This window comes from Salmo salar, chromosome 03 (assembly GCF_965601325.2).
Source record: "Salmo salar chromosome 03, fSalSal1, whole genome shotgun sequence".
In the NCBI taxonomy this organism is placed as follows: domain Eukaryota; kingdom Metazoa; phylum Chordata; class Actinopteri; order Salmoniformes; family Salmonidae; genus Salmo; species Salmo salar.
Genome location: NC_138293.1, coordinates 33625163 through 33677985, shown reverse-complemented (window position 1 = coordinate 33677985; position 52823 = coordinate 33625163). Strand labels below are relative to the sequence as shown.

At 39.6% G+C, this 52823-nt stretch overlaps 1 protein-coding gene across 6 annotated transcripts; it reads left to right on the top strand.

The window, feature by feature from the left end:
- The first annotated feature begins 11183 nt into the window (after positions 1–11183).
- Positions 11184–52557, top strand: st18 (ST18 C2H2C-type zinc finger transcription factor). 6 transcript variants are annotated; one of them, XM_014191149.3, is made up of 22 exons: positions 11184–11524; positions 26000–26118; positions 29279–29330; positions 30232–30262; positions 30723–30916; positions 34355–35152; positions 36228–36362; positions 37770–37860; positions 37963–38055; positions 40379–40668; positions 41288–41499; positions 43721–43963; positions 44482–44594; positions 45332–45394; positions 45769–45837; positions 46641–46703; positions 46994–47074; positions 48878–49102; positions 49292–49380; positions 49559–49662; positions 49749–49895; positions 50194–52557. In XM_014191149.3, exons 1-22 carry the CDS (start codon positions 11428–11430, stop codon positions 50332–50334), a joined length of 3450 nt encoding a protein of 1149 aa, XP_014046624.1. In that variant the 5' UTR covers positions 11184–11427; the 3' UTR covers positions 50335–52557. The 6 variants fall into 6 exon arrangements, with proteins under 6 accessions (XP_014046624.1, XP_014046626.1, XP_014046622.1 ...); XM_014191151.3 differs by having other exon boundaries at positions 11185–11524; positions 40442–40668; positions 41285–41499; XM_014191147.3 differs by having other exon boundaries at positions 11185–11524; positions 41285–41499.
- The last annotated feature ends 266 nt before the right edge of the window (positions 52558–52823 follow it).

Genomic DNA, 52823 nt, shown 5'->3' with positions numbered 1-52823 from the left:
AGGGAGAGTGGCTGGTGGCTGGCCACAGCTCAGGACATGGCCTCGTTTGTTCACGGTCCCCCATCTCTGAAAAGAGTTATGCTGTCTGTTTTGAATGGACAGCGTTTTTCTTTGTGTGCTGGATCAAAACAGAGGGTGCAAAGTTAGTCAGCAAGTTGCATAGCTATCTGCATTCTAATTCTTCAAGCCTCTTTTGTATGTAGTTTGGACACAAAGTTTCACACTGTGTTTGACGTGACTGGGATGCTGGAGGTAAGAGATCATTTTTACCCCCAAATACAAAATAGAACAGGCTAGATTCTAATTCAATAGTCAGCTACTTCTCAGATAGATAGTCTACAGCACTGTACAGTAGCCTACAATCATCATATAACCTCAGAATATAAGAAATGGTGGTACAGTGAGTATAGGCTATGTAGCTCAAATATTTATATGCTTTTTTTAATCTGATCTATTTTCTAACCACAAGGTATTTGACTATGAATCCCTGGCACTTTTTATATTACCTGAAGGCAAATGGTACAGATTTCTACAAGTTATTTACAACAACAGCCAAACCATTCCTCTGGAAACTAGGCTGCAGATCAAAGGATTGTTTTGATCTCTACTTAGCATATTTGTTTAACCTAGCCAGTGATTCTGAAAAGTGCACAAGCTTTTGCCGTGATATGCAGAGCACCCTTTATCCGTCTTTTTCTTGTGTTAGCTCTGGATTTAAGTACTTTCTGTATTTAGGAGACAACTGGATTTGCCAGCTTTTGAAATTTAGTTGCCCACTGCTAGCAGTCTTGGCAGCCAGGGATAGATAACTAGGTATGTTCCACCGCTAATCCTGATCGGCCTTCTAATAGTATTTGTGGACTATACAGCACTCAATTAGGGCATAATGTTCTATTTTTATTTCCTTTAAGTTGGATTAAATGAGAAAATGTGTTTTGCAGTTTTTGCATGTCTACTATTTACTTTTTGAAGTATTGTTTTATTTGGCAGTTTTATTCGGGCAATGCTGCTCTGCTCTCAACACACATGGATGCAAAATGTCAAGCAAAGAAACAATGTCCAAGCGCCCTAAAATAAAATACGTCAGGGCAATCAGCACATTTTCTGGAAAGAGAATGCTTATGCACACAATGCCCTAATTCTCTCTTACTTTGGGCTTTGGGAAAGATGAGCACAGGTTTATTGAGAGCCAGAAAAGGGGGCAGATGGCTCACAAGAGGGATAAACCTGGGAAGTCATGCTGTAAACGTGTTTTACAGAAAACAATGAAAGGAGCGGACAAAGCGATTGTGGCAAAGTCCTTTGGAAAATGGAAAAGCAGCTCTCAAAGGTCCAGGACCATGGAGAAGCCGGATGAGCCGTCTGAAGAAAGCAAGGAGGAGAACCTTTCCAGCTGCACCTGTGAGTCCCCACGAAAAGGCAAGGAACCAACAACCTATGGAGGAAAAGTACCTCATTTCCTTATTTCAAATAGTCATAGGCCTATTTCTCTCAGCTTATTTTTCTTGTGGCCATTTTAATTATTACCAGCAGCATTGTTTTCAATTTGACACTCTCTAGCTAGCCTGCTCTATCCAGCCAGTGAACAAACAAACCACATTGTTGGGCAGGAGAATTCCTTTTGAGCGAAAGTGTGTCTCCAATGATACCGCGTTGCCAGGAAAAAGACAAAGCAAAAAATAGCAAACACAAAAACAGTCACAGGTGCATGGGACTGAGAGAGAACCCAGTGAATGGTCACTGCAGTCCCTAGGAGGTCTTTCAATGTAAGCCAGTGCGGTGGGTGGACTTCTGACAAGGACATTGGTGAGCAGCCAGGTGGAGTGTGTAACTGAGAATGCTCCTGTTTATTCTTTTCACATGCTAATGTGGCTCCAATCTGACTTCTCTCTCTATGCGGCAGAAACTTTACTTTGGGTCTACGTTCATTCTTTCCTTTCAATACCTACAGAAGCATTTTGATACCTTGCATGCATTCAACGTAATCATTTAGGATATGCATTGAACATTAATTAGTATGCGGTATTAAACTGCTGCAGGTGGTGAAAGAACGACAATCCAGTGTGACATGGAGATTAACAGGCCTTTTAGTGGTACTCTCTCAACATAAGGTCTGACTTTCCACTCCTATTTGATGTACCCCTATTTACTTCCACACTTACATTAACGTGTGTTTGTCTTATCAGCATACACAGTTTGCATCAAATATCCGGAAAGGGCAGATACGCTCCACGTTCTGTACACAGGCACCAATATGAGGACAGAGGAAAAACTGGGGAGTATGTGGATGATACGAACAGGTCATTTAGCCCATCTTGGCTAATGGACCCGCAATTCTGTCCAATTGATCAATTATCCATCTTGTTACCCTCTCATAACAGCAACCTTATAGTAAATAGCTACCTTTAAAATGTATCATAAGCTATCATCATACGCTGAACAAAAAAATAAACTCAACATGCAACAATTTCAAAGATTTAACTGAGTTACAGTTCATATAAGGAAATCAGTTCATTGAAATAAATTCATTAGGCCCTAATCTATGGATTTCACATGACTGGGAATACAGCTATGCATCGGTTGGTCACAGATACAGTACCTTAAAAAAGGTAGGGGCATGGATCAGAAAACCAGTCAGTATCTGGTGTGACCACGATTTGCCTCATGTAGCGTGACATCTCCTTTGTATAGAGTTGATCAGACTGTTGATTGTGGCCTGTGGAATGTTGCCCCACTCCTCTTCAATGGCTGTGCAAAGTTTCTGGATATTGGCGGGAACTGGAACACGCTGTCGTACATGTCGATCCAGAGCATTCCAAACATGCTCAATGGGTGACATGTCTGGTGAGTATGCAGGTCATGGAAGAACTGGGACATTTTTAGCTACCAGGAATTGTGAACAGATCCTTGCGACATGGGGCCGTGCGTTATCATGCTGAAACATGAGGTGATGGCGGCGGATGAATGGCACGAAAATGGGCCTCAGGATCTCGTCACGGTATCTCTGTGCATTCAAATTGTCATCGATAAAATGCAATTGTGTTCATTGTTCATAGCTTATGCCTGTCCATACCATAACGCCACCGCCATCATGGGACACACGTTGACATCAGCAAACTGCTTGCCCACCCGAGGCAGATGGGCCTGGTACAGTTGAAACCGGAATTCATCCGTGAAGAGCACACTTCTCCAGCGTATCAGTGGCCATCGAAGGTGAGCATTTGCCCACTGATGTCAGTTACGATGCCAAGCTGCAGTCAGGATAAGACCCTGGTGTGCAAACCCCCAGTTTCATCAGCTGTCCGGGTGGCTGGTCTCAGACAATCCCGCAGGTGAAGAAGCCGGATGTGGAGGTCCTGGGCTGGCGTGGTTAAATGTGGTCTGCTGTTGTGAGCCCGGTTGGACTTACTGCCAAATTCTCTAAAACGACATTGAAGGCGTCTAATTGTAGTGAAATGAACGTTCAGTTATCTGGCAACAGCTCTGGTGGACATTCCTGCAGTCAACATGCCAATTGCCCGCTCCCTCAAAACTTGAGACATCTGTGGCATTATGTTGTGTGACAAAACTGCACATTTTAGATTGACCTTTTATTGTCCCCAGTACAAGGTGCACCTGTGTAATGATCATGCTGTTTAATCAGCTTCTTGATATGCCACACCTGTCAGGTGGATGGATTATCTTGGCAAAGAGAAATGCTCACTAACAGGGATGTAAACAAATGTATGCATACAATTGAGAGAAATAAGTTTTTTGTGCATATGGAACATTTCTGGAATCTTTAATTTCAGCTCATGTTGCGTTTATATTTTTGTTTAATGTAGTTCAATCGTTTACGTATCTGTGCATATCTGTCTTTTCCAAGTTCAGTTCCTGAAAAGGGCAATATGGCTCCACTGTACTACAAAAATGTTCATCCCTTCTAGTGTAAACTCCGTAAATAGCATCAAAGGCAGCATTGTCACCTGCACCTCTAGCATCTTTTCTGCATAACCGACCACTACAACAGGCAGTCTCAGGGGACATACAGTTTTCCTATTCCAGCCCCAACCCTGAATTACTGTGTGTTCAGTGTAATTATAAAGGAGGGTTGTTGCCAGGCTATAATGCAGAATGCCAGGTGCACACTAGCAGTGTCTCCCATTCCCACTAACTCACAGAGCCGTATCTACACAGCCTACAGGAAGGTACCCTAACCTCTAAGGGATTGTGCTGCTACTTCATTCAGCAGTAATCAATTTAGATTTCTCTCTCTATTCCTTGTTGAAATGTTGAAACCTGAAATCAGCCATATGTCTGCCGATAAACATACATCATAAAGAGGGAAAGGGAGAAAGTGCAACACTTGGTGGTGCTCTATTTTCCTAAGCCTGCTTAGGTTATGTGACTGAGCCACAGTTGCTCTGTGAAATTGTATCCCGATACTGGCACTGCATCCTTGTGAGGGAGTCTTGTAAAATGGGTTTACTTAGCGCCTTTGCTGGCATTTTCCGAAGATAGCAAATGCACAAACACTGCCCATGATCGGATTAACTGTACAACAAAATGATGTAACTCTTTGTCTTGCTTGTGTGGCATAGGTTTTCCTCTGCATGAGTTTAGTGGTCAGCTCAAAATGTAGACAGGGATGTTACAGAGCCAACATGCAGTTCAGCCATAAGACAAGTAGCACTATATAATATACAGTATATGAAAAGATGATGTATCTTCTGTAGTTTACCATTGGACATGAATTGATTGTAAAGCGCCCGTCTCCAAAACACGGCATTTTAAACGACCGGGTCATCGAGACCTGCTGAGAGTGAGATACCCTTGCCCTTGGGCAACCATCCATGGAAGCAATCTCCCATAGTAACACACACTCCATCAATCTCAATCGAACTATACACCTACTGAATAACACTTATTAGTTATTATTAATGCCGTTGCCCTTTTTTGCAAGCACACACGTCTTGTTGATGTCCTTCTCTAAGGCCTTTCTATGGACGCAAGGTAGTTTGTAACCATGTATACACATAATATACTGTATAACACTGAAATAAACCAAAGAATGCAGTATCTTGTACAAAGTATACATGGCCCACACATGTACTGTACACCTAGTATTCTACAGAGACTAGAATACAAAGATGTATCAAGACCTTTCTTTAATCACTCAATTACAAATCAGTTGAAATATCTCCACGTATCCTACTTATTTACATTTTAATTACTACTATTACTTATTTTTCATTTTTTTGGGATGTAACCATAGAAAGCTCAATTCCTCCCCTACACTAGAAAGAAGCAAAATGACTGTTTTTCACTGGAGGTTTAGATGCTTGTTTATCACTTTTAAATACCATCATCTTTGCTGAAATCCCCTCTCAAAAGAACCTTTCACTTGCTGGAATAAATTCAAATTAAAATTTAAATCCCTCTTTGCATTTCTTCAGCCTCTTTTAAAATAGCTGCCTCCTTTTAGAAAGCTGTTTATGTAGTGATCTGTTCATAATCCAGTTTGTTTCTCAACAGCGAAAAACACAGAAATCGTATTATCACTATCTTGGAGAGATGATGCGAGAAATCAGGAAGTATAAATGTCTGGATCTGTGGAAGTTTTCAAAGTGCTAAATCTGAAAGAATAAGGCGAAAGCCCTTTGATGAAGTACTCTGAACAGTAGCATTTGACTTGCAAATATCGATAGTACATTGTACTGAGAGAACTCAGAACGTATCAAATACCTTTTGTGATGTTATTCAAAAAAAAAATTGACAATGGCTGTTCCTTGAACGAATATACAGAAATCTTTCTCTCATTCACAGCAATCTGAAATATGTGCTAGGTAGATAACTCATCAGAAATGTTCTACCATGTGATATACAGCTTTCTGTACTGAGCGTATGAGGATTTAACCATTGGCACAATGGGGGAACCTTACATGTCAAGTCTTCCATAATTCTATAAACAACAACCCTTCCCAATCTCACAAGGCTCACGTCTAATATTTTGTAGAAATCAAAATGTAATCAAGAATTTAATTAATAAAAACTGAAAAGTGCCTTGTGATAATAACTATCCAGTTGAAAATATGTAAAATAACTGGGAAGAGCCTGTTGGAAGATTTAATTTGCTCCAGCTAGATTGGGTTTATTGTTGGAAACAAATTATAATTGTGCCTCTAGAAAGTTAACAAAGATCTAAACAAAAGAAAATCAATGGCCGAGCCCATTAATCACTCAAAGCAAGCTACTTGTGCTGAAGAAACTTACTTGATAATCAATTTCTTTGTTTTGCTCAAAAGGGCATTTGCATTCTGATTCACGTCAGCAAGCTTCCTGTATTGGGCGCAATCAAAACATTGTAAACCACATTAATGGGAGTATTTCTGTATTTTCAAGTGTATCTCTCTCTGTGTAGGCATCATGAAAGCTGTGGCTGTCTTACAAACTGCTGTAAACGGCTGTTATTAACACGGACCCCTGCACTACTAATAAGGGTCAGTGTTGATTTGTCAACAACAATTATCAAGGTGAAACATTGTGCCAGACTCTTGTGTTTAATTAATTAAGACTTATGATTTTGGCATTGATAATACTGACCTTCGAGCACAAGTACAAGCAATCCAACTCTGTCTGTAGAGATTCTGCTGAAGATCATAGGTTATAAAATGGAGGCGAATTTGTGAGCTACGCATTGCCGAATGCTACTTATTATTACTCATATCAAGACAGTCTACCGCTCATCAGTGTCATCGTTACAGAAGCAGTTAGACACACCTGTTGCCATTGTTTGTGGTCATCCTTTTGCCAGGCCATCCCAGGGGAACCACTGCTCCCCTGGTCTTTGTAGGTGGGTCTGTTTGTCTCCTTATCAGACATGGAGTTAAGATCTGTTGAAGACCCGTTGAGACTCAGACCAAGACCCAACCTCTTTATACTCAGACCCAGAACAAGACCCAACCTCTTTATACTCAGACCCAGACCAAGACCCAACCTCTTTATACTCAGACCCAGACCAAGACCCAACCTCTTTATACTCAGACCCAGACCAAGACCCAACCTCTTTATACTCAGACCCAGAACAAGACCCAACCTCTTTATACTCAGACCCAGACCAAGACCCAACCTCTTTATACTCAGACCCAGACCAAGACCCAACCTCTTTATAGACTCAGACCCAGAACAAGACCCAACCTCTTTATACTCAGCCCCAGAACAAGACCCAACCTCTTTATACTCAGACCCAAAACGGTGGCAAGCTCGAGACCAGTTAAAATGTTGAAATGTGATCCAGACCAAGACCATTGTAAAAAGTCAGCAAAAAAAGGCATATTATTCCTAAACATTATCCATTCATGCCCAGCAGGCTCACACATTAGGGAAGCAAGGCGCCCTGGCACTTGTGTGTTTAATCATTCCTTCTTGGCCACATAACTCTGGCAAGAGGAGGTATTGGGCGATATATCTTAACCATGAACTTAGATACTACTAAAACCATCTTGTCCAGAACCATTAGTCCAGACCCACAGCAGAACATTGGGTGCCGAGTCACAGATCCAGACATTTTGGGCACTGACACCCAGACCAATGTGATCCTTAGTGGTCTCAATATCAGGACCATGAGATTGAGACTCTAACTCTCACTATCTTAGTCTGATAAGGAACCGGTCCGTTTTAGTGTCAGTTAGCCCATAGCCCTTGTTACAGAGCTTCTGTAGGCCATGGTACACCAACTTAAAGGAAGACTTATGAAAAGTACGGGAAAAGTCTGCAGACCTTTTCACCATCACAGCAGATCCCTCAGTTATGCTATGTAGCTTTTGCAGTACTGCAGTAACTTTGACGTAATATAACGAGGCTTCGATTAAGCATTGGGTGTGCGTCTTTAAAATATAGTGTAAGGTCGCCCACAGTCATACACTAGTTCTCCTCAAGGGTGCTGTCGGGCAGTACTAATCGTTTCTTTAACTGCGATGTAGTGACATGCAGTGAAGATAATGATGCCCGTGGAAAATGTCGTTTATTTTCAAAGAAACCTTCCCTGCCTGCTGACATCAACATAAAGATAGTTACACATCCCGGAGCTACATCAACAACATGCACTTATGTTTTGTTGCTCCGTATTTGCATATGCAAATTTTATTTATTTAATGTACCAGTCTTTTTATGTGACTCTTTCTGCGATGAACAAGGCATCAAGTGGTTGCACAATGGCAGACGGATGAGTATACAGGGTTCACACTATAAACCAGGAGGTGGTGATTGGCTATTCATCTTATTTGAGGACAATTATGAAGCGTTTTATCTTAAATTAACCTCACGTTATTTTAGAATATAATGATGTTAACATATCCGGTTAATGACTGGAGAATATTAATGCCTACTTCGTTGTATTGAGTGAAAACTAGAGCTTTGTTTTTCCATGTAGTTGACTGTATTTGAATTGAGATAAAAAAGTGATATGGTTGGTTGACCTCATAAAGGTCATTTATGGTTCTTACCATGAAAAAAAAGAAATAATGGAAAACATTATACAATACATGACCAAAAGTATGTGGACACCTGCTCGTCATTCCAAAATCATGGACATTAATATGGAGTTGGTCCCCCCCCCCCCTTTGCTGCTATAACTGCCTTCGGGCAGGTAGCGTTCTTCCGGTATCTGCCAAACCCAGATTTGTCTGTCGGACTGCCAGATGGTGAAGCGTGATTCATCACTCCAGAGAACGAGTTTCCACTGCTCCAGAGTCCAATGGCGGCGAGCTTTACACCACTCCAGCCGACGCTTGGCCTTGCGCATGGTGATCTTAGGCTTGTGTGCGGCTGCTCAAGCCATGGAAACCCATTTCATGAAGCTCCCGACAAACAGTTCTTGTGCTGACGTTGCTTCCAGAGGCAGTTTGGAACAGAGTAGTGAGTGTTGTAACCAAGGACAGACGATTTTTACGCGCTACGCGCTTCAGCACTCGGCAGTACCATTCTGTGAGCTTGTGTGGCCTACCACTTCGCGGCTGAGCTCTTGAAGGGCAGAAATTTGCCGAACTGACTTGTTGGAAAGGTGGCATCCTATGACGGGGCCACATTGAAAGTCACTGAGCTCTTCAGTAAGGCCATTCTACTGCCAAAGTTTGTCTATGGAGATTGCATGGCTGTTTGCTCGATTTTATACACCTGTCAGCAACCGGTGTGGCTGAAATAGCTGAATCCACTCATTTGAAGAGGTGTCCAAATACTTTTGTATATATAGTGTATATGTAGGTTTTACACAAAGCCTGTATGGTGCTCAAAAACAATAGGGTGCTTTGACATTTCACTTCTTTGCTAACATAATTTGCAGCAGAATGCAAAAAAGCTTTTAGACACAGATGTGACCAATTGTAATACTTTTCTGAATGCAATCAAACACTTTCTATAAACACGAACAGGACTTTTGAAATGTGAACCCTTTTCTGACATGTAATTTCCTCCAACCCACTCCTCTTTTCATTTCTCCACTAACTCACCCCCCAGTTTTGTGCGTATTTCCTGTTGATGAAATAGTTTTGAAAACACTATAGGCTGGTTAACTAACGGGTCATGTTGTAGGCTTTGGGATAAACCTTTTTACAGATTAATCAGGGACAAAGCATATTTTTTGCGTGTTTGCGTTATACTTCCACTGAATTTGTGAAAAACCGAACTGCTGGTCCTACTACACTGTCCTCTGTAATGGTTTTCATTTTGTCAGGATTGTTGTTGACAAGTTGATCCTTTTTAGGGTTTTATTTGATCAATGTGTTATTCTCACATTACAACAGTCTTACAGTAGTTCAGGACATGAAGTAATCAGTACTTTCTTGGACAAATGCATATGATGTTCTTTCACTATGATTGTCTGCATCGGCTAAGGAAAGAAAGGAACATGTTTTTATTATTTGATATGATTTTTAAAGTGATGGCTCTATGCTTTCATATTTTCTAAACCACCATCTCACACGAATGATGCAAAAGACAGACCAAAAGGAACAAGACTGTACTCTGGCAGTCCCTCTTTTCAGCATGTACCAATGGCTCTTGAAATACAGTTACAAAATTAGACTTTCAAATGAGGTATTAAACAAGTTGATGATCAACTGCCAAACCTTAAGTAATGATATACCCCAGCCATCCTCAAGTCCCCAGCCTTGCATAACCAAAATTCGCAGATGACAAAAAAGCACAGAAAATTCATTATTATTACACATGGTGTTCACACGTCTCTCCCCGGAGACTGGAGCGGCATAACCTAGAGATAAGCGTGTTTGGGTGGCCCCTGTTGTCAGCTGGGGAAGGGGATGCTTGCATCTCTAAGAGGCCCCTTACGGGTATCACTTTTTTGAAAGGCTAAGCTACGGCCCCGTACCCCCATACTAACCCCCCCTCGCCGTTCTTCCTGCCCCTCCCCTCCCGCCCCAGGCTCCACCCAGAAGTGTGGCTTCCTTTTGTCATTGTAATCTGGCCCTGTTTGCTAAACGCTTCCACTGTTTACTCTCTGCTACGGGGGCTTGTATTAACAGGAGTCAGCAGGACGCGGGTGACATCACTGGCGCTGGGGCTGGGGGGCTTTTGTAAGAACTGCGTTTGTTCTCTCTCTTTATTCCCCCTTCTCTCTCTCTATCCAGGCCTGTCTAATGCATGAGCTAACTCAGGAGGCTGACATGGCCTACAGGGAGGAATTACACCGAATTACTTAAATATCTGCTATGCAGCAGCTAGCCTTCCTTCCTTAGTCACCAAACATCACTTCCAGGTCCCTGCCTTTTACTGATAGCTAGTCCTCTCCGGTAACAGAAAAGGTCTAGGACAAAAGGGGTATTCATTCATTCAAATAGGAGAAGAAAAAAAAAGACAGACAGGTACTAAGATACAGAAGGGGGAAAAAAAATCAAATTAACAGACAAGGCTTTCATGACATACTTTGGTTGTTGTTGCCGTAGCGATAAAGTCGCAGACATTGAAACTCGTCTGTTGAGCCATTGTTATCATCCCTGGCCATCTGCTGCCGAGGACTGACATTCCCGCTCATTTGCATGATGAGTGATATATGGGAAGCTTGGGAGAGCATATGCCCCACTCAGTCCTATGACAAAGCAAGTGAAAGTTTTAGAAGCATTAATATAAGGGGTGGAAATTAAAAAGGAGGGGGGAAAAAAAAATATGAAGATAAATCAGCGTGTGTTCATGTGTGCGCGTATGTGTGCAGTGTGTAATTGTGTGTAGTGTACTGTGTGTGTGGAGGGCTGACGCCTGCATCTGCCTCCTTGTGCGCCTGTTTGTGTGTTTGCGGATGTGGGAGTAGAATGAGGAGGGGGTTGTCTGCTGTTGATGTGCAAATGTGCATCATATTGAAGGGCTGTGAATGGGGAGGTGTGACGTAAAAAGGGACCCGAACGCAGGTGCTTATCTCCAGGCTGTCAAAGGCACAGTATGTCATATTCCTGGGGACTACCTTTCAAAGACACAGCACCAGCTCGGCCATCAAGCGACTGGGGGGGAAATCAAACTTTCTGGATCATAGAAGTAGGTTTGTGTCAAATGATTTTCTATAATAGTAATGTAGTGGTTATGCTGGTGTTGGTGGTCAGTTGTTTTTGTCATTGACATCAATCGTAGACTGTGAGTGCATGTGAAAGACGAGTGTTTTTACCCTCTTGATGTTTGACGCTGTCATATGACTTCATCAAAAGCTGTTAGGGCTATATATACCGTCTATGACTGTTTTACAGTTAATGCACATGCTTAAAGCTATTTGACAGATGACTACTAACGTGTTAAAAATGAGTTTGCTATGACTAGTTTTCCGATATAATACACAAATAATATACATTGTGCACTTCAGGAAAGTATTTTTCTTCTAAACACAGGATGGTTCTGTGTTCTTAGAAAACCTAGTGGAAAACAGCTTCTGCTCAGGTCTCCGACTGTTAGAGAGGAGATTATATGGCTCAAACTGGTTTTTAAGAAGTATGACCTATTTTTTATCATCCAGATAACATTAGATGCTGTCTACACAAATGCTGTGTGTTTAATTTAGCTAGAGTATAAGCTACGGTCTTAGAAGAACGCATGTTAGTATTGTGTGTAGAGACAAAGCATTGTCAGGTTGTGCTGGACGGCTTTCGCAGTGACAGCTGTACACACGACTATCGAGCCGTAATGCACTTAAACTTTGACTTAGCCTTCCGGTAACATGGGAGTTCGTTGTTGAAACCGTTTCTTACATTATTTTCTTTTAAGCTTTGGACTCAGCTTATGTACAGCAGGACTTTATGTGACGGTAACCAAAGACAAAAGTTGAATGAATGTTTGTTGGAATCCTGTTGTATTCTAAATGTTGTATTATAGTCGGTGATAAGTGTTCATTGAGACTTTGCGGTGGCATACATGGTCCATACCTTACAACTGAACAAACTCTGAAGAGACACAGTACTCCAAGGTCTCCAGGGAAACTGTTGATTTAGTGGGAAGGATGGATGTTGCAAAAGTTGATCATTTACTGGTAACTATCAATAGACTTAGGACTGTGCCTTGGAAGGGCAAAGCTAGGAGAATATTTTAAGGGCTAATTTGGAAGAAAATGAATGCATTTTTCATAACATACTGTAGGTAGGGATTTTATCGAGACAACTGGTGGGTTGATAAGTGAGTTGTGTATTGAGAAATACACAACTAGTGCAGCTCAGGATTTTTTTCCAGGCCTTTGCATAGTACACATGATTACATTAATATACAGGCGTAACGTGTTGTGCGGGTGAGAAGACTTTAATGGGATTAAAATCCTTAAAGTAGTCAGTAAATTTCGCATCAGCTTCTTTTTTAAGATGTAAAAATGTGTATATTTGTTTGTGTAGTTTTCTATTTCTACCTTACGTTGTTTTGTTAAGCTTAAGTAAGCATGCAGAATAATAATAAAAAAACCATTCCAGCTTGTCATTTAAACAGCATGTTCCTGTTGGAACAGTTTAGAACAGACCTCTCAAATATTACATTTTGTATCCTGTTATTGAAAAACCATACTAAATAAAACAAACAACAAAATTACCTATTTATCAACTCCCAAATCCCTGAATCCCATTTGACCTGTGACATTTTAAAAAGGCAATGAGGTATACAGACCATTACGCCATGTCATATATAATAATTATTTTCAAGTTAGATTTGTCTCATAAAACGAGTTAGAGACATGTAACAAACTGAGACAAACCACTGAGACCATGATCATATAGTCACTCTTTACATGCTCTTGTAATACCACAGCTTCAACAACACAAAGATTCCGGATGATATGGTATTGTAGTGTAAACAGTCATCTCCCCTCTACACTCTTGCTGTACTTTATGAAGCCCCCTTCCTGCTCCAAGCAAGTCAGTTGCTACATAATAGGGTAATGTTAAATCTGCCTGCACTCCTGTATGACAACAGGAGCTGTCCATGGTACCTAGAGAGTAACGACTTTGTTGTCCAGAGGGGGAGGTGACAAAAACTCCACTGCTGCATATCGTTTTTTTTCTTTGTGAAAAGCTTGCTAAGTTGAGTTCTGTGACGATACATTGATTGTTCTATGGGATATCAAGTGCCCTCCTGTGACTTGTTAACTTTGTCACTTTGCACTCGACAAATCTCTCCATAACTCGACGAATAGATTCAAATAGTTATTCAAGACAAGAGCACACTTTACCTTTCAAAAAATGCGATTCAAGAGCAAGTCAAATATAGAGAAAGTAACTGTTGAGCATTGTGAAACACTGCAGGCAGAAAATAGTTACAGTAGAAAATAATTGCAGGAAATGCTCAGCGTTCAGTGTCCATCCAACATATATTTTGTTACCTGTTTTTCCACACTCAAACTTCACTTAGTTAATCCATGAAAATGAATTATGTGGATTTAATTCAGCAAGGTTTCAGAAATGTTCCATCTGCTGTTGAGCAGCTGGTGAAAGGATAAATGTAATTAATTACTTAACTTTTGAACAGAATTCCACAAAAGCGGTTCTGTTCGTGTATGATTGGGAATGAATTTGAAATCCCAAATGTACAACAGCAGTATGTATTTGTTATAACAATGCTGAATTAACCTTTTTGCTGCATGTGGTTGGTTTTCGGCCAACCACTGATATTCACACCAAAATTGTATTTTTCATGCCTTCAGAAAGTATTCATACCCCTTGACTTATTCCACATTTTGTTTTCTTACAGCCTGAATTCAAAATTGATTAAATAGATTATTTTTCACACCCATCAACACACAATACGCCATAACAAAAAAGTGAAAACCTGTTTTTAGACATTTTTGCAAATGTATTGAAAATGAAATACAGAAATATCTCATTTACATAAGTATTCACACGCCTGAGTCAATACATGTTAGAATCACCTTTGGCAGCGATTACAGCTGTGAATCTTTCTGGGTAAGTCTCTAAGTGCTTTGCACACCTGCATTGTAAAATATTTGCACATTATTATTTTTAAATTATTCAAGCTCTATCAAGTTGGTTGTTGATCATTGCCAGACAGCCATTTTCAATTCTTGCCATAGATTTTAAAGCCAATTTAAGTCAAAACTGTTACCAGGCAACCCTGCAACATTCAATGTCATCTTGGCAAGCAACTCCAGTGTATATTTGGCCTTTTAGGTTATTGTCCTGCTGAAAGGTAAATTAGTCTCCCAATATCTGTTGGAAAGCAGACTTAACCAGGCTTTCCTCTGGGATTTTGCCTGTGCTTGGCTCTATTCCGTTTATTTTATCCCAAAAAAACTCCCTAGTCCTTGCAGATGACAAGCATACTCCTAACATGATGCAGTCACCACCATGCTTGAAAATTTAAAGAGTGGAACTCAGTGAGGTGATGTGTTGTATTTGCCCCAAACATAACGCTTTGTATTCAGGACATAAAGTTAATATCTTTGCCACATTTTTTCCAGTTTTACTTTAGTGCCTAATTGCAAACAGGATGCATGTTTTGGAATATTTTATTCTCTACGGGTTTCGTTCTTTTCACTCTTTCATTTAGGTTAGTATTGTGGAGGAACTGCAATGTTGTTTATCCATCCTCAGTTATCTCCTATCACAGCCATTCAACTCTGTAACTGTTTTAAAGTCACCATTGGCTTCATGGTGAAATCTCTGAGCGGTTTCCCTTCTCTCCGGCAACTGAGTTAGGAAGGACGCCTGTATCTTTGTAGTGACTGGATGTATTGATGCACCATCCAAAGTTGAATTAATAACTTCACCATGCTCAAAGGGATATTCAATGTCTGCTTTTTTATTTTTACCCATCTACCAATATTGTAGGTGCCCTTTGCGAGGCACTGGAAAGCCTCCTTGGTCTTTGTGGTTGAATCTGTGTTTGAAATGCACTGCTTGACTGAAGGACCTAACAGATAATTGTATGTGTGGGGTACAGAGATGAGGTAGTCATTCATAAATCATGTTAAACACTATCATTGCACACAGAGCAAGTCCATACAACTTATTAAGACTTGTTAAGAACATTTTCCTCCTGAACTTATTTAGGCTTTCCATAAGAAAGGGGTTGAATACTTATTGACTCATGACATTTCAGCTTTCAATTTTTATTAACTGTTAAACATTTCTAAAAACATAATTCCATTTTGACATTATGTGGTACTGTGTGTAGGTCAGTGCCACAAAATCTCAAATGAATCTCTTTTAAATTCAGGCTGTAATGCAACAAAATGTGGAATAAGTAAATGGGTGTGAATACTTTTTGAAGGCACTGCCTCTGTTTTATTGTCATGTTGGTCTTCTTACAGATCTATATGTATAGGATTTCAGCCAATATGATGTTTAGTAACCCATATTTGTGCTTTGGCTATATCAAATTAATATAAAACCCACAATGGGTTAAGTATATATAATGGATTCTGTATAATGATGAAGCAGTAATCCTCTGAAGATCAATGTACTTAAGGCTATATATGTTTAAAATGCTCTTGTGGATCTGAGTGGGATCGACTATACATTTATTCCTGGCTGTGAAGTAGCAGTTGTTAAATATTTCCTGATGCGGACTATGAGATAAGTATTTAGTGATAAATACGAAATGTTGAAATACTATATAAAACTTTGATATTATAAATGTTGTATAACCTAACTCAGATCATTTGATATATTCATATATGATCTATCTAGAAATAAATTCACTGAAAAGTGAACAGGTAGTATTATTTTTAAAAGAGAATAGATGTAAAAATGTATCGTTTTTAGTGAGTGGTTTTGTATGCTTGACATGTTGGAGCTATAAGCGATGTCCCTAATTAAAATGACATGGGATTTGTTTCCGCTCTTTTTTATTCAAAATATATTTTAACATTACCTTGATTGTAATGTTACCTCATTGGCTGCGGTTTTGTTTGTTGGCCTAACTATAAAGGATCTGCTTGTACCCTTGTGGGTTGGGAAGAATTAGGATTTATGAATTTATTTCCTCTGTTGTATTGTTTAAACAGCTTTGGTTTAGTTTTGATCCCTTCCTCTTGCCTTTGAGGCTGTTCCACGGTGTCAGCTGTTGACTGATAGTAAGAGAACTGCCTCACAGTGTGAATGAAAGAAAACTAGCGGTTGGTAAACACTGATAAGGGATAAATAGAAAGCGGTCAGGCAGAGATAGTTCTGTGGGAGCCCAGATTGTGTGCGGTCTGTTAAAATGAGATTCTGAGCCTGTCCTTTTTATTCTTACCCCCCTCCCTTCCCCTGTTCTGTGTTTGTCTGGAAAATCTCCAGTGACCCTGCACGGCAGTCCCAGGCACTATTCTCTTTTTGTGTTTTGTTTTGTTTTCTAACAAGGGTCAAGTTGGCCAATAGACATGTCCCTGATGCTTATAGACAGCTGTCATGACTGCAAGTACTTACAATAATTCATTTTGCAAGGAATTATAGGTCTGCTGCTCTAGAAACACAGCATCAGTGAAATTTCAAAAAGAAAAGCAAAATGTGTAGAACATTATCAGAAATGTCCAGCCTTTTTGTCTGTTTGACAATTTATTGTCTTATAGTTTCACTTCATATTTCTTAAAAAAAAAATGTTAATGATTTGTAAGCTACTTGAGAATTAAAAGTTTTGGACTCAATTTAAATTTGAATCAAAATTGAATGTTGTAACAGCTTATACAGTTATAATATAAAGTGAAATGTTAAAAAAAAAAATGTAACAAACTAAAGCACAGATACAAAGATACTGTACATAGATACATTACATAGATCTATGGACACATACATAGATCATGTATATAGATAGCTACATAAATCTATAGATACATGCACAGATCTATACATAGATACACATAGATACATAGATACATACAGTACATACACACATACATACAGTACATACTTAAATATGCTGAACTTCATCACCATATAATTATAAGCATATGTGTTTAAATACATAAAACCATGTCTTGATATGATCGTTTAAACCAGAAATTGTCTACCTCACACCTAAAACGGAATATCTTCCACACAATGTTTTATTCAATTCTTTTTTTAGGGGCAATCTGTTCATTCTTTTGGTCATTGATTTTTGGGGGGGATTCCATCTTTTATGTGATTAAAAAGACCTTCAGAGGTCTTACCTTGAGGGTCACCATGTGGTGTATTTACACAGAAAATAATTCAGCCCATTGTAGCCTGCCAGCTAATGAGATTGGTTGTTAAGTGAATGACACAAAGGCTACAAAAAAAGCTTAGCTGCTCCGTTGAATATCACAGTGTCCCCGCGCACACACACACACACACACACACACACACACACACACACACACACACACACACACACACACAACACACACAACACACACACCACACACACACCACACACACACACACACACACACACACACACACACACACACACACACCACCACGCGGCAGCGTCACACTGGACTAGCCTGGCTACCCACCCACCCCACTCCGATTTCCTTCAAAACCCTCACCTCCTTGATGTTACTATGAAAGGCAAAACAAAGGCTAAAAGGGGCATGGTAAGTCAGGCTAACAATTCTGTCCTGTCGGAAATGTTCGTGTCTGTGTGTCTGTGTGTCTGTGTATCTACGTGTGAGAGTGTGAGTGAGTGAGTGAGTGAGTGAGTGAGTGAGTGAGTGAGTGAGTGAGTGAGTGAGTGAGTATATCTGTGTCTGTTTTGTGAATGCAGAGCTTTCAGAGTAAATAATGCTCTCAACAGATTAGTAGATTCATGAAAGGTTAGCGTAGCTTCTAAGGAGACTTTCACTTCCAGACATATTGACTAATGTGATAGAGGACGAGACCCAGCTACCACAATAAGTTGAGACCGTTTCCTCTCCTTGCTTGCTTCCTTACTGTGACTTGACACGCTAGGAACCCCCTCCATTACGTCATGGTAGTTTCTTCGTGACTACTCTGGTCAAACTCAAGTATGCTTTCAGTTCTTTAGAGCGCTGTCCAAGTGCTGAAAATAAAAGTTTTATATGTTGTTTTAAAGGGGACATGGTAGTGTATTTCAGTGCATTCTTTTTGGCTATTTCTTAATATTACAAAGTTACTAAATATCTGTCTGTGTATTCAGTTCATGTCCATAAAGTCTTTTTTTTCTGACTTAAACTTATTTCTGGCATAGACTTTGTCCTATGCTCACGGGACAGTAGCAGTAGTATTCTCTACAGTTTTAGGCTGGTTTACATATATGTCAGTATATTATGTACCCTACATCATTTAAGTGTATCAAAATATCATGCATGGCCGGCAGACTGCAAAGTGGGTTAAAGTCCATCTTTTTTTATTAAACCCTGGAGTTAAGTCAAATTTACATTTGTTAAAGATTATTCATTTTATTGATGCATATAATCATAATCATGGACCATCTGCTGATCTGGCAAGCTTGGTCCAAACTCTAAAACAGCCCTGCTAACCTTTTAAGTACAAAATACTATAGTCAGGGCTTAACTCTTCTATCCCAGAAGTGTGTGTGTGTGTGTGTGTGTGTGTGTGTGTGTGTGTGTGTGTGTGTGTGTGTGTGTGTGTGTGTGTGTGTGTGTGTGTGTGTGTGTGTGTGGTGTGTGTCTGTGTGTGTGTGTGTGTGTGTGTGTGTGTGTGTGTGTGTGTGTGTGTGTGTGGTTGAGGAGATTGTATAGATGTTGGATAATACTTTATTCAGATCCTCTAGGGCTGCTCCAGACATATTTTTTATATCACGATCGCTTCGATAACCATGATATTAAGCATGATAAACTGCAAAAACAGCCTGGCTAACGGTACACATGACCAACTTGTATACTTTGACTGCACCACACACCGCATGTGTACATTGCCATAGTTACAGGCATTTAACTGCATGAAGGTATTGTAGTTATTCCTGGTTTTGAACAATATTTGTAAAATGGTCAATGGAAACTATTGTATTCATTTCCCCCATTAGAATAACTAAATTGCTTTTATAAGCATTATTGCATTTTTTCGAGCAAAATAAGGATTTTTACAATAAGACATCTCCATAAGGCATACAATACTTTTAATGTACTACTCATTCCAAACAAAGCTGATGCAGACTGAGAATTCATATGCCAGAGGTAAATCCGAGTTAACACGGAATTATACTGGCATGAGTTAAAGGACTAGAGTTTGTAATCCAGGTGGCCAGGGGATCACACAGTGGCAAAAATCACTTAAAACTCCCCCAACATCCTGAGCCACGGAGCTCAGTGAGCTGGGAAATTTTTCAGAATTGATGACAGCACAGCTATATCAGAGAGTAGAGCTGAACACACACAAACTGTGTGTGTGTGTGTGTGTGTGTGTGTGTGTGTGTGTGTGTGTGCGTGCGTGTGTACGTCTGTCCACCTGTGCATGTGTATGTGGGTTGTGTCTGTGTTTATTGGGATCATTTACTTTATAAATGTATATACTTACTCAGTAAGAGTTGAAGCCAGATAACATGAGACCTTGACAGATTGGTATTATCCCCCTTTGACAGGGTGAGGGGCTAGTATTCAGCATCCCAATTCAGCATCCCATCTGCATGAGCATAAATACATGTTTGGAGCTGAAAGTAAAGGATAATGGCCTCTATTTTAACAGCCGTTGACTCCAACTCTTCATTAGTAAAGTGACCAAGTCTTTTTTTGGGCTCCATATCCAGAACATTGTTGGATGTGAGTGGCGGTGCAGGATGAGAAGACATGGATCGAGTTTGTGTTGTTGTTGTGTCTATTCGCGTGTACATGTGTGTCTGCGTGTTTTGCGTATTTTGAGTATATGTGCGTGTGATTGTGTATGTGTGGAGGACAGGACAGGGCAGGACAGAGGAGCAGAGATAGAGTGGAGTTGTTTAATGACAGGAACAGCTGACTCATTTAGAGAGAGCAGTGAAAGGTAATTAACCCTGGGAAAACTACAGCTGCCATGCGAGCTGTTCACTTCAGCGCAATCTGATTAGGAATCAGGCTACAGCACTGCCTGGCTCCTTTCAGACACACAAACACTGTGTACAGTGTGTGTGTTTGTGTATGGTGTGGATGCATGTGTGTATAGGGTGCATGTGTGTGTGTGTGTGTGTGTGTCTGTCTGTCTGTGTGTGTGTGTGTGTACTATGTAAACTTTTCCCTTAAACCCTGAGGCCTCTAGACATGGGAGACCTGCCTTTTGTGGCAAGGGGATTAGCTTGAACGGTTACTACGTTTCTCCAAATTGCCGACCACCTGGTAGCATTCAGGCAACCCTCCTGCGTGAAAAGGGTCTCCTTGGGCAGGAACAATGGCCAGGATTACTTTGTAGTGATGACAGACACCCGGGCTGGAACTTCTTTCCCCCAAAACACCTGTCAATGAATTAGTCTGTGTTAGTGTTTTGAAAAATCTATCTTCACTGATGATTTCAAAAATGCAAACTAATATAACATATGTGTTAATGGATTGTGCCTTGGAAAAGAAACGTAAATGGGTACAATCCTGTAATGTAGGCTAAATTTAATTTGGAGTATTATTTATCTTGGTAGTTATAGCTAGCATGGTAGCCAACCATTCCACAAAACAAAGCAATCTGCTGTTTTTGAATTTTCCACATTTCTGTTCTGATTCAGATTGATATTTGATAATTGCAAATCATCTAAAAAGCCATATTTCATAGAATAATATAACTACAAAGGTACCCCAAATGTTGTAAAAAAAACCCACCTGAAATTGGCTCTCTGATGGCGAAAGAAGAAGGACCAATCTGGACTTTGTGCCACGATGACGGTGTGGTCCTGGTCCAGATTAGCTCAATTGAGAAGGGAAGGCTTTGGGGTGACTTTGGAAAGTGATTACAAGATTTATAAATCACCTCAGCGCAGGTGTCACCGTCTGACTCTTTTATGGGGTGTCTTGCTAGCTGGCTCCAATAACGAGTTTCCCCTGTAGTTATGCCATCATAACAAATCATTGAAGCAATAGTGGCTGGCCAGCCAGGCTCCTAATTGTCTGTTACAAATTCTGGGGAGCCTCACCCTCTTTATTGAAGCTTCTCAGTCTTGGGGAAGTGATAAGAAAGAAGCCAATTTTGTATAAAAGTACTAATTTGGCATTAGACACAAACACTTTGCTTAGCGGCCAAGATGGCTGCATGAGAGACTGTAATGTCTGAAATCACAGTTGTCTTCAACATTTTGTCTCAGTGTCTTTTAGAAGTCTGGAAGCGCCCCTCTATGAGGAAATTGGTGTGTGAAAAGTGAAAGTCCACTGATCAGAAGATATTCTGTCTCCCTTTTACTTTATTTATGTGAATGGACTGGTGTTCTACAATTTGACGATTGTTCATATGGTTTCTCTTCTTCTCTCTCTCTCTCTCTCTCTCTCTCTCTCTCTCTCTCTCATTGAATGTATATTACATTATCAATACTGAAATAGTGGGGAATTAGGCAAGTCAGGCATGGCTTCTTCCATAAAGATGTAGGATCTGCATTTGATTGCTCTTTTATTGCTGAGAATTGTCCTCCACAGCAGAAAATGCTAACTTGTTGTGTATTTGAGTTTAAAAAGGCTCCTAAAGTTTGAAATTTGTTGTCTGAAGTTTCAGAGTTGATTTGCGCTAACAACATTTTTTATCAACCCCTACAAATATGTCCATTTATTATAATATACATAATCATTCACATTTCCTGTTGCTGCAGGATTATTTTCCTGCTAGAGCAAACTGGCTGAAATTATTATCCTGCATTTGTACTTTACATGTACCTGGCTTAGCTTCTTTATCCTACTTGCTGTCACTGTCCACAGTTTTCTCTACTGTTTTGACTTTTTCTACTTTCTACATTCTGTCATCTTGTCATGGTATTGAATATACAATCTTTCAATGGAAGAGGTATACTGTGAGGATTTTTGATGGGATGAGTTGGGAGCATTACAAAGACCACTACTGTGTATGATATTTTGAACTTCTATAGTCCTTAAGACAATTTTCAGAAAAATTGCAGGTGTTGTCACAGAGCTGTTTCTCACGAGGTCATTTTTTTTAATAGATCAATCGTATCTTTATTTGTTCTGAATCATAAGAAAGTCACCAATAATGAAACGTCTCGGAACCCGTTTGTTAATATGAAACGAATATGAGATACTGCATTTTATAGAAACATTACCCTAATTTTCTCAAGAGTTTATAAAATGCATCTGTATGAAATCTAAAAGAGAATGTCCCAATCATTCTAAAGGCTGGCTTTGATATGAATAGGAAAATCAGAGACCCCCCTTCCTCTCTTTCACCCTCCCCCTCCTAAAACGTCTCTTAGCTATTATTCTAATGTCCAGCTGCTAGCTTTTTAGGCAGAGGGCATCTGATGGCTGCCTGGTCACAGCACTGCAAATAGAAAATCCTTTTTTCAAAAACTTGTTTATCAAAATAGTCTCTGAGCAGGGCTTGATTAACTCACTATGAATGAATTTGCATGTCAATGAAAGGTGGTGAAAGGAGTTCTGTGTTCCTTACCATCATATAACATTTCAATTTGGCTCTCCACTGACAAGGTTTATATCACTGTCTGCACACAAGCGACCACCATTATTGTAAAGCGTACCTTTTTTGTTGTAAAAAAAAAACAACACTTTACATATTGCTGATTCAAAGCACAGTGGAGGATAACAAAAACCCATGTTACATGTACAATTATGATCAGCTTGCCATATACACGTAGACATTCATTACAAGGAAATATTAAAGTAAATTGTGATATCTCTTGCCGTTTGCTCTTTATTATGCAGAAAAAGAAAACACTTAGCATGTAAAATGAATGTGACATTTTTTCCTGGGATAAACTATAATCACAGAAGTTACACCGCACATTTCGCCTTTTTTTTCTCCTTCCCATAGATCAGAGTGTAATTGCCAGTAATCAGGTCTGTTTGCTGCTGATAAAACCACTCTGAATGCGATGAACCCTCTTTGTGTGATGACTCAATTATGCCAGAAGTGGCTCATCAAACCTGGCCCATCAGCTGCTTTAATAAATAAGGAGGAAAACTTGCTGCAGGCGCATTATAATTCCATTCATTCCATAATTAAATCCATTCCAGTTTTAACCCTTCGTTCGTATAGTCTGCCTCTGGAAGAGGAAACAAAAACAGGAGGGGGGGGGGGGAACTGAACAGACAGTGACCTTGTGCAGAGCATCTACCCATCCCCATAATTCAAAATGATACTGCTAAAGAAAGGTTAAGAGAAAAGGCTCGGCGAGGGGAAAAAAAAAGGATAGGTATCAGTTCAGATAGAGCTCTCTTTCGTTATTTATGCATTGTCTCCGCACACAGCTTTAGACAGTAATTATGTTAAAAGTGTAATCTAATCATAACAGTTGGTTGGGGTGAGTGTTAGGGAGCTGACATTTTAAACATCTTATTTGGTGTAATCTCATTTGCCTAGCTATCGTCCTGCCTCTGCCCCAATCTGAAGGAAATGTAAACAATTATATTCCTTTTCATGGTCTTTGAAATATTACTTGCACAACTGTAAGGTTGTATTGGTTTTTAAATGATTTGCCGCCAGTGTCATTGACTTAGTTTTACTTTATCACAATAGTGCCGACGTTAATTACACAAGGGTGTCCCAAGTGCAGGGATAAGCTGGGAACAAGGGGACATTTCAATGGCTCAAGGTCAATGGTGACGATTATTGTACTCATGAATATCCCTATTAGTTGGCTCAGTAGCAGCGCAGCAGTTGTTGGGATGGGTCAAAATAGTAACAACGCCACTTGTGTAGATGGCGGCGTACAGGTGCACCGTTAGTGTCTTGGTAATCAACCACAATAGTAGTAGTCCTAGTCGTAGTAAGTGGTAGTAGTCATTGTAGATAGTAGTATAAGTGGCAATAGTGGTTCCTTCAATATTAACAATATGAGAAAAACCACAGTACCTTGTCAATGGCTAACCTTTTGAAGTTGAATTGAAGCAAATAACCTCATATCTGTAATCATATGTATATTTCCCACTTGTAGTATGTACAGCAATGGTGAACAATAATTATGAACAATATAGGCTTGATTGCATTTATGTTATATTATTCACCTCCCTTTGATTAGAGCAGGGGGAAACCACAGTTGGATCCTAAGTAACATATCCAATGGATAAGCGGTCCCCATTCAACCCCTCTCCAAAGAGTGGATGAGGCCATGGTTATTCATGACTGCTTGGACTGAGAAGCCCTCTCCTCTCCCAGTCCCAGTCCCAGTCAGTCAGTCCCATTCTCTCCTCTCCTCTGTGGGAAAGGTAGCAGATGGGGTTAGGATGGGGATTGGGCTGGGCCCAAGGACAGCAAGCAAAGCAGCCAGATTAGCACATAGAGAATCACATAGAAACCCTGAGCATCAGGCATTAGGCAACTCAGTATCCCCAGAGAAATCTGCCCCACACATGGGCAAATAGTCCTCCGACAGCAAGACGTTATTTGTCTATTTTTGTTGGGAGGGGCAGGAATATGACTCAGAAGATGACAAACCCACCGGCCTGCCTCAAATAGTAGTGGGTCTCTTTTTTCTTATGCTAATGTCTCCCAGAGTCCTCCCTTTTGTTTTCCAGAGGGGAAATGCTCTGAGTGCCTTAATTAAGATGATGTTTTCTGTTTTTCCTTTTTTTTCTTTTTCAAAGCTAACCGAAATAAATAATTCCTGTAATAAGATCTGTGAAGTGAAGAGGCTTAATGTACTCATTGTGTTCATCCTTGTTTTCCCTCTTGGATGTTTTGTATTAATTAGACTGCGCTCAATCTCTGTCAAGCAATCAATTTGCATCTTGTTCCTTCATTCCACAATGTGAGGTATTATCATGTTTCCTGCTCCCCACCATCTCAGACTGACTGCACGTTACTCACCATGTATGTCTATCATGACCAGAAACCTTTAGCTAGCAGTGAGGCTTGGAATAGTAAGATCATTATCGATAATTCATTATCCATTATAAACTGGGTGGTTCGAGCCCTGAATGCTGATTGGCTGACATCCGTGGTATATCAGACTGTATACCACACGTATGACAAAACATTTATATTTACTGCTCTAATTACTTTTTTAACCAGTTTATAATAGCAATAAGGCACCTCGGGGGTTTGTGGTATATGGCCAATATACCACTACTAAGGGCTGTATCCAGGCACTCTGTGTTGCGTCGTGCTTAAGAACAGCCCTTAGCCATGGTAAATTGGCCTTACACCACACCCCTCATGCCTTATTGCTTAAATATACTATGGTAAGTTGATACTATACAAAATTGAAAATAGTGCATTTCGGTGAGATAGTTCCGATAGTTCCGATAGTTCACAACAGTTCTAAAGTTGTATCTTTCCACTCCACTTTTTATTTTATCCTTTTATTTATTTATTTTGCATTAAAGGTATATATATATATAAACTGGGTGGTTTGAGCCTTGAATGCTCCGCTTTGCGTCGTGCCTAAGAACAGCCCTTAGCTGGGGTATATTGGCCATATACCACACCCCCTCGTGCCTTATTGCTTAAATATATATATCTATTTGTTTTTACAGAGAATGAATTTCTCACTCACATCCTGAAACAAGTCAACAATTGTGCACACGTCAACCAAGGTGGACTGCGTGGACCTTGCAGCACGTCGTATATATTGCCCAGAAAACTGCAAACAAAGGTAGGCCTAATAATATATTTGTATATATACTGAACAAAAATATAATTGCAACATGCAACAATTTCAAAGATTTTACTGAGTTACAGTTCATGTAAGGAAATCAGTCAATTGAAATAAATGAATTAGGTGCTAATCTATAGATTTCACATGACTGGGTAGGGGCACAGTCATTGGTGGGCCTGAGAGGGCTTAGCCCAATCAGAATGAGGTTTTCCCCACAAAAGGGTTTTGTTACAGACAGAAATACTCCCCGCCCACTCCTAGATGGTCCCGCAGGTGATGAAGCTGGATGTGGAGGTCCTGGGCTGGCATGGTTATACGTGGTCGGTTGGACTTACTGCAAAATTCTCCAAAATGACATTGGAGGCAGCTTATGGTAGAGAAATTAAGATTCAATTATCTGGCAACAGCTCTGGTGGACATTCCTGCAGTCAGCATGCCAATTGAATTGCACGCTCCCTCAAAACTTGAGACATCTGTGGCACTGAGTTGTGTGACAAAAGTGGACTTTTATTGTCCCCAGCACAAGGTGCACCTGTGTAATGATCATGCTTTTTAATCAGCTTCTTGATATGCCACACCTATCAGGTGGATGGATTATCTTGGCAAAGGAGAAATGCTCACTAACAGGGATGTAAACAAATGTGTGCACAACATTTGAGAGAAATAAGCTTTTTGTGCATATGGAACATTTCTGAGATTTTTTTTTTTCAGCTCATGAAACATGGGACCAACACTTTACATGTTGCGTTTACATTTTATTCAGTATATATTTTCTAGTAATAGGTTCAGGTAACATACATTTGGATATTATAGCATGCTGCTCATGGATGTCCTGAATAAAAATAACATATATTTTACCAATTCACTTTACCTGTGAACGGATATAGTTGTGTATTTCTAAGGCTAATGGAAGTGGTAGCCAGGATGTTTTGGATGAGCAGCATGTTTAGCAGTGTCATGTCAACGCCCTTTTGACCCCTGTGAAATCACAGACTCAGATATTGTTTTACATATGCAGGGATGTGTAGCTAGCTTCGCTGAGTGTGCTGCTTTGTTGTTATACCACAGCACTTAACTAATAAGTAATGTATCTTACTTAAGGTTTAAGGTAGGCTGAAGGTTACCATGCCTCCCAGTTTATGAGTCCAAATTGGCTAGCTGAAACCATAACAATGTCCGGACAGCTTTGTTTAAGGATAGCCTCTTTAAAAATACTTTGATCACACTGTCAACAGTGAAGAAATGGGACATATTTTGTACTGACCAATGACCACCAAAGAGCCATCATAATTTATAATGTCATACAGTTTTGTGGCATGTCGGGAATATATGACACAAACAAATCACAGCCTGAGAGTGTAGTAAATATTAAACACAAACAAGGTCTTATTTGAATAGCATGTATCTATTTGTACTGCCCATGTAAATACTCTTTGAACGTCATGCGTTCTCTCCCTGTCTGCACAAGTTTTCTACTTCTCTCTCATACCCTTAAACATCTACTGGAGCTGCTCCATTACCATACTTCCGATTCCTCCTCTGCAGAATTAGATACAGCTAAACAGCTTTGAGTATAAGGACCGATGATAGCGGTCGTCAAATGGGTGCCAAAAGCACATCCTCTATATACCCTCTCAGAACCTTTGTGCTGCTCATGAAGCAGAAACTATAATGTTGAACATAAAAGGTTCGATCGGTTCGTTCGTCTCCCCTCAGATAATACATTTCGTTTAATAGATACAGGCATTTGAAGGAGTACAGTACGTCATTGAACTCTCTCACAAACATATTGACTGCGTTTGTAAAAGACTGATCTGCTGACAAATGATCAGTGAAATTACTGTATGTACTCCTCAGTGTCAGAACCAAGGTCACCGGAGATCTAATGTAGATAGGAGCATTAGTATGTTCAATACCTGTTACCATAACGCTTTAGTGTTTTCATAAAACATGATATTGTGGCTTGACTTGTAAGAAAGAGGAATCCAAATACTTCATGTACAGAGCGTAAATAAGGTATTAAATGTTCTGGTACAAGAGGTTATATTATGAAATATTGTTTAAAACAAGTAGATTTACATAATGTGAGTGTTGCTTCTCAATAACACAGAGGTGCATCATTTGTAAATGTTTGTCAACCTGTGAAATGAATACAGCAATTACGCTAGCTGAATTTGAAATGTATTTGTGTTACTGTAGACATTGTAGCACATACACAGTATCTATAAATGCTTACAAAATGAGTGAGTTGTCTGTCTGCATGTGTGTGTCTGTTTGGAAAAAGTGTAATGAAGTAATCAGTACATTAGTTGTTACAGAATGTCATCTATAGTGTTTGGGTAGTTGTTTGTCTCAATAGGGCCCTAGTAATCAAAAGTAATGAACCTATTATGTGCAGGTCCTCTGAGGGCCCGGCGTGGCATTAAGAGTGTGGCACATAAAAGGTTTATTAAAGGAAATTAAGGTTCATCACTGCCACACCTGCTCCCCTATTATAAATGTATGACAGGTCAGTGCCTTCAATCACAACAGCAAACCAGAGAGAGGAGTCATGTTTCCCATTACCAGGAAAAGTAACAGCGTATCCTGTGACTCACAGATTTCACTGGCCTGTGACCACTATACACCGCCATCAGCCAGGAATAATTACGTTTAATAGGTTTTATTTGGGATCCACACGTATGGTGGCGAGGGAGAGTGGATGGAATTTAACAACTATTTTGGTCTAAACACACTACTGTCTGTCTGTACGCTACCACCTGCACTTTAATGTCATTATTTTGCATTATTACATTTTTCCCACCTCAAAGTTTTTTTGTTTTGTTTTAACTTCACCTTAGCTTGGCATTTTGCTTTTACATGCTACATGTGTTTTCGTGACTCTACACCGATTAAATGCCACAGATAATTTGCACGTAACTACATCAATGTTTCGGGGGGAATATAGGCTATTGTTGATAGGAACGGTCAAAATCATTTCAAATAAACTTCAACCACTGACGTCAAGGGCTCTCCAACGTTAAATGGATCCACTGTCTGCTGATAAAATGTTAACATCATTATTTCAGTCCCCAGTTGTCAATATTTACAGAATCTGTACTTCGATAGAAATGAGGGTTACATGCATAATGATACATAGTGTGTTCGTTATTTACAGATGGATTCAGAAGGAGAGGATAACACACTTCGAACATGCAACGGTGGCAAAGGTGAGTAGCTTCAACAACTCTTACCATGTTCAGGCAAAGCACATCAATAGCAGTAACCGAGCGCTTCAGCTATTCATACATATTCCCCTTATATAGCTCTGGGGTCTAGGGGGATATCAGTTCAACAATCCAACTTTACAACTGTCAATTTTTACGAATGATCTTACCAATTTGAAGAGCACTGCATTGCCATTACATTACTCAGATGGAGAATTACTTCATCAAATTGGAACAGTGGCTCAAATTAGTTAAGGAGTGCATATATATATAGTGTGATTGAAAACCTCTAGACAGGCGATGCCATTATGCTAGTTTTCAAAGCCTCTGAAGTCTGGTTGGTGGCACCAGAGCCATTACTACATCTGGAAAATGTATTATGGAGTTGCGCTTCATGGGAATACAGTGGACCTCTGAATGAGATTTGCCTCTGTTCTGCGTGGCCCTCTGGGAAAATCGATTTGCCTTTTCAGATCATGTTGTCAAAGCTGTCAGGAGGATGATCTACAGTGGATTGGGGGAGTGGATTTGTTATCAATATAAAGGGAATCTTTGCGATAATTTTGTTCATATTAGAAAGCTTTAAAAAAAAAAAATAGTAAAACATTTAAATATAGCAACACATTTTTTGACAAGTAACACTAACTATTTTTTTTTATAGATAATCTGCTAGAGTACGCTCCAAAATTCATGCTAGGCGAACACCCCACTACCATGAGTGTACAGTAGTAGGCCACAGTGTTCCTTCCCGACTGGTTATCCAAAAGGTGGAGCTACTAGATCAGTAGCCTTGATCAGGATTTTGTTTCCCAAGTAGACAGATGCAGAGCCTGAGTCACTCCACCAAGGAAATGTGAACATGACTATTTACCTGACATACCTCTGCTTCTGCTTCTGTTTCCAGTTCCAGTTGAATGCATCACCCAGGCTCCCGGGTAAGGGTTCATGACCTCTATTTGAAAATAAACTCTTACAGATATCCTCTAACTCACCCCAGGTTTCTATGTCCTTAAATACAGAGTGAAATAGGCATCCTTTGTTAGTAGATGTGGTATGCTGGCCATGCTCTTATCTTGATAATAATGGTTATAATTACATTTGTCCCCGTAGCTCTTCACTGCTTCTACATACATCATTTTTTAATGGTATTTTTGGGGGGTTTGTTCATCATCTCAGCTAAATACAGTTTCTTCAACCTAATGTTGACCTTTTTCACTCTAGCTACAAATGACACTTGTACTTTCTGAGTCCCACAAAAATACAATCGGTGAATAAACTGACAATGTTACATTTTAGGTTCACTTTCAGTTCAAAGTTTCCAGATGAACCCCAGTAACGGCTATGGCACTTTGTTGACCCCGTTGCTCTTTTTATTCATCCATCCCCCCACAATAGCACATATGGGTCTATGGCTGCTAGGAAAAGACTCGCCCAGGAAGGGGTGCAGGGCGCCCCCGTCAACAAGAGAAAGTCTCTCCTGATGAGGCCCCGCCACTACAGCCCCAGCGAGGCGTGCTGCGAGGAGGAGAACGAGGACCTGGCACAGTCACAGGACAAAGAAGAGCTGAGGAACATTGACACTCCAGCAGGTAGACAGATGTCCTGTTGTTTTGTCTGTTTTGATGAACAATTGACGCTGAATTTTAAAATCCCATCTGTTGCATTCATATTTCCGTCCCTCTCAATTGCCTTTTAGGGCCCGGCATCAGCCAGACCCCATAGTCATTATGTACTGGAAGTGAAAGACGACACTGCTGGGTCTACATAAGTTGTGTCTGTCTCACATCCTCAGATTGAAGTTCATCTGTCATGATTTTTTTTTTTTTGGCATGGCTTTTCCCCACTTTTTTGATGAGGCCAGATTTCGGACTTCTCATTTTCTTTTTTTTCTGATGTGTTTGGTTTTTCGGGAAAAGCCATTCAAAAATAGGTTGAAAAGACTGAGAATTGAAACATTATGATCGTGTTTGCTTGAGGACCTTCTGTTTTGAATCTCATCTGTTGCTGTTTGTGAAGTTAGTTGAGTTGAGTGTAGAATATACACTTCATTGATTGATTATTAACACAAGCTGATGTTGAGTCTTAAAACCATCTCCCCTTCTGAAGGAGGACATTGGCATTGCCTAAACATGTTCTTATAAAAGCAATGTCGCTGATGCAATAGAATAGAATACACTGGTGCTCATTTGTCAGGAGATACTAAGACCAAGCTACGTACTCAACGACTTAAGGAAATATTTGTGTTTATTTCATTTAAAAACATTGTCCCCCTCCAAAAGCAAAACATTTCTATTTCCTAATGAATTGAATTTTGAGCATTTTGGCCACAATATCCATGGTTTACACATGCATTCTCACCCACTATAATCTGCACTTATTTGGTATATTTTTAACGATGTAACTAAGCAACAAACGTAATTGTCCCCTTCGAAAGCTTTTGTTAGGCCCTCTAACACAGTCCAAATATACATAATTAGGCATAATGTCTACAGCTCATTATAGTACACATGTGGGTAGTTAAATGGACCAAGAGAGTAGCTCAATGAATTGTGCAGATTCATTGGAAATGGAATTTATTTGTTTCTGGGGTTCATATAACATTACAATTATCGTAACCCTTTTTGCACTAGCTTTGCCATCCGTTTTTTTCCCCCTCTGATAACTTTCTTTGTTCATATACCTCCCTCTCATGGTCTGTTTGCATTTCAAGCAGAGGTTTTATGTGTCTGCATTCAGTCACCATTACCTTCCTACTGCATTATAACATTTTAATCAAGAAAAGTATATATGTTTTTTTAAATCAAAATAGGGCCCTTGCTAACAGCAAGCCCTATAAAATACAGTGAACATGTATCAAAAGTCAGGCAACACAAACAAATGACTGCACATTGGGTGGTTAACATAGATCTACATACATTTGTAAATATAATTTTGTCACAATCTGGTCTGGGGCTATTTTATGTGAAAAGATTGTGACAGTTCAAGTGGATAGAACAAGCAATAAGAATGTAACAGCGGGATACTGTTCATATCTGCAGTTCATAACAAAAAGAGGGAAAAATAAGCCTCTCATTTGGTCGAGCCGCATTGCGTTCAACTCCAGCCAAGCTCCAACCCTGCTGCAGAGCGCCGGTAATGGCTATTCTGGAGTACAAACTGTTCACCTGTTCCAATACACAAACCACAGGAGGGATCCAAGTGCAGTCTCTTTTCCACTGCACTTCTCTCACTGTGTGTCATCCATCTGGACAAAAATAAGTACTTTTTTTGTCTGCTCTGCTAATTGTAGCTAAGCATAACTGACTTTTACTCTTTGGCCAGGCTGCTATTTGTATGCCTCTGTTTCGAAAGAAATGTCTCTAACAACAAAGAGATTATTAGCCACGTTTTGCGTTGCAAAATCCAGCTCGAAATTTTGTGGGGTTGTGTCTAAAAAGGAGTTTCATCAAGTCAATTTCATTCAACTTCTTGCTCTGCTGCTGGTATGTTTTGACCTGTCCTGTATTATATTCAATACATTTACCTACATTTGCACAACCTAAAATCATATGCTTCAAAACAAAAGCCAGTTTCTTTTTTGCCAAAGGTCCGTTTCCAGATAACACTTCCTGCATTTAGCAGCTTTTCTTTTTTGTGGGATTATGTTTTGTACTGTGGCCTGACTATAATGACGAGTTGTATCTGTTTGATCATGTCTATATCATCCTCAGCGGAATCCACTTACAAGCCTACGTAGCCTATATGCATCCTAAATTATTCCCAAATCTATCATCAACCAATTGGATCCCTCTCATTCCATTCTCTGTGGGCTACTTGTAGTTTGGTCCATGACGTCTAGCCACTTAAGAGGATAGATCTACTCAGTACAGTACAGCCTACTTATGATTTATGAAGTAAAAACCCTTATGGCCTTACCAAAGAGCTTTAGCACAGAATATAAGTTTAAATGATTTGGAGGATCAAAAGAGATTTTATCGAATCAATCCAGATGATAGCTTGCCATTGTTAATCATTGACCATGAGTTAATATTAATATAATCAGGGGTGTTACTAAAATAAAGTGTCATTTAAAATGCATTTTGGGGAACTAAGAGGCCTAGCTTTCCTGTCAGTTCCACTTAAACTGACTAAGCTGGAAACCAGAAAATGAATTGTCAAATATTTGACCATTACTCACAGTCCTGGGATACATTAAACATTTTCATATGTCAATAAAAATGTCCACTGGTAAACAATTTAAAAGCTTTCTTTTAAAACTGTTTAGTAAAGAATCAATATAAAAATAAATTACTAGGTGCACTCCACATAATGACATATTGAAAAAAATGTAATTAAAGAAAGGAAAAGAAGAGGAAAACAATGGAATATTTATTTTATATTTTTCACTGACATTTTCGCCACTTTCTTGGTTCTTATGCTTACATATAAATATGGTTTCTTAAATGAGTTGTATGCGAATGACTACACGTTAATATCTAAAAATCATAAAGCCCTGCTTAGCTTACACCTAATAACTACTTAAAACTGATGTTCAGTGTCACAAGCGATGTAGGCTAAATCTCTGTCATAATCTGGTCCGTCTTAATCCATATCAAGTTGTTGTATTCTGATTGGAGATTTTAAAGAAGACGAAGACAATCTTTTTCTTTATCTCTAGGTTTCATGTTCAGCTAGCCAAAATAAGTGTCTCATGTATTATCTCTGACGTACTTGAGGAATTGTAGCATAATCTTGCAGTTGCTGTCCTGTCCATACTATTATTATTTTCATTACATATTTGATTTGTCAATCCTCTTAACAGTCATTTAAAACTACAAGACATGCGTTTTCAAGACATGAAAACTGTCATGAAGTGTGCGTTGAATGTCTCTGCTAAACATTCTAACTAAGCTCAAATGGGGACATACAAATTGTTACTCTCTCTGCCCAGACAAATGTTCTCGGAAAAGCATGGCCTTAACATGAACAATTGATTCAAAACTGACAGCATCGTTTTTTATTCTCTTTGCTCCTACTTTGTTTCTTAGATGGTTGCCAAGATACGCTTAATGAAGTGCCCAACATAAATGGCTGCCAGGACTCAATAACAAAACCCCATGATTCCTTTGGATGGTCTGAAGTGGTGACTGATGACTCTCTCCGTGAGGAGGTTGCCGCCTCGGAAACTCTGGAAGATGAAGAGGTGGAGGAACGAAACCAAGAAGAAGAGGAAGAAGAAGACCAAAGTCAGGACAGGATGAGTATGACTTGTAGTTCCTCGCCACGTAAAAGCCCATACGGGGACAGCTGGAAAGCCGAGTGGGAGCCTCTGTCCCTGTCTCATTCTGCCAGGGTGAACGGCTCCAACAGCAGCCCCTCCAAAGCCACCACCGGAGAAGGACACCCATTGGGCAGGAACGGCCACCAACACATGAGAGACGACAATCCTGACTCGGACCTGAGGGGGTACAACATGGGCAGAGTAGGCCCCTTCCAGACAGGGGCCCTGCGGCTCTACCGACCAAACCCCAGTGAGGAGGACAGTGAGGGGGAGCCAGAGGTGGAGAGGTCTCCCCAGCTGGAGGCCTGGGCGCTGGGCCTGCAAGAGATGGAGAGACCGCTGGGCCTGGAGATGGACAGAGACAGAGGAGACAGAGACAGGGACAGAGGGAGGGTGAACCTGAGCCTCCTGGAGCAGGCCATGGTCCTGCAGTCAGAGCAGAGGCATGTCATCCACAACGCCTACAGGGAGATGGACAGGTTCCTACTGGAGCAGATGACCAATGAGAGGAGGCACCAAAGGCTACTGGATGTGAACTCCAGGGTGAGCTATCATGGATGCAAAGGTATGGATAATAGATTTGAATATGTCTTATTTCTTTGTCAATTCAAGATTTTTGCTCTTTTATCAGGTTTATGTTTTTTTCACAACAGGCTTTATCAACATGATGACAGAGAGGACCCTTTTCTTTAAGCCCTTTCTCTGTTTTTGTTTGGGTACTATTTCAGAAACTTGAGCACAGTAGAACTACATACAGTGAATATTGCACTTATTGTAATGAAGAGTAGTGGGCATAAAATAAGTACGCAGCAGACATGATTATGCATGTTTATCTAGTACGTATCAGACCTCTTGTGATTTTAATAATGAGGCTCTTCGAAACATAAAAATAATAAAATAACCATATTCCGAGGGGGAAATCGGAGGGAGGAGCAGGGTAAAAATCCTCTTAAGTACTAAAAACATTTTGGCAACAAATGAAGTAATAAATAAACAGACTAAAATAAAAAAAATAAAAAAATCTTCTGATGGAATTGCTACTACTCAGAAAATTGGATTTTGATAGGAATCAACTGGATATTTAACCATGACCATAACTCTTAAATCCACCCAAAGTACCCCTCATGTTTTCCACTGATTCTTCAAATGACTGAAGCCTAATGTGTAATCCCAGATGTAATCTTTCGATGGATGGGCATTAAGAAATGAATGCCCTGTGTTGAACTGGAAGCCTTAACTAAAATGACAGATTAAAAGAAGCATTTTGCAAAAAGTGTCTAGCTCTTTGCATGATACTGTCCTGCAATCTGTAGGTTTCTATGTAGCTACTGTATATCTATAGCACTGTAGCTTCAGTATTTAAGTGTGTTTCCACTTAGCAATTCCCAGAATCTCACTTAAAATACATTTTCGAGGAACATTCATGCAAGAAAACCTCTACAAGTTTAATCAAATTAAATTAGGTTCATTAGCTAAGACAATATTTCCAAAATACTTTTTAATGAACTATTACCTTTGTTTGTGTGGTAAGGAAGGTTATAGAAGCATGTTAAGAATGATACTGCAACATTCTTAAAGGTGACCTTATGTATGCCTATGTACAGTATATGTGAATGTCAATGCTGATTGTCTCCTCCCAGACTCTCCACGGCCAGACAAGAAGGATATTAGGTGTCCCACCCCTGGGTGTGACGGAACTGGCCACGTCACTGGTTTGTACCCCCACCACCGGAGTCTGTCTGGCTGTCCCCACAAAGTTAGAGTTCCCCCAGAGAGTAAGTTTTTGAATTTTACTGTTATTTAATCTAGGCAAGTCAGTTAAGAACAAATTCTTATTTTCAATGACAGCCTAGGAACAGTGGGTTAACTGCCTTGTTCAGGGGCAGAATGACAGATTCGTACCTTATCAGGTCGGGGATTTGAACTTGCAACCTTTTGGTTACTAGTCCAACACTCTAACCACTAGGCTACACTGCCGCCCCCTGCCGTCATATAGACACCTGCTGTATACATCATACATACACAAGCATGTACAAGCATGTACGCATAGAATAGATGAGATGTTGTTATCAATCATGAAATAAGTTCTGATGTTCGAAGGAAATCATGAAGTTATCAAATACAGATGTAGGATCTTAATTTGAGCCAATTTGCTACAGCAGGACAGTAATCCTGGAACAACAGGACATGTGAATTATTATGTTGATTATAATGAAGGCCATTTTTGTAGGGGTTGATGCATTTTTCGTAAGGGAAAATCAAGTCTGAAATTTGAAAGTGGAAATTACAGATGCATTTATAAACTGCAAGTTTAACATTTCCTGCAACAAGGTGGTCAAATTAAGATCTGTAGTTGCAGAAACTCTTTGATTGAAGGGCATCTCTACATTTCCATTTATAGAATCATGCAAATAGAAAAATAATACTTGTTGTCACCTAGGAACTTGGAGTTTACTTATAATTTCAGAATATTGAAAAGGCTTTTTTATTGGCTGTGATTTAGTCATTTCAATGTAACATAATAAACATCCAACATTAAACACTGATGTTACAAAAGGAACATAAAAAGCAATTACATTTTGTTCAATATGAAAGCATGTGCTCTTAGACCAGAGGCAGTGTTTGCAAATCAAAGGGGTTACTAACTCTGTATTCAAAAATAAATAGACAAAACCAGCAAACTAATTGGAAAATATGTACAGAAAATAAAAGTTTCCAAGGATACCGAGTGGAACTCCAACAATGACAATGTTTTATGAAAAAAATATCAGCGCTTTCTTGTTATAGTCTTATTTCCACTAAGGTATTTACATTATGCAACCAACACACAGTGCACTGACAATGGGAACAGTGTTAGTTAGAGATGCTTGTGTCTTCAAAGGATCTGTGCACTATAACCATGGTTTCTTTCTGATGTCAGTACATAAGCAATGTGTTAATTGAATAAAATTATCAAGAAATGAACAAGCCGAATGTATGCCTATAGTTTTCAACTTGATTATTTTCCTGTCTTCTCATGTCTGTTAATTATGTTAACTCTTGGCACTCCTATGACTCCTATGCCTACTCTAAATGATGTCACCGCTGATGCAGTATATTCACCACTGATGTACAGTACAGCTCTCCTGCTACTAACCCTACTGTTTCACCTACTGGCCCTCTCCTCTCCTGTCTGTCCCCAGTCCTGGCCATGCATGAAAACGTCCTCAAGTGTCCTACTCCCGGGTGCACAGGAAGAGGCCATGTAAACAGCAATCGTAGCACCCACCGGAGGTACAGCCTGCAGGACTAACCTATTAAAAATGACAAACTGTACATAGACAGGTTCAATGTTAGACTAATGGGTTTGATTTCCTCCTATTCCTCCTCCTCCAGTCTCTCAGGCTGCCCCATTGCTGCTGCAGTGAAAGTCTCCAAACCTCAAGAGGAGAGCCCCAAATGCAGACAAGCACCAGAACGATTGTCCAGGTAAAATCACATGGACTGAGAATGTATGTTATAACACATGTTAAAGCTGTAATATTGCAGTACTGTCACTCAGACTGTTGACGATTATTGAAGCGCATGTGGACATACATTATGATGACAGTAAACCGATGAGACATTGAAAACTATACTATAAAACATTTATTCTGAGAGCATAGTCCCTTTGATATAAAACAGTGTTTGTGCTCGTTGACTATCAATATCATATCAAAGCAGGAGCTATGCTGATTAACATTTACAGTATCGTGTCCAGTTTATCCAGTCAGTGTATTGTAAAAGGAATGACAATATATAGCCTAGCAAAGCATCACAGATATGGTTTCTCAGTATCATTTGTTCTTAAGCAATGGGCTAAGGTCCCATGAGATTCTCCCTATTAGAGACGCAGAGCATAAGAACCCTTTGTTCCCTGAAGAGAAATGACAGGCAGACTGCCTACTCATACAAAATGAATTAGTTGGGCAACATGCCTGTGTGATAACGTACAATACAGATCAGATCCCCACAATCCAGGAAGAGGACGTTGATATCACTATATGATTCAAACGACACCATGTCCATTCCTTCACAACCACCTCGTATCGATATTATTCAATGTTCTATTACTTCCACAATCACCACCACCTCTTCCACGGCATGTTGTGCATAATGTGCATGTACAGTGGCAAGAAAAAGTATGTGAACCCTTTGGAATGATCTGGATTTCTGCATAAATTGGTTATAAAATAAGATCGGATCTTCATCTAATTCACAACAACAGACACACACAGTCTGCTTAAACTAATAACACACAAATTATTGCATTTTCTTGTCTATATTGAATACATCATTTAAACATTCACAGTGTAGGTTGGGGAAAGTATGTGAAACCCTAGGCTAATGACTTCTCCAAAAGCTAATTGGAGTCAGGAGTCAGCTAACCTGGAGTACAATCGTTGAGACGAGATTGGAGATGTTGGTTAGAGCTGCCCTGCCTTATAAAAAACACTCAACAACATTTGAGTTTGCTATTCACAAGAAGCATTGCCTGATGTGAACCATGCCTCGAACAACAGAGATCTCAGAAGACCCACGTTTAAGAATTGTGGGCTTGCATAAAGCTGGAAAGGGTTAAAAAAGTATCTCTAAAAGCCTCGATGTTCATCAGTCCACGGTAAGAGAAATTGTCTATAAATGGAGAAAGTTCAGCACTGTTGCTACACTCCCTAGGAGTGGCCGTCCTGCAAAGATGACTGCAAGAGCACAGCGCAGAATGCTCAATGAGGTTAAGAAGAATCCTAGAGTGTCACCTAAAGATTTACAGAAATCTCTGGAACATGCTAACATCTCTGTTGACGGGTCAACGATACGCAAAACACTAAACAAGAATGGTGTTCATGGGAGGACACCACGGAAGAAGCCACTGTTGTCCAAAAAAAACATTGCTGCACGTCTGAAGTTCGCAAAAGAGCATCTGGATGTTCCACAGCGCTACTGGCAAAATATTCTGTGGACAGATTTAACTAAAGTTGGGTTGTTTGGAAGGAACACACAACACTATGTGTGGAGAAAAAAAAGGCACAGCACACCATCAAAACCTCATCCCAACTGTAAAGTATGGTGAATGGAGCATCATGGTTTGGAGCTGCTTTGCTGCCTCAGGGCCTGGACAGCTCGCTATCATCGACAAAAATGAATTCCCAAGTTTATCAAGAGATTTTGCAGGAGAGTGTAAGGCTATCTGTCCGCCAATTGAAGCTCAGCAGAAGTTTGGTGATGCAACAGGACAACGACCCAAAAGACAGAAGTAAATCAACAACAGAATGGCTTCAACAGAAGAAAATACTCCTTCTGGTGTGGCCCAGTCAGTCCTGACCTCAACCCGATTGAGATGCTGTGGCATGACCTCAAGAGAGAGGTTCACACCAGACATCCCAAGAATATTGCTGAACTGAAAGAGTTTTGTAAAGAGGAATGGTCCAAAATTCCTCCTGACTGTTGTGCAGGTCTGATCTGCAACTACAGAAAACGTTTGGTTGAGGTTATTGCTGCCAAAGATGGGTCAACCAGTTATTAAATCCAAGGGTTCACATGCTTTTTTCCAACCTGCACTGTGAATGTTGAAACGGTGTGTTCAATAAAGACATGAAAATGTATAATTGTTTGTGTGATTGTCTATTGTTGTGACTTAGATGAAGATCAGATTACATTTTATGACCAATTTATGCAGAAGTCCAGGTAATTCCAAAGGGTTCACAGACTTTTTCTTGCCACTATATGTGTCAATTTCCTAGTTCCTTACATGCACTTTATTTGACACATACAGTAGCCACTCTCCTCATCAAATCCAACAACAACACCTCGTCTTCTTGGATTCTTCTCCAACCAGACCTCTCGGCCCCCTCATGAAGAAGTTGGAGTTCAACCAGTACAGCTACAGGTTCGCCCATCACCATCCTGTCACCGCCGCCTTGCAAGCCAACCTCACCAAGGACATGGACAAGTACAGCAAGATCCGCTTTGATTACGCCAGCTTTGATGCACAGGTCTTCGGCAAACAACCTCTGATGGCACCCAACCAGGACCAAAAAATCTCTCCTTCACACTTCCCTGACTGTGAGTTTCGCACATTTTATTTGATTCCGGGGGGGGGGGGGGGGGGGGGGGCATGTGTCAAGCCACATTAAATGGATTTAATGTGCAAGTGTCGCTCATCTTCTGCCACAAATGTGCAGCCCATAAATGGTCAGACAACATCCAAACTACGAGTATGCAACACACTCACACGGTTCCTGTAAACAAGACAATCATGCTTGTTTAGTATTGCTTACATTTACAGTTTAGTCATTTAGCAGACGCTCTTATCCAGAGCGATTTACAGTTAGTGCATTCATCTTAAGGTAGCTAGGTGGGACAACCACGTATCTTAGTCGTAGTAAGTACATTTTTTCACAAAGTAGCTATCAGCAAAGTCAGTGCTAGTAGGATTTTTTTTTAAATAAAACATTTGATTTTAACAGATCTGTCAGATCCTGAGAGAATTGTCATTTTATCAAGAAATACATGTTTTATCAACACAGACTTTATTTATTCAAGCACAGACTGATTCCATTGCAACCACACAGTAACAGCAAATGTATAGCTGGTTGCACGATGCACCATAATATAGTGAGTATAATCAGTTGTTCCTGTATCTCTGTGTAACTTGCTGAATGTGTGTTCTGTTATCTAGCAGCTCTACAGTACACTGGCTTCCTGGGTGCCCCTGGCAACCTCCTGCCCACGCCTGACCCCGGACGGCACAGCCCACCCACCCATTACAAACCGGGATGTGAGGGGCTCCAAGACACCGCAGCCACCACCGCCATCCTCAACCTCTCAACCCGCTACCGAAGCAACATGGAGGCCATCTCCATCTCCGGCCGGCCCCTGGCATCCTCCACAAAGGTAATCAAATTAGACCACTTGGAAAGGTATTTAATGGGGTCATTTTAAAGCAACTCTGATTTGTGTATAAAAAGGGAGAAACATCAAAAGGACTGTTTTTGGCAAAGAGATCGTGTCTCTGGTGGCAGGGAAACAAGAGGTTCCCTTCCATAAAGCTTTAATGTACACAAAAGAAAATTTATATAATCACATCAAAAGAAAAAAAATACTATCAGCCTTATTTCTCAATTACAATTAGACTCTGTAGTTTCTACTTTTATGGTAATAGTCACAATTAATCAAAGATAACCGAAGAAATCTGTCATTAATTTTGATGTTTTTTGCCGATGAGATCTTAGTCGCTCAATTTTACCTCTAAATAAGATGTTTGGTGCAGTATTTCTAAATAACAAAATGTGCATGAAAATGAGTCGTCTCTCGTTGAATGATAACAAAGACTTCACTGAAGAATCCCTACTGTTGACCAATCACTGACGAAGGGGCGTAGACTTCGGTTACTGACTTCGGCTTGCCTCAAGAAACAATTTTGTGCGCCTGAACAACCAACAAAAACCTTACGGTCACAAAATGACGTCATAATATATGCACAAACTCTTCCTAACTGTTACAAACACCCTTATTTCTCAATTACAATTAGACTCTGTAGTTTATGTAAAACATGTGGTCATGCATATGATTTCTACCTTTATGGTAATAGAAAAAAAGAAAAGGAAAAAAATGTAGAACTGTATGAAAGTGTGTCTTGCATGCTGCAGATGGCGGAATATATTTTTGCTTAGTAATATATTATCCAGGATAAGCTGTGTCTCTATCAGATGGCCTATAAAACTAGTTCAGTGGATTAAACCAATCAGCTGAAGGACTCATTAGCTGAAATCTTTTATTCACACAAAACCAAAATCTCAGTGATTTATTAAATGTGCACCAGTTTAGTTGAAAACTTGACCCATTTGTGCAGGTCCTGTATAATCTCTAGAGGGGGGAAAAAAAACAACTGCCCTGTCCACTACGTGGAAAACCATAATACTCTCAACTGAACTGAAACTTGGCTTTCCTATGCATTAAGTTTGAGCATAACAACTAATCTCTCAAAACCCAAACAAGGCCTCTCTGCATTATGTAATTTATGACAGAATATTGATAGATAAATGATTCAAGGTTTCCAACACCTACACAGTACAGAACCCAGCTTGGTGAGCTGAGAATGTGGTCCTGTACCAGGTGCCAACCCACTGAATGAATAAAACAGTGTTAGCAACTTAATCATTTGTGCTCTTCTGCATTGGACTTATGTAGCATACAGTACACTGTATGGGCCCATGCAACTCATATGTTTGTTGTATCTCTGTAGGCTACCAGTGATGCAAATGCAACAAAAATGCATCACAACTCAATGTGAAAAGTTCATGCAATTGAGATTAGCTACAGACATGTCACCATCACAGACATAATTAAAATGGACAGCCACACACGCATGCAATGTCCATGAAAATTATCCCCTTTAATTAATTTGAAAGGCTCTCTTTTGTTACAAAAATAATGGGGGATAGGTTTAATGGGACATATGCGTTGAATAATTGGTTTCATTTATAGGCCGTATTTCGGCATTTAATGAGGTAAAACTTTTAATACTATAAAACCTATAAAGCTGAAGCACACAGCCCAGCATTTCACATAACACAGAATGAGTAACACATCTGTCAGTGAGAAAACGTATGCTGCATTAAGCTTTTTAATTTTTGTTTTAATGGTGATGACCTAAAACCAGCACCCCCCCAGCTGCCATCTTGGTTTTGTGTCCTAGAAAACAGATAGATTACACAGCTGTCACAAAAACACTACACACCAAGCAACGATTATTATTTTGTTCAACAGAATTAATGCTGGCTTAACACCACACTTTACCCCGGTGTTAGATAATCACTCTGTGTCTTATTTTCATGTAAATGTGTATTTGAGGTGCAATTCAAGTTATTTCTCACACAGGAATTATAGTTGTCATTTTCAGAGTGGCGCACACTTAAAGCATTGTAGTTGGTGCTAAGGTATGTCATGGAAATATATGAATTTCAATCTTCATAACTTCATAACCCACATATTTTTATTTCCCATGAAACTGGCATACCTGTATGTTTTTTATTAAAGACAGTTGACTATTTCAAAAAAGTGAATTACCTGCTGACTATTACAGAGTCTGACTTGTGAACTTCTTCTCATTTAGGACATGCCCATAGAAGTGGATGAGAACGGCACTCTGGACCTGAGTATGAAGAAAAGTCGGGAGGTGAATGCCCCACCCAAGGTGCCTTTGGGAGACGTTGCCCTGTCCCCTCCTGAGTCCACTCTCAAGCAGGCCGGCAGTGTGCACATCAGCCCGGCCTTCTACCATTCCCTGTGTGAGAGAGACGCCTGGGACACACCTCTCAACTTCAGCAAAGCACAACAAATGATGCACGACAGAGAGGTAAAAACTCTTGTTAAAGACAGTGTTCCTCACAGCTGGTATTCCTGGTTGTTGTTGATTTAAAAGGCCATGACATTTGTACTGTTATTAACTCACCGACGACAACATCTGGCGCTGAACACAGAGTCTTTGAGGAAGTAAATCCAAATGTTTTACATCACAAGTATATACGTCATAAATACTGTCCGTGTGGATTAAATGTGACTTTAAATGGATGTATGGTTTACTGTAAGTATCCTTAAGCGTAATACCTCAGCCTTACCGCCTAACCCCTAGGCTTGTGTTTTAAGAGTAATAAGTGGGACGTTTTCATTGATAATGTTCAAAACTCAAGACTGAGACAGGAAGTCAGGATGTTAAGCAGATTTTTAAAGACACTTTATTATTAAGACTGCATCCGAAATGGCACCCTATTTCTTATGTAGTGCGCTACTTTTGACTAGGGTCCATGGCTCTGGTCAAAAGTATTGCACAATATAGTGAAAAGGGTCCATTTGAAATGTACATATGTCTCTCAGCAGGAGGATTTTGATGAAGCTTCTCTGGAGAACCAGAGCTACTCCGGAGACGCAAGCATGTTAAGCCCCAAGACCAAGATGCTCTTAAGAGATGCTAAGAAAGAGCTGATGAGGTATATCATGTTAAACATGTCGGGTCTGCTCATTCTGGGGGTCCAATGAGGGGAGAAATTGACATATTGAGGCTTCTTTGCTCAGTCATCTGTGTATAATGTGCATTTCCCTCTAAAAAGGTCAGCTGACAGATGGTCAGTATTAATAACAAAAGTGTAATTCCCGACCAGACCTTTTAAATGGGGCAGTATATTATAAGTGGGGTGACTGAATACACGCTCAGTGAAATGCACTGGACATGATCTATCCTATTATTAGCTCTTATATTGTTACCTATTATATATTACATATCGTTGTGACTGGTATGTCTGCAGGTTCATGTGGAGAGGAAATGTATCTTGTTAAAAGTGAGTTTTTACATGTCCGTATGTCCTCAGTTTACCACTCTTGACTTTGTAGTTAGACTCTGTATGTTCTCTTGAGTTTGGCTCTGGGGATTTGATTCACTTTATGGTTAGATACGATTGAGTAGTTTACAGAAAACAATTAGATCTTCCAAGTGAGCACCTTTTAATGAACAACTTTCTGCCACTCCAAATAAACACCTTCAGAGTCATTGTTGTAGTGAATGTGTTCGGGAGTAAAATATGTTCTACTAAATTTCCTGCTGTACTAACACTTCACACTTCCAATTCCACTAATAACAATTCAACGTCGTGTTAAAAAGGTTAATACACTGTATTGAAAGTCCATGTATTGTAGAATATGGTCTAACTAAGTGTTGTGTTCTCTGCAGCTGTCCTACCCCCGGCTGTGACGGTAGTGGCCATGTAACAGGAAATTATGCGTCACATCGAAGGTAATTACACACTCGTTAACACCAGCTAGTAAATACTGTAAGGCCTGGTTCAGAGGAACTATGTGGATTGTTTCATGTTGATCAGCATTATATGCTGCTGAAAATGAAACTATTTATTTTGTTGCAACCTTATTGTTGCTGTGGAATTTAAGTAATTTAAAACTACCTTGTAATTGTATTGAAACGTTGGACAGAAAACAACTGTACAAACTTAAGATGACAATGCAAATGGTTATCATATGGTTTGGGAGAGGATGACCTCTCTGCCACATTGCACTGTACAGTATATCAATCACTGTCAGACTTCAATTGAATTGAACTATGATCAAAGGGTTCATTGTAATAACTCTCTGGTGTGGATCCTCTGTCTGTAGTGTATCTGGGTGTCCCCTGGCTGACAAGACTCTCAAATCACTGATGGCAGCCAACTCTCAGGAACTAAAGTACGCGTTGTCCTTTCAGTCATCATCAACTGTTTCCAGCCAGTAGTTCACCTGTTTGTATCCACTCACTCAACTTTGTACTATTTTATTGGATTACATTATACATTCTACCTGGTCTCATGCTGTTTTAGTCATACAATACATTGACTATATTGAATTTGGACTTTTCTCCACTTTGTGTGACCAGGCTGTATACACTGAGTGTACAAAACATTAAGAACACCTTCCTAATATTGAGTTGCAGCCCCTTTTGCCCTCAGAACAGCCTCAATTCGTTGTGGCAAGGACTCTACAAGGAGTCAAAAGCATTCCACAGGGATGTTGACTTCAATTCTTTCCACAGTTGTGTCACGTTGGCTGGATGTCCTTTGGGTGGTGGATCATTCTAGATACACATGGGAAATTGTTTAGCATGAAAAAACCCAGCAGCGTTGCAGATCTTGACACACTCGAAACGGTGCGCCTGGTACCAACTACCATACCCCGTTCAAAAGCACTTAAATCTTTTGTCTTGCCCATTCACCCTTTCAATGGATTAAAAATCCTTCTTTAACCTGTTTCCTCCCCTGATTGAAATGGATTTAACAGGTGACATCAATAAGGGATTATAGCTTTCACCTGTTCAGTCTATGTCATGTAAAGAGCCTGTGTTCCTAATGTTTTGTACACTCAGTGTACATAATGCAATGTACTGTATATCTCCTGACCTCATAAAGGCCCTTTGCCTTCCTTTTTTTAATGCATTTAAATATTATATAATTGTTCCAGAGTTTCACCTGTTTTGTCTGTCTCTCCACCTGCAGGTGCCCAACACTTGGATGTGATGGATCTGGACACGTGACCGGGAATTATGCTTCACACAGAAGGTAGTCTAGACTGGATGACATGAATGACTGAATTGATTAATAGAAATGTGTTTGAATCTTGTTGTTTATTTTATGAATTTATTCATCTTTGACTTTTGGTAAACTGTTGTATATCCAAGAAGATACGATTCTGACGACACCTAACTGATTCTTGAAAACTGATTTTGTTGTTTAGAATGTTGTGTTCAATGACATGCTTTGTGAGAATCACTGATGGAAGAGTTTGCTTGATTTTAGCCCTAAATTAGTGTTCATTATTGTTAAACCGTATTGTCTCTAAACATTTGTAGTTTGTCAGGATGTCCACGTGCCAGAAAGGGAGGCTTGAAGCTTACACCAAACAAAGATGAAAAAGACAACCAAGAAATGAAGTAAGAGATTATTCTTATGATTGTTGTTTTCCATTTTTTTACTGGCATGACTACATGATTGCTGTCTCAATGAATGAAAATACTTGCATCCTGTTGTTAAGAGGTCATTATACCAGAAAAATGAAAAGGAAATTGTTTTTCTGCCCATCATTAGTAGATCATATATCAAGGATTAACAACATGTGTATAATACATGTTTCAAACACTGTAATACTTTTGAGTTGTCTTATCACTCTCTTGTGAGTGTTTTCCTTATCATCATGTATTGTTTATTACAGGTCCCCCATACTTCTGTATGGGTACAAAGCTTTGATTCACTGATGTAAAGCTGAATTATTCTAGATGCAGTTGTCTCTGGAAAAACTGATATTGGTCTTAAAAAAATAATGTAATTGATTGCTGCTGCTGCTTAAATCCAAAGTCAGATGTATGAGACCTTGTTTACTTCTACATCTGGACAGACACAGATTTCCCATTCTTTTTAATTACTAATGCAGGGCCAAGAGCTTAGGAATTAGACTGGAATAAATCGCATACACATTAAGAGAGGGCGGGGGAGCGACAGGTAGCCTAGCGGTAAGAGCGTTGGGCCAATAACCGAAAGGTTGCTAGTTCGAATCTACCTACATGTAGTGCATCTGTAATGTTACTAGATTATTGTAAATTGTAGGCCATATGGCATGCTTCTATTGTCCTGGTGCCTTACATCTACTTGTGGTGTGTGGATGGATGGAAGTAATGGGGTTGTTTTGTCCTCTAAGTGCTAGCAGTACTCTGAACAACTAGGTGCAACAACAAGCTTCGTTACAGTAGTACTCTGTTTGTAAGCTAGCTCTGTGTTCCATTTGTACCATCTCAACCTGCCTTTCACCTTTACCAATAAGGGAAGAGTTCAGTAACCCTCAAAATTACATTCTTTCACAATGACAGGATACATGACAATTATGTGTAATTCATGTCACTCCATTACTGACCTGTAGAAAACAGAGCTGGAAAAATGTAATTACCCTTATAACTCTTAATAATATTCAACAAGACTTGTGCTTATGTTTTTAGATTACAACCACCAATAACCTACCTAGTACTGTATATGTAGGCTATATCAAACTGTATGTGTTTATTATTCCAAAGTTTTTGTGGATTAGCAACTTGGTTGATACGATTACTTGAGCCTGTTGTCAGTTTTGTTGAATACATTTTTAATCAGCATTTGACTGGATTAATCAACGTAATGGTTTGACAACTCTTCCGGTCTAGTTAGTGAGGGATATTTATGAACTGTGCAAATGATTTGTTTGAGTATGTATGTATGTATTATGTGTGGTTTAACAGGTTAAGTAAAGTCGTCGCAACTCAGTCGACAGCATTTTGATCTACTTACATTTCCATTGTACCTAAACTGTAAACAGCGATAGATTTACATATCTCAGATCATACTGTATTTACTACATCTGCCTGAACTGCCAAACTATTCTGAGGGAAAAACAGCTTACTGGTGACAATAATCTTTCTCCTCTGCCTCATCGGAATGAGAATAGACGTCTCTCACAGCAGCACTCTGTACTTTGTCAACAGTCTGTGTGACAACATGAATCTCTCCACTAGCAGTATAAGGGGAGCACATCAGATAGTAACAGACTCCTGGGTGTATTCTGAAAATGTAGATATATAATGAATAGACCTGACACAGTTCCATATTCTATCTGACAGATAATCATATCTGTTCTATGCGATGCATTTCTAGCTGAATGTTTTGTAACATAAAATCCTCCTGAACAGAACCCTTGTTCATCTCCCTACTAGGTGTCCAGTGATAGGTTGTGATGGGCAGGGCCACACATCGGGGAAGTACACATCTCACCGCAGTGCAGGGAGCTGCCCCCTCACTGCCAAGAGGCAGAACGAGTCATCCATCAATGGCCTCCCCTTCCCCTGGAATAAGGCCTGCAAACAGGAACTGCCCCACTGTCCCTTGCCCGGCTGCAATGGCCTTGGACACGCCAATAACGTGTTTGTCACCCATAGAAGGTGAGGTTGCACCGCATCAATTTTGTCCCGGACGATTCCAGGGAAATGTTTATCATTTCTATTGATACTACTATCCTTGATCACTGACTCTTAATTAAAGGCGCACTCATTGAACAACTAAATAGCTTTGAGATTGACATTTGTGAGTTGGTAATATTTTTTTGTAATTTGAATTTTACTTCTAAATAGTTTGTCTGGATGCCCACTTAATGCTCAAAGTATAAAGAAGAAGATGTCAGGAGAGGAGATGGTGACCATTAAACTGAAAGCAAGCAGTGGTAAGTCTTGGTGGTGTATTGTACATACAGTATATGCTTTGGCAGGATAATATATTTTATGGAAATGTTCCTCTTAGTACCATCAAAGTATGTGTAGACCCCCTCCTAGTTGATCCACTGAAGCACAGTAGCAGGTTTAGTTTGAACTTCAGAAGAGTACTCTCCATTTTCCCAACAGGAGTCGACAACGACGATGACATGCAACACTTGGATCATGAAATCAAGGAACTGAATGAATCCAACCTGAAAATAGAAGCTGACATGATGCAACTGCAGACCCAGGTAAATATCCACATCTGTGATGATATGATGGTTTTCAAAGGACTCCGGCCTGATTCAGTTTGACAAGTTTTCCTCTTCCCTGAAAGCAGATTTCGTCAATGGAATGTAACCTGAAGACAATTGAGGAGGAGAACAAAATGATTGAACAGCACAACGACAGCCTTCTGAAGGAGTTAGCTCGCCTCAGCCAAGCTCTCATCAACAGTCTCACAGACATCCAACTGCCTGAAATGGTACAGTAGTCCTCATCCGAACCTCCCCACTTGCACGTGTAGCATTTTGTAACCATATTTCTATCTATAGTGCAGCATTTTCCAAACTCGGTCCTTGGGAGGGGTGCGCGTCTTGGTTTTTGCCCGAACACTACACTGTTTTGAATTAGCTGTGTAGTGCTAGGGAAAAACCCAAAACGTGCACCCCTTGGGGTCCAGAGGACCGAGTTTGGTAAACCCTGCTATAGTGGTATTAAATTCCTATTCTCACTATATGCTTCAGTTTGTGAACTAATATTAGAACATGTTTGTGTTCCAGGGGCCCATAAGTGAGCATAATTTCGAAGCCTATGTGAACACATTAACAGATATGTACAACAACTCGGAGCACGACTACTCTCCCGAGTGTAAGGCTCTCTTGGATAATATCAAACAGGCTATAAAGGGAATCCACGTTTAAGCTGTCAAGCCACCAAGAGGAGGTATCTTTGAGTTGGGATAATGGTATTGGATGACTGTGTTTTTCCTGGAGAGTGCAGTGCTGGCTTAGTTGCATGTATAAGACAAAGCTTTGGGAAATGTGTCAACATTTCACAGTTGAATACATTGCACTGAGACAATTACCAGCTGAAAATAATTTTTCATGTTTTTTAATGCTTCTGTATTCACTTGACATGTTACTTCTGGTGAGATTTCTACCCCCCTTGCACTTAATTATTTTGTATGGTTTGCTTGATTTAAATCTGTATTTGTTATTTTTTGTCATTGTTATGTTATTGCTATTTATCATCTTTATTCATCAATGTATTTATTTTAACATTTTTTAAATTGTATTTCTATGATTGTAAAATGCTAAATATTTGAAATCCTTTGACTAATTGTATATTAAGTTGAAGCACATTCCAGTTTTAATCATAGCTCTCTTTCGCCGTCTAGTGGTGGTTTATTTATATGTCAGATCAGATTCTAATAAAACAATTTGGATCTCCCATGAACTCTACTAGAATAATCCAGAATCAACATTTTTTTTAATTGTTGCTTTCGATTTCTATTTAATATTCAACCCTGAATGTATGGTAAGACAAAATGAAGACTCAAAAATGCAATGCTACTGTACTGTACACTCATAATTCAACAATATGTTAAAAGTTGACTGCAATTGGGGAGTTGCGTTTGGCTCTTAGCAAAATGCAACATTGTTTTATTTCATTCAATTAACTGAATGTCAAATTCAACTTTGAGTGTGTTGCTAGAATAGAGCAACTGACAGCACTAAGAAAATTGATAAATCCACTTTGACAAGATATTGTCTTTCTTTTTCTTAAATTATATAGATATTAAACTGCCTTCTGTGCACACACTGTGTGTGCATATATGTGCCTACGTGTAAATGAATACATAAAATATACAGTTCTCTGTTTTGTGGTAGGACAGTATTATGTGGATGGTGTGTAATTTATTATACAGTACACTTATTTTCAAAGGAGAAAATGTTCTTAATGACTGTTTATATGCCATTTCAAATATTTAAGCATCGTCTCAGTAGCTGTAATCTCAAAGTCAGGTCTTGAAGTATCACAGGTTAAGAAGTGTTAGTGCTTTTTTTTTAACTTTTTACTTATTTTCAGCATGGAAAAAAAAATGGCGAGGAAGGTGTTAGAAGAAATGAACCACCACCATACAAACATTTACTCTGAGTTCAACTATTATGACACCTTTTAAAATGTATGCTCATTATTACTTAATGATGGTCGGTGGCATTTCGGTTTCAGTAGTCACACCAATTTCAAAATATCCCCCAAAAGGCACTTGGTGGCGTAAATATCACTGCCGGTTCTTTAGGGCCAGCATGTATTTTCAACCTGTCAATCATTTTGCAAACTGTCAATAATTTGGATTTTCAGTTCATCACTATTACCTGAAGCAAAAAGGGACAAACAAACAATGATATTGCTAGTTCTTAACTGTTTGTTTTCAATTGTTTATGTTTTATTTATTCTTAAATTGAGTTGTGAATCAGTTGCACTTTCACTTTTTTTCTGTTGTATTTCAGTTGAGTTCTATTGCCCTGGGGTTCCAGAGAAAGATGACGCTTTCTTTGTTTGTGAGCATTGCTCTTGATGTCACAGTACAATGTTATTATTTTGAAGTTTGCATGGGTTGATAGTCCTATCAAGTTACAATAAATTGAGTTTGACTAGGCCTACTACACATGTCCTGAGGAAGAATTCGAAGAAGTGCATATCTGCAAAACATAGCCAAATTAAGGACACTTGTCGAGAAAAATTCTTTCTTTTATTCAAATACTCAACACATTGTAAAGAATTGTAATCTTGAGAAATGTAATCATTTAACATTTTGTTTAACTTAATAATTGTGTTAATTTATTTATAATTCGTAATATTTAATTCATATACCACACATTGTTTGCTCAGGAAGTTTTGTGAAGAATATTTATTTTTCCCTGTTAGTATTTGATGTTTTGTAATGTGAACTGGATTTTTGTGGAATGATATTAGTATGATGAAACTGTATTGTATTTTCTTTCCTTTTTCATTCAAATGTTATGCTTTTTCAGTTCAAGTAGTTTGTAAATCGAAAGTATTACTTTTGCTATTTCATAAGCAGATATGCGCTGTGTTGTACAGTTTGTGTATGGTAGAAATAAAACTTTTTAAATGGTTGTGTGTGATTCTCAGACGTAATGTAGTACAGTATGTTGGTGTTGCCATATTTGTGCATTGGATCACTTTCCTCCCCATACTGTCACTGTAGCTTCATGAAGTCAATACCTGAGGATGACAAGTCTGTGCCACCTGGTGGTGAGTTGCAATAAGACAAGACATCTCAGATGAGAAAGTAGGAAAATACAGGTATATAGGCCTATTCTTTGTGCATTGCTGACAATTTGGTTGCTGATATGTATATTAATTGAAACCCATTCAATCA

Coding starts and splice junctions, on each gene's coding strand:
- st18 (XM_014191147.3), top strand. CDS start 11,428: ATGTCATATTCCTGGGGACTACCTTTCAAAGACACAGCACCAGCTCGG. Junction 41,500..43,720: donor CCCTGGCATCCTCCACAAAG/GTAATCAAATTA, acceptor CTTCTCATTTAG/GACATGCCCATAGAAGTGGA. Junction 49,896..50,193: donor ACATCCAACTGCCTGAAATG/GTACAGTAGTCC, acceptor TTTGTGTTCCAG/GGGCCCATAAGTGAGCATAA.